We start from the raw sequence: 71,171 nt of genomic DNA on the forward strand, positions 1-71,171 counted from the left end.
TTTTATACCAATTTAACTCTTCTCACATTCAAATTATGGTTAAATTTTAAAATAGATATAATATATATAAAAATTAGTCAAAATATTAATAGATGATTATTTTAAAAAAATTGCTTATATCATAATAGTTCGCTTAACATAAAAAGTTATCACATAATAAAAATATAGCTTCAAATACGAATCAACTTTATTATTTTCAAATATTTTTTAGGTCAAAAATTCTTTCCCGTGAAAAAATAAATTAAAATAACAATTTTGAGATAATAAAAAAAAGTCAAAAACTATTTACCAAAATTGAATAATTCTATATTTTTAATAAGCTAGATTAATAATGTTATTTAACTAGAATAAATAAGTTTGATATGTTGTCCACTTTATGCACATTTAGTGTAATTTTTTTAAAAGCTTAGGGTTTATGTTTTAAACCTTACGGTTTAAAATTTAGGATATAGTATTTAATGATTAAGAAGTATATATATATATATATATATATACACTAGGTGTACATCAACATAAGATGAACAACACATCATTCCTCTTAGTTTAAATGTACAAGATACTTAAGGCAAACACATAGTTATCTATAGATTTCAACAAACTCAACTATAACTCTAATAAATCCTATCATCTTATTCAAAACTTAGTCGTTTAAATAAAATGGATAAAGTCTTAATTCAATTTAATCCATAGAATTTATTTTCTAATAGAAAGGGTGCACGTCATAGTTTGAAGGATTTTTTTTTAATGTACTTTAAATGAATTTTTCTCAATCAATATCAATCCAACTTGGATCGAAGTCACCAACTTATTATGAAAATATCAAATACTATTTCATGGTCTTCTACTTAATCCCAAAAAGATTATTTAATTATAAAATTTGGGCAATATCTAAGTTGGCAAGCTCTATCAATGAGATTTGAAACATTCCAAAGTCGTCCTTGCAAATTCAACAACTCCAACTAATGTATTTTGAGGCCATTTGGAATAATTCGTTATTAAAAATATTAATAAAAAATAAAAAAATATATTAAAAAATAGATTTGTTTAATTCGTATCAATTCTATAATGTCATGCATGTTTCTATGAGTTTACATTTTAAAATTATAGTCAAATATTGGAAATCAGCAGATAACGGACGCTATGTCAAAATTCTTTTGTACCGGACGTTTTATTCATTTATCGCGGTGGACGCTACAGTCGAGCCGTATCTCGATATATACCGGGATGAATGCCCTTCACCCATTACCCTTCACGTTTGATTCGTCGTTGCTGTTGGTTGTTTCTCCCTAACCCTTTTGCCGTGGGAGGGGGAGACGAGTGAGCTTCGAGTCGTCTCACGTTGGGGAGGATTCGATTGCCTTGTCGATGGCGGAGGCAGAAACGGCGAGGCTGGAGTGCCATCCGGCCAAGCGAGTGAAGACGGAGGCCAAGCTTCTGCTTGGCCGCTACGAGCTTGGTAAGCTTCTTGGCGCCGGAACCTTCGCGAAGGTGTACGTCGCCCGTAACGTGAAGACGGAAGAGGATGTGGCTATCAAGGTCCTGGACAAGGAGAAGATAGTGAAGTTGGGGCTTGTCGCGCTAATCAAGCGCGAGATCGCCATCCTCCGCCGCGTACGCCACCCTTACATCGTGCAGCTGTTAGAGGTCATGGCCACTAGGTCAAAGATTTATTTTGTGATGGAGTACGTACGCGGCGGCGAGCTCTTCGCCCGCGTCGCCAAGGGACGGCTCAAGGAAGACACCGCCCGCCGCTACTTCCAGCAGCTGATTTCTGCGGTGGCGTTCTGCCACGCCCGCGGCGTTTTCCACCGCGATCTCAAGCCGGAGAACCTGCTCGTGGACGAGAACGGGGACATGAAGGTGTCCGACTTTGGACTCTCGGCCGTGGCCGATCAGAGCCGTGGAGGCGACGGGCTTCTGCACACCCTCTGTGGAACACCAGCGTACGTCGCGCCGGAGGTTCTCTCGAGGAGGGGCTACGACGGTTCCAAGGTCGACATTTGGTCCTGTGGTATCATCCTCTTCGTACTGATGGCCGGCTATCTCCCGTTCCAGGACGCCAATATTGTCGCAATGTATAGAAAGATTTATAAAGGAGATTTCAGATGCCCGCGCTGGTTCTCGCAGGATCTCTACAGGTTTCTACGTCGCCTTCTGGACACTAATGCCCAGACCCGGATCACCATCCCGGAAATCATGGAGGACAAGTGGTTCAAGAAAGGGTTCCGGCCGGTCCTAGACGACTACCAATTACGCTGCCCGGAAGACCCCGATCTACACGATGATAGAGTTCAGGGCGATGTGACTTTAGATTGGGAAACTGAATCTGACTGCTCCGCCGTCTCCTGCCCCGCAACACTAGTGGAGGAGAAGCGGCGGAGGAAGGGGATGCGGAGGCCGGTGAGTCTCAATGCATTTGATGTCATATCCTTCTCTAGGGCATTCGATCTCTCTGGTTTGTTTGGAGAGACAGGGGATGAGACGAGGTTCCTGTCCAAGGAGTCTGTGGCAACGATCATATCGAAATTAGAGGAGATTGCCAAAGTGGTAAGCTTCACTGTGCGGAGAAATGATTCTGGAGCGAGTTTGGAAGGAACCAGGGAAGGGGAGAAGGGACCATTGACGATTGGAGCTGAGATTTTTGAACTCACACCTTCAATCGTTGTGGTTGAGGTGAAGAAGAAAGCTGGGGATAGTGAAGCTTACGAAGAGTTCTGGAGGAAGGAACTGAAGCCTGGATTGCAGCACCTTGTGTACGAGGCTGCTCACTCAGGGAAGAAAGCTTCATGATGAAGTCCTAAGAAAGAGGTATAACTTTATCCATCTTTATATTAATATTTATTTGTCATTGCTCAAAATTTGTTAGGATAAACGACAAAATTCTTTGGTTCCTTTAAGATTGTAAATGAATGAGTTTACTTTTCTTTTGTTGATACTTTTAAAATTCATTTTTCATGATCAGAGCCAGGTGATTTCTAGATTTACAGATTTATGTTTACAATTTACTTGGACATCTTCTTAGAGTTGCAAAGTAAGTTTCAGTTGACTTGAAATCTGTTATTATTTAAATAACAACATTCTTGTTATTCCGTGAGGATGCTCAAACCAGTTTCTCCATTACGAAATGATAATAAAGATTCTACCTTGCTCAATATCGACCATTAGCTGGCTTAATGAATTCATGAAGGCTGTCTTCGACCTAGTTTATACAAGGTCGTCAACCTTGAACTCATACATGCTCTAGCTTGCTCATAATTTTGCTGAACATGTTCATAGAGAGCTCAAACAAACAGGTTTATGTTTATCATCTATGCACTATGAACTCTTTCAAGAGTTCATTAAAGAGGGGAGGGGGGAACCTCAAAAGGACAATATTTTTACTTGTGTGCCATGGATAATAGTATCATTTTAATGTGCAATAGCCAATAAGTTAAACTCAGCATATATCATATTTGAACTTGGATTCATTATAAATCTTCTTATCACATATACATCTGATAGAATTGAGAATTTAACATTTGGTACATGCACCTTATGCTTTATGTAGAACTTTATTTGGTTTTCAATTTGAAATTTCCTTCCAAATCTTTTTTCCTATTTGTTTCTATCATGTCCAGGGATATTCATTGAAGACATTCCATCTTGAAGCTCATCAAGTAAGAACTGAGGCGATATTTTTTCAGCGTATCACCAATTAATACTCCAATTAACTTGGTACAAGCTTTACTAAGTGTATCTACCTTCACTACCTTATTATCTAGCTAATTATTGAGTGTGATGAATGATCAAGCTTCTGGAAAGTATAGTTGTGGTCCTCTATGTGTCCATATCTGTGCTTGTGCTCGTCTGTAGATTGCCCAATTTCTTCCTTGTTTGCTAATTTTTACCCTTGTACAAACTATTTTTCTTGTGTATTTTTGTATGTAGGTAAAAGAGTTGATTATGTAAATAATACTCAATGAAATGTGAAGAGTTAATGGTAATCTTACAGGCCTTGTGTCAGTTGATGAAAACTCTCAAATACCTGCATAAGAGCACTGCTCTATTGACACTAAAATTAAACAAACGAGGAACACAGAAACATAATATGTGAACCTTTACCTATTTTAAACATGGAATTTATTTCTGATGAACGAGCTTTTAAATACAGAAACATAACATTTGATTGACAGAGAAGGCTTCCAATGGACTTGTGATGACGATTGGTGAATGAGATTATAGTTTTTGCTCCTTGTCCCATACAATTCAGCATGTTGATCGGGCAACGGAACAATATATTTAAACCTTGCGGATTGTCATGTAACAATAGTTTGAAGTATGCTTTTAAAGTAATATAATAAATTGGATATTACCAACATCATATGCCGTTTGGTAAGAACTGATGACTAGAACTCATGAATGTCCATCCTAAGCAGACCCTTGGCATAAAAAATGCTGATATAAGATTGGAAAATAACAATATTTGCACTTTATTTGGCAATTTCTGCATAATTAAGCTAATGCCAACCAACCTCTTTAGTTAAACATGTGTAGAAAGATTTCAAATTTCTTATTAAGGTTAGATTCTCACCTCTATAAATATCCCTTTTGTATGGAATGCAATCAATATTTGTCTTGGACAAACTCTCTCTTTCCCTGTGATTTTGAGGGGTTAAAGATGGAGTGTTACTTTGTTGGGCATATGCATGATGCCTCTCTTTCAAATATCCTCATGCTCTGCCTTTCTAACTTGCTTGCCGACCAAGCCATCTCAATTCAATGTCTTTGAAGGTCTGAATCAGAAGACTCACAACCCAACCCTGGTGGCAAAAGGCGAATAATGACTAGCACAGACTCACAACCCAACCCTGCTCCATCAAATAATGGACAAAAATAAACAAATTTTACCAAAATCTCTTTTGTATGATCTCCTAGACTTGGCAATAGTAAATCATATTGCAGTGCCAAAGTGGTAATATGTAGAGGATAAGAGAGCATTACAACTTTATCACTTTTGTATGTATGGAGATTTATACATGTTTGGCACATGCTTATGTTGTATGTCGCTTATCTTTTATGAGCCCAGATCCTCTAATCCGTAATCTCTGGTCCTTTTACGTTGGATCGTGGATGGAATCTGGTTAAATTAATTGTGATCTCCCCTAGTTTCATCTTTCCACCTAGGTTATAGTATTGGGTCAAGTCAGGCGGTCGGAGGCTGCTGACGATGGGTAGACTGTATGGTGCCGAGAAGGGGGCGGCCTGTCCACCACTAGCGGCCTTCGGCCGCCTGGCTCTACCAAAAGTTATAATCTAGGTGGGAAGGTGGATCCAGGAGATATCACAATCAATTTTGGCCGGATTTTGACCACGATCCAATGTGTAAATTGTGGAAGGGACCAGAAAATGATCAGGGATTACGGACCAGAGGATCTGAACTGATCTTTTATACCCAACTAAGTTTGAAAACCTGATTAGTTGTTCTTGACTTAGTGTTGCATTTCTCTCTTCTCTCGTTAAGACTTTGAATTATGCAGTCATAAGCTTTCAGTAATTTCAAGAATTCAATCTCAGTAACGAGAGACAGTAGGCACGAGCTAAAATGGGGAACTTTGTAAACAATTTTAGATTTCTGTGGGAACTTTTAATTGGCATATGTTTGTTCTCCAAAATTGGTTATTATTTTGATAGTTAGGACGTAGAGTAACAGTTATTGGTTTACTCTGCGTCTTCCTTTCTATCCATGATTGATCTTTCACAGAGCAGCATATCAAAGGAGCTGCATATCATTTAGATATATCAGTAACTTACTCAAAGGAGCTGCATTTCATTTAGATATATCACAATCTTAGTTGAGCATGCGTTGATCTGTATTCTGTGTTTTATTATGATGCTGTCTGTTGTTTGATGATGAAATTTCAATGGGGGAACACACCTCATATAATTGCTGAAAGATATCTTTTTCTTTTCTTAAATCCACATATTTTCTTTTATACTAACAATTTGGTTACTGATAAGAGATGCTACTAAAGAGATCAGATTGGGATTTGTCTCTGTTTTTTTTGTTTGTTTGTTTTTTTTTTTCCTTTCAGGTTGCAGTTGAACTTATAGTTTCTGTGACTTCAGCATCATATTCGACGGCATTAGTTCAGGAGTGCACCAATATCGAATACCTGAATTAGAACATGGCAATCAATTGCAGTCATGGATACATTCATTACCAGAGGAACAATCCAAATGGGTTGAGCAGATTCAAGTGTGCCAGTTGGGTAGTCACTGTTCTAAGGTTTTCTGAGATTCCACCTCTTATTTTCATCCAAATCTTCTTATTACTTAGATTTCAGCTATCAGTGATACTGAATTTGCTGATGATTCCTATGCCTCAAGTCCAAACTGATTCGGTCCTAACCTCTGAGTTTTATTTGACATCATAAATCGTTGTTCTCTTGCACTGATAAACTGAAGTTTATTCATTGTGCAAGATCTGAAGACCTGTTTTTTCAGCTAATATCCTGTAAAATATGATCACGCTTCTGCAAATCTATTTCTTGTAATTGTGTTCCACTGCTGTTCTTTTTTCTGTAGCTTCAGTTTTCCTTAGATTTCTTACTAGTACACAATATTCTCAGTTGCATCTTAAAAAATAAAATTGCAATCTTGCTCATTTTGAAACAATTGTACAGAGATCTATCGCATACATTCAGAAGATGTTCTAAATAAGACTGACAACACACACATAATTTATTGTGGTAATTGGATTGATGGCAGTTGTAGAAGGGCTCCAAACTCCGCTGGATGTTTGGTGACGTGCAGTACAAGGGAAGAGGGGCACATGGGAATTGAAGGGAGGTGGGGTCATTCGTGCGTTCGTTGCATCCGTCGGCGACTGCAGCTACGGCGCCGGAAGAGCTGGCAGCGGTGGCTACTGCTCCCCCAGCTGCCACTTCCACACGATGTCTTTGAGCGACGGCTTCATCCCCTGGTTGTAGAACCTCTGGTACTCCAGCGTGTCACCGGCCGATTTCTTGAGCTCTACCACGTACAGCGCCGGCGTAAGCTCGAAGATCTCGGCCTCCACCGCGAGCTGCCCCTTCCGCCCCTCCCGGCTGCCTTCCAGCTTCACCACTCCCTCCTTCTCCTTCCGCACCCGGAAACGCTCCGTCCGTGCGATCTCCTCCAGCTTTGACACGATCGCCTCCGTCGTCTTCTGCGTCGTGAAACGCGCCTCCGAGGCCCGTGGACCATGATTCGAGTCCTCCTCGAACAGCCCTGACAGGTCGAACGACGGCGACCGTGCGATCAGGTCGAACGCGTTCAGCCGCTCCGGCCTCACCGGCGACGTCGTCCTCGATGGCTCCCCCGAAAAAGACTGCCTTTTGCTATCGTCCTCCGATTCCTGCCCTTCCTCGTCGGCAAACGCCCGGCGGACGTCGCCCAGGCTCTCGTCCCGCTTCATCTGTGCCTGGTGCTGGTTGATCGCCTTGTAATATCCCTTCCTGAACCAGGGGTTCTCAATGAGCTTGGCGACGGTGATCCGAACGGCGGGATTTGGCTCCAGAAGGCGGAGCAGTAGCTTCTTCACGTCGGAAGGGAACCAATAGGGACACCGGAAGTCGCCGCGGCTGATCTTTCGATACATCTCCATCAGATTCGAATCGTGGAAGGGGAGGTACCCTGCAAGAAGCACGAAGAGGATGACACCGCAGGACCAAATGTCGGCCTTGGCGCCGTCGTATCCTTTCTTGCTGATGATCTCCGGCGCGACATACGCCGGCGTGCCGCAGGTGGTGTGGAGAAGCCCGTCCCGGCCGCGGGAGGCGCCGAGCGCGCTGAGGCCAAAGTCGGATACTTTAAGGTCGCCCTTCTCGTCCAGCAGCAGGTTCTCCGGCTTGAGGTCCCGGTGGTAGACGCCGCGGCTGTGACAGAAGTCCACGGCGGCGATCAGCTGGTGGAAGTACTTCCGGGCGGCGTCCTCCTTTAGCCGCCCCTTGGCCACCTTACTGAAAAGCTCGCCACCGCGGACGTACTCCATCGCAAAGTAGATCTTGCTGCGCGTCGCCATCACCTCGTAGAGCTCGACGATGTTGGGGTGGTGGACGAGGCGCATCACCGAAATCTCGCGCTTGATCTGGTCGATCATCCCCACCCGGAGCACCTTCTCCTTGTCGATGACCTTGATGGCAACGATGGCGCCGGTGGCAAGGTTCCTCGCCTGGTACACCTTCGCGAACGTGCCTTGCCCCAGCAGCCTCCCCAGCTCGTACCGGTTCATCAGCACGGTCACGGCGCCCTTCTTCTCCATGACCGGCGGTGGTTGTCGATCGAAACTCTACTCAACTGCCATCGCAGGTCACCAAAACAAGGTAACAATATCAATCAATCAATCCTTCCTGTTCCTCGCTGAGCCATTCAAATGCTTTTCGGCTTCGCTGCCTCCATCCAGCTAAGTATAGTTAAGTATAACTTTTTGTGCTATTTCCACCATTAATTATTCTCTCATTAAGTCAATTTTAATTTATAGAATTAGAGTTTGATAGAAATGGACGATGTGGATTGTGGAAGGTTCAAAATTAGAAAGCTATTTTTACCAAGACAAGTGGCTACAACGGGAAGGTTCAATTTAAACCGAAAAAGTACAAAAGTAGCAAATAATATGTTTAAGACGAACTATTTTCATTCCTTCTTTATATTTTTGTTACAGTCGAAAAGGTGCCTCATAAAAATATATTCAAAGGGTGGCTGTTTTATCTTTTATTTTGTAAAATATCTTTGTTGTAGCATTGTTATAATAATTTTAGTTAAAATTATTGGATCTCATGATTATTTTGGCGTGATCAACTACATTAAGTTAGATCATGTTTTGATTTGATCTTTATGTCTAAGTGTGCAGGAATTTAAGAGCATAAGAAATCGAGTGGAAGACGCAGTTAGCGAGAAAGATGACACGGGAAAAGAGCCAACGAGCTCGGTACATTCGAGGAACGAGGTGTTGCGGAATAGTACACTAGTGTACAAGAAGAACGCACGTAACGTTTGAGGGACGATAAGTTAGAGCGGAAGTTTGTTCAAGGAGAAGACCGGAAATTGAGTTCGGGTGAGTCCTATTTCAATTGCCCGCAATCACCCATGCGATCGGAACAGCAGAAGAGCATATGGAGACTATACTTGTTGCTAGAGGCGCCTTTAAAAGACATTGAAGACACCTCTGCAACCTTCAGGTGGAAGTCGCCTTCCATGGACATGGAAGGTGCCCTCCATGAACGGCGCCCTCCATGAGCATGGAAGACGCTTTCAACCAAAAAGTTACCCGTTGACAGTGGATAAATCTTTATCCACTGCGTCTCGCTGAAGGCGTCCTCTAACTCCTCTGGAAGCGTCTTCAAACCATAGATAAAATTTTTCAGGGGCAATAAAAAGTCCTATGGAGCTAAGAAATTAATAACAACTTCTGTAATCACTTTCCTAGTTATTTCTGAGCTTTCAATGTGTGTAAAAAGTTTATCCGTCTTCAGAGAAGGAGATTGCTTTTCAATCGTCTTGGATTAACAATCAACTTTGTAATCAAGTAAATAATGATCTTTTACTTATTTCTTTAAATTGTTAATTCTGTTTTTAATTGTGTTTCTAGTCTAAGTCTAAGTCTAAGGATCGGGAAGAAATTTTATTTTTCTATTTCAGACAATTAATCTCTTCTTACCGGTCCCGCTGCGCCAATAAAAATTATGCTAAGTGGTTTTAATTAAAATTATTTTACTATTAATTTAAATTATTCAAATATAGAACATCTTTTAATTTTTATTGATAAAAACATAATTTAAAAAATTACTTAAAATAGAAATAGCTTAGATATATATATTTTTTGAAATAAAATATAAGATACTTTTATCCACTAGTAAATTTCGTATTTATGTAGCATGACAAAAACAAACCACGTGCATATTATTTATAAGATCTTTGTCGGTTTAAATTGACAGAATTCTTATGTCTTTACTCGTTTTTCTTTTTCATATCAATATTTCTTCTTTTATTTTGTTCGCCTAAATACATAAATGGGCGGAGCCCACGTGCGTCGTGAAAGACAGGCAGCAGGCTCCACACCGATCATGTCCACGCGCTTCGTCTCGTGACTGATCCCCGAACTTCGAATCCGCTCGGAGCCTTTTCTCTCTGCCTTCCAACACAGGCGACACGCTTCAGCACCCACAAAAACTTCGTAACGTGCCCGGCTTTGCCCGGCGCGCCGTGTCGGAGCGACCACAGCGGATTGGCAGATGACGTCTAAGCTGACGCGCGGCTCGGTCAATCGATCGTACGCCGGCGGATGAATCCTGGAATTCCTCGTCCGAAATAGACTCGATACTTTATTTCAACACGCAAGATATTACCGGCCCCGATACTGGACGTAACCGCGGTCTCTCTGGGGCCCACGTCCACCACTGACACGAGGAAATCTGTTGGTAGACGAAAACAGGTATGGTTTACGTCGCGGTGGATATGTCGCACCTGCGATATGTTTCCGCTCGCAAGCCCCACGTTTATTATTCCGCAATTAATATATTTAATATTGAATTGTTTATTTATTTGTGATGCGGATCCATCTGCCCCAAAACGCACCTGGCGAGTACTCGTCGCTCTTCGCACGTCGCTCGTCATTCTCGATCTCCCATCGCCTGCCGAGGATAGCCACGATTGAACCCTAACTGCGAGGTGAGAACCAGGAAGCTCGCATTCTTTTCGTGTTTCTATGTCTATGTTGTTAATTGAGAGTGGTTTCTTTTTTTTTTTTTCTCAGTTTCTTTTCTGAGTGTATCTGGTTTAGGATTGTTTGGACTCTGTTATGGATGTTTTAGATTCGATGAGTTGGGTTTCTGCAACAGCGGGATTCGGTGTTTGTCTATGGTCGGAGTTTATTGTGGAGGTTGCTCGTCTTTCCCCGTTGTTGCTTTTTCTTTGCCGTTATCTTTTGTGCTCTGTTCCACTTTTTTCTTTTTTGGAATGCTGAAAGTGTCGGTCCAGAAACAAGGAGTATTTTCGCTTTGGGTTATCTAGCGTAAAAATGACGATCCACTGAACCACTCGATTCTGTCGATTGCTTTAAAACCATGATTCCTTAGTCCAGTTATCTGCCAAATATCTTCTTTAATTTGAATTCGGTAACTCGTTCAGTTCTTTTCCCCACTTCTGTCGTAAGGTGGAGAAGTTCAATATACGTTTATGGTAAGATTATATTTTTTTTTATCGAATTCGAAAAAGAAAAATAAGGATCATTGCGAAAGTGTTAGATTTCTTTTGTTGTCGTTGAACTTCATAAATAAGGGCATGCTCAAATTGTTGCAGATTTTTTGCTTATAGAAACAAATCAGTACAATTTTTCTTTCTTTCCATTGAAGTGACACTTTGCCACTCATTACCATAGAGCTATGCACTTGGTACCCCCGTGATAAACACTGGTTCACTTGAAGTTCCTGATTGATACACGTTACCAGTTGGAAGCTTTTGGTTGGTTTATCTATAGGCTACTTGGCCCCATCCTGCAGTATGCCTGCAATTAGAAGACTATACGAGGTCTGTAAAGTATCATTCAACGGCAAGGGACCAATATCTGAAGAAGCTCTTGAACATGTACGGTCTTGTTTAGGTGAGAATTGTAGTTTCTTTGCAGTGACACATTCTTTATATTTTTGATTGGTGGTAATGATAGTTGATGTGATTTATCTTCCCCTGAAGTTGATCTACTTTTACTCATTTGGTAAATGATATGAATCTGAAACTTCTTAATAGTAATAATTGCATGGTAAAATATTCAATCTGTATTATAGTTGAGGCCAATATATGACCTCATCTTGGCTATATGAATTAATGGCCCAATATTAATTTCTACTATTAAATGAATTAGACAATTCCACAATAACACGCTGTAGGGTTATGTTCAGTGCCATCCTTTCAATGGTTAGAAACGGTTTAAAGTTTTAGCAATGTGTTTAATTTCTCCTTGTATTGGTCTTTTCTTAGTTGGATTCTTATCCACATATATTCTTCTGAGGATCTCAACTTGTTGTTCCTTGTGTATTTAAAAAATCTGTAAATCACCCACTTTGCCTTGGTGGTTCAAGCAACAGAAGTGTGGGTTAAATGGATTTTACTTGTAGAAGAGCATTGCCAAGTGGCATACAAGTCCATAAAGCTATTTTTTTAATCAATTCCAAGTGCACGTACTTTTTATCCATTATTCATAACACTTTATGATTCATCTGTTATCCTTATTTTTGTTTTGTTTCATGTCTGTTGATTATCCTTGTCTCCTTAGTTCCACCTCATCAAATTAAGGTTGTTTTGGCCCTTTGTGTATGAGATACATCCAATTGTCTATGCATTTTGGAATATGTTGGGCAGTCCTGAGCCATAAACAGTCCTGGATGTGTGGGCCTACATAGTTTGGGTTGAATTGGACTATTCTGAGCCTTAAGCAGTTTCAATATGGTTGGATGGGCTTCCTGGTCATTTATTCATGTTTATTTTGCACTTGACTACATGTTAAAGATTTTGCTTCTAATGGTTATTGAATGATTTGGATATTCAGGGAACCAGTTGTTGAGATGTCTTGCGGCACGTGAAAAGAAAATGATAGAATCATGTTATTATACTCTGATGTGAAACTTTGGGTGTTCATCAAGTGTTGGAGATTTTTGCTCTAGCTACCATACTGGATTGCTTGTCTTGGGCATTTGCTGTAAATTGGATGTGTGTGCTTAGATTCACCGGTTGATGTTGATATTAACATCTTCAAGTTCACATTTTTTCCCCCTTTTTAGATATAGAGAGGTAGTTCTGTGTCCTGGCTACCAAATTGGACCACCTTTCTGCAGTTGGAAAATATTTTAGACCTCCACATCTTGAACACATTTACCTCCTTTTCCATTTGTCATCATTATTGTATTAATTTATATTTATTCATACATCTTTCTTGATTAAATCCACATTAGGAAAACTTGTTCAATCAATAACCTACAAATTATGTTTTATAATTTAACCAATTTGTTTAATTAGTATAAACAATATCTAGTACTTTTTATTTTCGATTTCTCATTTTTATTATTTCAGATGATATCAATCCTTCTGATGTGGGACTTGAAACTGAGGCTCAGATAGCACGTGGGTGGACACTTTCCATGCAAGGTCCAAATGGAAGAAGAGTGCGTAATGGAAGTAACCTGTGTCCACCTCCTATCAAGTATCTGCATGTACACGAGTGTGATGAGTTTTCTGTAAGCATCTGAATCCTTTTCCAGAGTGTCTCATATAAGTTGCACAACTTGCTGCATTTCTCTGGGTTCTTGACTATTGCAGCATATTTCTCTTTACAATGAATTTAAATGATGCTAATGCTATCTTGATTGTTCTCCAACTATGATGCAGATCGGGATCTTCTGCATGCCACCTTTGTCTGTTATTCCGCTTCATAATCATCCAGGGATGACCGTGCTCAGCAAGGTTCTTTATGGGACAATGTTTGTCAAATCATATGACTGGATTGATACTGAAGTACCAATAGATGCTTCCCAAGGTATATGCCATTTTTTCTGTAAACATTATTTTGTTAGCTATGATAATTAAAACCCTCTTGTTTGACAAACGTTTGTTTATTCAGATGTATGCTTATTTTTGTTACTTGTTAGTTCAGATGATTGGAGATGCTTTCAGATCAATGTAATTGCCTTCTCTTGTGAATAAATGGTTGGTTATCTCTTCTAATTGAAGTCGTACTAATAATTTAGTGTAACATTTTAGCATTTATTGTGTTATCATCATCATCAAACTGTATGTTGCAATTATTTGACCAGGCTACAAAGGTATATAATTAGTAATAGTCACAAGATATGGATACCTGGTATATAAAAATAATAATAATAATAATTAGTAATATTCACATCATTTAAATCTCTTTCTATTACATGGGGGAAAAAATTAAAAGAGCATCCTTTATTATTCATTGTCATCAAAAGAGTTTTCTATGTTGAAAAAATATCAAAGCAACGTCTGATGCTAAATTTTCTCTCTAAATTACTCCTTTTATTCAACCAGTTCAATACATTGTAGTAGTTTTGACTAAGTTGGAATAATTTTAATTAAGTTGGATCAATTTTGATCAAGTTGGATCAATTTTGACAGTATTTAGATCAATTTCGATAGCCCTGGATTATTTGACTTTAGAGAAGAAAGTGCTTCATGTTGTAGTAGTTTTAGCCAGAACGATTATAATAGTGTATTTGAGCACTTTTAACCAAATTGGCATTATAATAGTTTTGACCAATGTTGCATTGGTATGACCAATATTGGAGCACTTTTGACCAGCATTTTTAATGTCTAAGTAATTTTGACCAATTAATATTAATAAAAAATAATTAACATATGCCAGGAAAAAGTTATTTTGTTATTGGTGCTTTGATTGCGGTTGATAATTGCATTTAAATCATCTTAGCATTTTTTTTTCAGCTAGACCAACAAAGATTGTCAGAGATGGTCAGATGACTGCGCCTTGTGGAACTACAATTCTCTATCCTACAAGCGGCGGCAACATCCATTCTTTCAAAGCGGTAACTCCTTCTGCTCTTTTCGATGTTTTATCGCCCCCCTATTCATCAAAAGATGGACGAGATTGCACTTACTTCAAGAAGTCAAGAAGAAAATTTTCTGGTATACACTTTACGAATTAATTCTATCATGGTGACTCTGAGGGCTATCAATACATAATTCATTATTCAAATATTTAAAGGTTCTTTGCCTGGTGGAATTGAGGCTTCCGAAATGACTTGGATGGAAGAGTGTCAACCACCAGAAACCTTTATTGTCCGAAGAGGGCCGTACAGGGGCCGGATCGTCAACAATGGATAGCCCAAATTCGCTATCATTTTGCTATCATTTTTCTATCCGATTAGCTCCTTTAACAGGGAGAAAATCTGAGTTTGTAATCTTCCACCTGCAGCAATATGATATATTTTTTTTCTCTCAGAATAACGATTTCAATAGAGAATCTCGTACATTACATAGAGATATATCTGATATAATTTCCCTCATCCTTCTTTAGTTAAAAGAATGGAGTACTTCTGGGAAGGGAGGAGTCAATGATCTTTGTATCAGGTGACTTCTAACTCTCCTTTCGTTGTTTCCTATCACTCTAAGTACATGCTCGACAAGTTACCATGGAAATATGAACTTTAAGATGATATGGTTTTTGACGTAGTTTGATCCCTTCAACTCCTATTGTTTTATCCTGCATTAGTGAATATCCAAATCACATTCACGTGTCTTTATTTTGACCTATTTTTTTTATTTGATTGAAGTTGGGGGTTATTACATCTAATAGTCTGTGTTGCATTAGTGAAAATTAATTTGACCTAATTCTGGTTAGCTCGATTTAACTGGACATTCTAATCTTTCAACAAGACGCTAGCGCCATTTTTTTTTTTTTTTTTGGGAAAAGGAAAAAATGAATAAATATAGAAGAGAATGCATGGCTTGTAAAGGAATCCCAGTGCAATATATAAATAATTTGGCAACTCCACTAGGTATCCCTATCTTTTATCTCTTTCTTTAAAGTCGAAGTAGGCTCCCTTGTCTTGTGGTCTCCCTTTTCAAAAGTCCAAGAGAATCATAATGATTTATTAGTCATATCCCATACAAAAGAATTATGATTGGCATGCTTTTACTTTAGATACATCTCCCCTGAGATGAGGATGATCACTTGCTTGTAAAGTTACGTCTTTTATGCTTGTACTTTTACTGGTTTTGTTACGTGGATTGTGATGCTCTTTTATAACTTTTACTGATCACTTTCTCTGGGAAGAGGGAGATGAAGTATAGCGTTATGTATAGAGACCGAGAGGTGAACAAACTCTCGACCTATTTATCTACCTGAACCTAGCCATCTACGCTTTGTTTCCTCATTTCCCTAACTGAAGAAGAAGAAGACGAGCAACGTGGATACAAAGAGAGGAGGAAAAAAACACTAAGAGCAAGATGAATTTGCAATCTACAATTAAATTGATCTAATATGTAGGTACTGTGGTAAAAAACTATCGACAAATCCTCTCCCCTCTTCCTACCCAATAGGTAAACTTGGCTGGAAATCTTATTGTGTCAAAAATTTTCACTTTGCCATTATATTTCCTCATTTTATAATATTTCACAAAACAGTGTTCAATAAACAAGACAGACAAGTGCTTGATTTTCTAATTAATGGTGAACTAAGAGATAATGAATAGGTTAGCTTTAAATAATTTTCTTGTTATATTAAATTGATGGTGTGGGATGGAGTTGGATGAACCCTAGAAAAGGAAGAGGAGTTTTTTTTTTTTTTTATATATCTAGGTATATGGGCTTTCGGTCTAATTAGACTGGGAATGGATCACTTGGCCCCACATACCGACCACCGGATAAATTCAAGAAGCACAGATGATTCTTGGCAAAGCACTCCGGTAAGAAGATGTGTTTGGAAATGCTCAATGTAAGATTTGAATTTGGTTGCCTGGTACTGAGTCTTGTCTTCTTCCACCATACCATGTTCCGTGGGGCAAAAAGAAGATGTGTTTGTTGTTTCTCAAAGTTTAAAGCAAGGCTAATGATTAAAAAATGAGCCGGCCTCGTAGCCTTTTGCTTTTGTAATTCATAACAATTTTTTTATTTTTGCCTAACTTTTAAGATGTTTCCATTGACAATGAAAAAGCTCATACTTTTCTTTTCCTTGTATTTGAAAAGCTCATACTTTTCAAATACAAGGAAAAGGAGGAAGATGCCTTCTTGAATAGTTTAATCCCATGTGGAAAAGTGAGCATTTGATTACGTCTGGGAAGGCAGTCTTCTTGAAAAGTTTAATCCAATGTGGAGAAGTGAGCATTTGATTACGCCTGCAGTAATCTTTTTTTATTTCCTTGAAAGAATTCTTTGATATGAGAATCTTCTTGTACTTAATAATTCCCATTTTCTTTGACATTGATCTAATGCAAAACGGTGATATGACATCTTTTTAATAATTTTAGAAATTATTTAATGAGAAAATTTCAAACTGATCTTGAAAGCTTGAGTTGTAGATTTTTGCCCTTATGGGATCTCCAATTAGTTAGAGGATGATAAACTTATTACAATGAAATAAAGGAGATGGGCACATATCTTTGTGAAAAAAATTCTTCTCATCTTTTGATCAAGATGCTTGTACCGTGGTATGGTAAAGCATGATGCATTAAACGTATACAGTAGCCGCTCGTAATTTACTTTTTCCGTGTTGGTCCTATGACAAATTGGTGGGAGCATTGGGGATGAACGTGTTTATCTTTTGCCACAATTAATCGTATACAGTAGTAACATAAAATCCCATCCATGCATTAAAGTATTATGTTGGCAAAGAGTTGATTTGGCTCGATATGTAAGTGTTGTAGTGGCTAGAGTTGCATTGGGAATTAGTAAAGATGTTGTATTACGTTGTGTTGTATTATCAAGTTGCATTCAGATCTATGGTAACAATATTTAGTTTGTGTAGGTCTTCACTTAGCTTCATTAGATTTTAAAAAAACTAGTATATATATACATTCTATCTCATTACATTTTACTTGAGATATTATTGGAGCTTTAAACTTAAAACATTTAATAATGGAATCTACATGTGCCTTGGGCTAGCTAGCATTAATATTAGACTTGCTTTTATTGTCTATTTATGATCATGGTGAAAAAATAGATGTGACCTCGACTCCTCGAGATATAGGTAAATTTTAATTATGATTAACTAGCGTAGTATTGATTATGAGAGATTTTTATATTAGAAATGAGATTGTTTTTCTTTTTTATGAAAACCTTTCCCCACTTTTATTAGTTTTTTAGCGAAACTTTTTTTTTTTTTTTAAATTTTTTGGGCTAAACAAACAAATGTCTATGTACTTATATAAAGAATGAAGCGTCTGGTTGCCCCCTTTTTAGTTGTTTTACATTCTAGTTTGTACAATCCATTTCCAAATTCCAACCCGTTGCCTGATCGCCATGGCGGAGGAGATGCCGCCGCCGCAAGCTCAGCCAAGTTTCAAGCTTTTCGGCACAGTGATAGGAAAGAGGGACAGAGAAGTCGACCAGCAGCAACAGGAAGAGGCGGAGGAGGAAGAGGAAGGGGCGCATACGGCGACAGGGACGGCGGCGTTGGTGGCAGCAGTGTCGGCGAGGGAGGAGGCGCTGCCGTGCCCGCGGTGCAAGAGCCGGGAGACCAAGTTCTGCTACTTCAACAACTACAACGTCAACCAGCCGCGGCACTTTTGCAAGGCCTGCCACCGCTACTGGACCGCCGGCGGCGCCCTCCGCAACGTCCCCGTCGGCGCTGGCCGCCGCAGGGGACGTCCCATCCACCGCTCCTCCATGGCCGCCGCATCCGGGTGCGTAGGAGTCGCCGCCGAGAGGTGGATCCTGCGGCAGGACGCGCCGGCCAGGATCGGTCGCGGGATCGACGGCGCCGCTCTCCGTTGACTTGTACTCTTGTTAGATCTGGTCCCTACTCGTGTCTGCGTTCGTGACCCAAATTATATAACTCTCCCCTCCTTTTTTTTTTCATCTCTTTTTTTTTCTGTTTTAATGGGAATTAATAGTAATTAAATTTCTTTAGATTTCTTTTCCATCAAACTAAAACAATAATTACTTAGTTTAGAAACGCCATTAAATAATAATAATAATAATAATAAAGAAAATTTAATCTTATTTGAGATGCAATTTGTGGCGTTTTAAGTTTTAGTTGGGGGATTCCTTTCCATTGCCAACTTCAAAGGATACTTGAAAAGGTGCAGTGAGATTCGAGGATAATAATTATTAGAGTTTATCAAAAGGAAGGCAAAGCAAAGGAAGATAACATGACAATCAATTATTTTTCGTTTTGTTATTTTTTTTAATCAAAATGAATCATAAAGTTTTAAAATATTAATAATAAAAATATTTTTGATGTGATTTTTACTACAGGAAAAAAAAGATATGACGTTTGAAGATTGTAATTTGAAATCAATCCGTCAGTAAATGTAAGTAATGCCAAAGAACCTGCAAGCAATAAGAACTCGACGATGGCCGGAAGGTGACGGTGCAACACATGGCACGGAACAGGAATGAGGCTGTGATCATTTGGCTAATGGTTATTGGTTGCATTCGGCTTGCAATAAGATACAAACAACCACCACAAAAAGAAAATGGACAATGATGAAATACAAAATACAAATTGATTAACATATGGACGGAAGGAGATTTGTACAAAATAAAAAAGGGTATGAAACAATCCGTTTGCTCTTATCTCCCTCTTCACCCTCTATTGGCCAGGGAGACGGCAACTTAAATTTGCAACATAGCTGCAAAGCTTCCAAGTAAGAACACTAAAAAAAAAAAGGGAAAGAAGGCAAAACAGAAAAAGAAAATTGCAAAAATACTATATGAATAAAGTCATCTTCTTCGACATTAGCACTGCTGGATCTCAGGAATAAATTACTGGCTCGCTGCAGATTTGATTCTTTCACTGAGTCAGGGCCTAATGAGGAAGCATAAACATTGGCGGATTTGTGGAATCGAGACCTTAATGGGTTCATCATCGTAACGACGGTGACCTAGACTGCATCCGGCCAGATTAAATGATTGTCCCAATGTTAATCACTGTACTGTGATGAATATGAAGTCGCCCCCTCGTCCCTATTTCCCTCACCATCCTCTCCGTCTTCAGGATTATCTTGCAAATCATCAACATCATCGTCCATGTAAGCATCCAAGTCATGACTTCTGCCATCCAAGTCATCTTCTTCAACATCTTCATCCATCTCCATATCTTCACTATCCTCCTCCGATCCATCTTCAGTTAATCCTATGGAGTTGCCATAGTCATACACTCCGGGAGAGTCAGCTGCCTGATCATAATAATCATCCCCTGAAGCTTGACCATTATCATTGGATTCAGAGCCTCTACTAATGTTGTCATCTTCGACGTATGGTTTTCTAACTTGTGGTATGCCCCACTCTTCTCCACCTGAGCTCTGTGGGGAATCCACAATCAGCTGTTTGGAGCTGCTAGTTGCGGAGATCGAGCTGCCCAAAATTGACCTTTTATCAATTGTGGGTACTCTGCCATCAGATCTTTGCCTAGGGCCGACAGTTCGACATCCACGCGTACGCCCACCGCGCCCACGTGTTCTTCCTCTTCTGGTGAATTTTCTTGTGGCCTTCTTGAAAAGACCATTTTCAGCCATAAAAATGGCTCTGGAAGAGCTTGAACCAACACTTAGCCCTCTCCCTCGGCCACGACTTCCCCGTCCTCCTCGGCCACGACTGCCCTGTCCTCGACCCCTCTGTTGACTTCCTGAATCCAACCACCCAGTGAGGTAATCAACTTGTTCAGGGGTTCCCATAGGATCTACCTCTTGCATGTTAACGACAGCAGAGTGTGATGGAAGCCTCTGAAGAAAAATAGATACATTAGACTGGATTTCAACATATAAATATAGGAACCTAGTTGATAATTTCATTCTGACATCCATACGTAATAGAAGAAATATAAGACTTACAATATGATATCCTTCATTTTCCTTTCGAGACTCTAGCTTCTGGTTCAGCATATAAGAAATTGAAAAATCAAGATCTAACAGCCTTAAAGCCACTGCTGCTGAAGTATTAGGCACCCATGGTAGTACAGGCACAGCTCCTGATTGAACAGAGATGGTTGAGGCAACTCCTTGACTAGAACTCAGAGACGAAAGAAAATGGGGTTTTACTGCATGCTCCAACAATGCCAGAACCTGCAACCGCAACATATATTGATAAGTTGTCTCTCTTCACACAAGTTTTGGTTCAGTTGGTCAATTCACTACACTGTATCCAACAGCTAACGCTTTCTAAGAAGGATTGTATGCTAAAAAAATATGACACCCAGCCCTTATATCAAGCAGAAGGACCAAGTGACATTCCAAGCAACAAATATAATTTTCAATAAAGAAAATGCCCTAGGTGAGCGAGCTCTCATGAAAAGGGGGGAAATGACACGATTTTACAAAATATTTCTATCATTACTATGTTAGTTACAAAAGAATTAAGCTGGAACTGTAGTGATATAGCTGGCAGTTTAGTTAACTACTCCATTCATCACTTGACAAAAGAAAATAAATAAATAATTTGGTACAGGTAATGTACTACTAATCCTTTGTCAAACTAGCACCTCCATGCTAGTAATTATTCCGATAAGAATATACTTGCAAATATACTATAGAAAAAAATGCAAAATATAATATAGGAGGGGAGCTTTGGTACAGTGCAACGGTAAAGTTATTGTTATGTGATCAGTGGTTAAGGGTTTGAATCGCAGAAAGCACCTCTGCAAGGTAAAATTGTGTACAATAGACTCAATGTGATCCGATCCTTCCTTAGAACTCCACATTGCACCAGATTACCCTTTATTCATTATCTCTCAAAAATTAGTGAAAAGGTAACTCGAAACCTAACTCTAAATAAATATAAGAATTGGTAAAAAAGACTTTTACATAAAATAAAATAAAAACAAACGCTATAACCAATTTTAGTTTTAAAATATATTAAAAAATTCAATTATGTGGTGAATGACATTGCACGAGTTAAAACCTGCAACAGCTCCTCAGCAGATGCCGAAGAGTGCAATTTCACAGCCCAAGACTTCCTATAACCGTCCGTCCAAAAAGTTTGAAGTGCTTCAGCTGGAATTGCTGCCTGAAGTTAACAAAATTACATATCAAAATTCAAACTGATAAACAAATAAAATTTTGGAACAGTGAATAGATTTAGGATTCTAAAACATTGCCCACCTCAATCATGGATAGCAGTGCCTTCAGCAATCTGATAGCCATTGGAAGAGTAGAATCAGAGAATTGGAATTTCCAGTCAGTGTCTAACTTTCTTTTCTGTTCACACAGAACCACGTGCTCTGAAAAAAGTGCATCAGAGTTTTGGAAGGTCTTAAATGACTTGTGGCAAGAAGAACAATGCCCTTCTTCAGCTAAGAAAGACTGGTAACAACAACCGCAACTATGAAGCAACTCAGGACATCTCTTCTTCCCATATTTCATAGCACACAATATACGTGAATCATAGCATTCCTTCCACATCCAGTTTAAAAAACCTTGATATCTGACAAGAGCACAATTTTTCTCTAATTGATTACTACCAAGTTCAATTTTGAGAGATGTTGAGTTCTTTGAGTCATCAGGAGTAAGTCTGCAAAGAGTACTACTAGGACTGTCAATTTCCATGCTACAGTCTGAACTTGACATCATCCTGGAGGCCCTTGGTTTAGCATGATCTTCAAATGACTTAGTTGAATTGATAACATTCTTTCTCCTCTTTATTGCCTCTTTGTATATTATCTCTATTCTTTGCAGCATTGAGTGTAAATGTGATTCCCTAATCCCCCGAGTGTCTAGAGCAGCTACAAGTGCATCAAAGGCCTATTGATAGAAAGTAAAATGGAATAAATTCTCAGCAGTTTAATTTCAAACAGGTGCTTTGCAGAATTTGGCTGGTTCTAATCTACATTCTTTTTGTTTTTACAGAGTTCTTCAAACAGGGAGTGATACAAACAGCAAAAGGTTCATTGGATTATGGTGAAAGTTCATTAAGATAAATGAATGCATTGACCAAGAATTCTTATCAGTGCAAGAAAAGGTATATGGAACAAGCTCATCCAAGATTGTCCTATACAGATGCATTACTGAGCTGAAGTGATGATCAAAAGAGAAATAAGTTGATCTTCCAGCAATAAATTTTTCACAGCAACAATAGAGAGATTTTCAGACATTCAAAAAGAGACCATATCACCAAGGCTGGTGACCGAAATCTGTGTATGATGAAGAACATAATGATGTGGTAGAGTAGGCCGGACTAGACAAGATCAGAGGAACAAATCAAAGAAATTAATTTATAAGCAGTCCGGTGCACGAAGCTCCCGCCATGCGAGGTCCCGGGAAAGAATCCATTGTATGCAGTCTTATCCTGCTTTTTGCAAGATGCTATTTTTAGGATTTGAACCCATGACCTTTTGGTCACATAGCAACAACTTTACCGTTGCGCCAAGGCTAATTAATTTATAGCATTTCAAAATTTGTTTTGTTGAAATTCAATAATATATGCGAATTCACTCCACATGTTAGTTTCAACAAAACAAACATCTGTAAATCAATCATTATACCAGAACACGAGACAAAAAACAATGAACCAAATCATAACTTCAAAAGCTATTCATAATAATTGTCTAATTTTTTTCTTATTGCTTCCAGGAAAAGGTAATTAGAATCAGAACAATACATCATTATCAATTGTTATGAAAAAAAAGTAAAGAACAATGAGTTCACAATATTCATTTGGGAAACTAAGTGGTTATCATAAGAATACCTAGCAGATAGTCTCATTATGGTGCACAGATCTGGTTCATTTATATCATTACTGATCAGCTCTCTTTTAAAGATAATTAGACCATTAGGAAAGGGATAAGGCAAACTAATGAAATAGACTCTTTATTGTTTTATTCTCAGGTTAATCTTCAAACACACAATGTGGATGAAAATAAAAGGACCAGACTGATAAGACTATAAAGTTTCATTAAATTTTGGGATAATAAATATAAAAAAATTGGTCTGTGGTTTTGACAGTTCACAAGGAAACTATCTACAATATCAGTCAAGGTAGGAAAATATGAACGTTAGTCAATCTAATGCAATTTTATATAGGTAATTTTGCTAATAGATGAAATGGAAATAAATAACTGTATTACACAAGTCAATCAATTTCAATATATTGTAATTTAAGAGTAGGTTTAACATTTGAAGCTTAAACAAGATGCTGGATATTAAGTACCTCCTCTGAATCGATAAGCCTCCAATGACCATCTTTTGATTCCAAAAAGATTCTTCCAGAACCAGGATCATTTGGTGATGATGACGTTGAAAATAGCCAGTAGCGGTTTCGTCTACGGTCTTGACCTAGGGGTAATGAACGGTATACATAAAGTAGCTCTGCCTTATGACCAATGAATGATTTTAATTGAGAACGAGACTTCTCAGCAGTATATCCACATTGCTGAATAGATAGAGCATCTGTATTAGTAAGCTCTTGTCCCAAAGGCATATAACCCATATTAACCTGATTATGTTCGAGAAACTGTTCATTGTTGATTGCTTCTAAATTGCCATCATTGGCCTTGTCCACATTGCCATGTGGAGTTTGGCTTCCCTCTCCTGCTCCATTCATTTGTGCTATATCAGCCTTGTACTCACCAAAAGTACCTTGTAATCTGTTAGAATATTCTTCTCTAAAACGCCTTTTATCCAGCTGTGCTTCTGCCCACATTTGCTTTTTAAGCGCAGTTGCAGCTTCCAAACGTTCCTGTGAAACCTCAATTCAATTACATCATCACAAAATAGAATTTGAAAATAAAATGGAAAAAAAATATTAATACCTCCAGCACTACTTGTATTGAGTTTCCTTCAATAGCAACGCCTACCAAAGCAACCAGCGCATTTAGGCGTTCTTCAACACTCAACTCAGAATAATCACCTTCTGACAGGCCTTGAACCCATGGTTCACCAAAGTTGCTTTCATCAATCTCTGTCTCCTCCATATTCACATTAACTGCTTCAAGAAACTTTGAATCGGTCTTTGTAGACTCAAAGGCACAAGAACCTACTGTTTTTGCATTTTCTGAAGAGGGAATCAAACAAACATTTTCAACATTTCTAATACTAGTTTGTGGAGTTGCTCCAATTTCTGTAACTCCTTTTAACTTATCTACTGAACTCAATGTCCTAGGATCTTTTGGCTCGCTTCTAAATGGACAATTCTTATCCAAGTTAGGATCAATGCCTGTATCATCTACCTCAGGATCATCACCAGCATCACCTTCTGAATCATCATCTCTTTCTGCGTCATCTACATCTTCTGTATCCTTTTTTGCTTCCTCAGAATCTGAAAGTGCACTTTGAAATATGTGTATCTTTTCCCGAGCAGCAGATAGCAATGCATCTGCCTCAGCAGGATCTTTTCTAAAGGCTGACCGCACACAATATGTTGAAGGAGCAGTTCGCTCAAAAAGTTTTGTGTCACGTGACAAAGCTGCAGCAATTGATGCTTCAGGTGTCTTGCTCGTCGTAAGATCTCTCAATCCGGATCTCTGATAATGAGACAAAACTCACTCAAAAATTCAAGAACACAAAAACAGTCATACTGAAGGTATATACCTGAATCTTGTCAGCAGCTTCAAGTATTGTTAAGCCTCTGCTTCCTTCAAGAGAAAGGATATGAAAAGCAGCAAATTTTACTGTTCCAGGAGTCAGCCGATGTCCAGGTCTTCGCCGATGTGTGTACCCCCTTTCATGCATTAGAGCAACAGCATTTTCAACAGCTGAACCATTCCGCAAAGTAGAAATAACATTCTCACCAATACCCTGAATACAAATTGCTTGAGTTAGTATTAGCTGCATAAAAGAGAAGAAAAAAACAAAGAAAAATAATACTATTTTACTAACAAAAGACCGGCTTGAACATCATATGATGATGGCTAGCAAACATTTATACTAAAATTGTTCCAGACAAAATTAACTAACTTTACAATTTACACATGCTCCTTGACGTTTGAATGTGTCTCACTTGGCCATAACTGTAAGATCATATGCATGTTACTAACAAATTCATAAGTTAAGAGCCATTGTTGGTGCATTCACAGCCAACTGTTATCTTTAAACTAAGAATAACACTGTTATGCCCATTTGTTGTATGGAATACAAAAAGTAAAAATAAAGATGACTTGCAGCCAAAAGATTAACTAGTGACTTGAGGTAGAAATAGCAACAATGATAAAAATTATATTCAATACACTTATGTAGAGAAAAGAATAGAGTTGGGTAGATACAGATTTTTTTAAAAGTTTATGCAGCTGAGATACCTCATTCTCATCCTGGAAATATGCGTGTTCAACATTTTTTTTCTTCAACTGTGCCCCAAATCCAGCTGATAAAGCAAATTGTCGCAGTATCTCAGACCACGTCAAGTAATTTAAGTGGCGCTGCCAACTCCGAATGTTGAAGCCCCATGCATAAGCCTAACAAATGAAAGTAGAAAATTCAAGCTAATCCAAAAAAGATCATAACAACAAAGAAGCATCCCTGGAAGTAGGAACTTAAGCAACTCACCCCCTCAACTATCTGCGGATGACCACCGCCTGGGTTAGCAGAACTACTCTGACTAGCACCGACCGTAATAGCAGGAGGCCTTGCAACATCATCAATGTCCTTGATTATTGATTTAAGAAGGGAAACATGTATTTCTCCCAGAAGTCTTGAATCCTGTAGGGATTTTATATAAGATATTTAACACAGTAGAAGTTGAAGTTGCTTCAAATGATCTTTCATACATTAATTAACATTAGATAAATTTGATGCTGCTTCTAGTGATCTTTAAAGCAATGTAGACACTGAGGTTGTAATATCATACATCCATATTATCCAACAGTCGCACAAGAAAGTTCTTCAATTTCAGTGGCTTCAGTATAATAGATTTCAAGGTGCAGATAGTTGCAAGCTCAAAATAATTTGAGTTCTTAAAGACCATCTTATTTATCATGTAAGGAATGTCCAAGCTTCATATAAGGTAGACAACAGTGAGACCACCTGTGATAGATGATTCATATACATCTACTAAACTAATGGTGATATTTTAAACAAAAAAGTCCACAGCCAAAGATTGATTTTTAAGAAGAAGAAAAAAATGCCTTAGGGTCCATTTACTAGAATGGAAAATATGAAGCAGGAGGGAAAGTAACACAAAAGATGTAGAAAATGATAGAGTTCCATATGTAATTTTGTCATTCTTTCTCTCCCCTTCATGTCTTTCCGCCCAAGTAAATGGACCCTTAAGTATACAAAATTCGCTTGTCAGCAGATGATCTGTAACACAGAAACGAGCAATGATAAATAACACTGATACCTGAACAGGATGATATCATAAATGGCCTTTGAATATTATATCATTGTACCTTTAGAAACAATTTTAAGCATAGATAGTCAGGACATTAGACAAAGTTCATAAGCACTCACATAATCATGAAGAGATTGCACAAACTCATCCAGAGTGAATGGCCAAAGCCCTAATATGTCAGCAAAAGTAATTAAGAACTTCCAAACCTGAAATTCCAACAATGGCAGATATGTCAGTGACACCAAAAATGAAATTGCTCTCCCAATGGGCAAAGGACTAAATGGAAACAACACTAAAACAATAAACATGCACATCAAAGAGAAATTCTAATAAATGGTATAAACAATGCTAAAATAATTAAAATAAAACATGGTAATGTAGTACTAATCAAAAATGAAATTGCTCTCACAATGAGCAAATGACTAAATGGAAACAATGATAGAACAATAAACATGCATATTGAGGTGAAATTCTAATAAATGATATAAACAATGCTAAAACAATTAAAATAAAACATCTACATCAATAAGGCAGCATAACCAAGCATGGTATTGGGGTACTAATCAAAACCTAGTGATAAAAGCAAAAACCCATATCGTGAGATTAGAAAATGCACCATAAGAACGTTTGCTATATTTTCATCAGAATCCACCCAAGGTTGAATGCCAAAAGGTCTTCTCAGTTTTACAGAACTTGGTGGGAATGCCTGCAACATAGCTGTAGCAAAGACTGACAAAGGTTACAAGAGCTCCAAAACCAACTCAGTAGAACCATTCAATTTTAGAAATAAATTGAATAACTTGACAAAAGCATACTTCTGAATGAATCCAATTGTTGCAAAGCATCACTGTCAAGACTACATATTGAGGAAAGTCCCTTGTTCATTGCAGCAATCTCCATTAACTCTAGCTGCTCATCTTCAATAAGCTCCATATATTCCCTCGCAAGTCTGCGGGCAGTAGCCCTTTCTGTAGCAGCTTTTTGTCTTGCTGCTTCCTTCTCATGCCTCAATTCTTCTTTCTGCCTCGATTTCTCAGCCTGAAATTATTCAGAAAGATGTTAGCAAAGTACTAGAGTGATAGGTATCATACAAAATTTATGGAACCTACTCTTTGGGATTCCTTTAGCAAAAATTTCTCCCTGCGTTCATTTTCACGTCTTTGTTCACGTTGAAGCCTCTCTTCCTCTCGCAATTTTTCACGCAACATCCGCTCTTCTTCTTTTCTTCTTTCACGATTATGTCTCTCCATTTCCCTTCGCATTTGCTCCTCTCTCTAAGGAATGATCATTTTTTCTTCAGCGCAAAAGAGCGAAAAAATACTAAATTTTAACAAGGAATATGGACCTTTTTTCTCAAGGTGTCTTGTTTCTCAAGCTCTTTCCTTATCTTTTTCTCATGCGCTTCAACCTCCTTAGTAATCCTTGCTTCATCACTCTACATACATAAAAGTACTGTAGCAGAACTATTGTTTTAAGAAACTGAACATGGATGAAGAGATTGTAGAACCTTGTATTTTCTCTCCAATCTAGAAAAATCATCATCTCGAGCACTCCGGTCAGAGGATACATATTGGTTTTCTTCTCCTGCAATTTGATACATCCCAAATTGACTGTCACTTGCAGGAATAGGAAGCGTGTTACTGTGTGGAAGGTCATCAGAGTCCATTGAAATGGAAGGAAAATTGTGCTGCCTTCCTGACTGAGACAAAAGATGTGCACTGGATATTTGACCTTGAAATGTATAATTTGGTGTCTCTTGTTCATTTCCATGCAATTTTTTTGGTAAAGATGCCACCTTGACATTCGAACCCTCTATTGAGTCATAGTAGTGAGTTTGAGAGACCCTATCATATGTCTCCGATGGGACACTAGGCTGTTCAGGGAGAAATTGATACTCGTGAAGAGCTTTGCGACCCATCTGTGGATGGCCCATAGGAGGAACACTAGCTATTAGTTTTCTCTTTCCACAAGATTTGCTTGCTAACAAATGGTCAGCAGTAGACAAGAAAGCTGTTGCCTGCGAATAGTGACATACACTGCAATTTTAAATCTACAAACAACAAATTAAAATCTTACTGACATAAACTGCATACATTCTACTAAAACTAGTAAGATCATGATAAAGGGCAAAAAAAGTCTTCCACTACTGAACACAACAAACACACACCTTCATTGGCTTGGTATCATATCTTTCAAAAATATTGCTATCATAAGGATGCATAGGCTGCTTCTGTTGCACCGGCATTTCTGCTGAAAGATTTGGATAACAAACAAGAATGGTATCATAACTATGCCCATATAGTATATGCAAGTCAAAACACTATCAAAATTAGCAGAGTTAAGAAGATGAATGTAATGCTGGAATGATAATTCCTAACCATTCTAGTGAGATGTGTTTCAGCCACAAGGTCTTAATTATTTTCCTCATCAAAATGTACACAAAAAAGATCCTAAAAGAAACCAAGAAGTATGTAGATGTAAAAAAAAAAGGGTAATCATTGACTATTCTAAACTGCTAAAGAAAAAGGATAATCGCAATGCAACTGTCTACATTGATAAATACTTACTGAACAACCTTCCATATATTGTGACTGTGTGTAGAACTCAAAGGTAAAAAAAAGATCCATGTAGCCAATAGAGAACAGTTTGGATAAGGCATGTTTTGGCAAGCCACTAACTACTTTTCCAATACTATGTCAAGAGAAATGGCAAATCAACCAACAGATTATTAAAAAAAAACACAGTGGACTAGCAAATGGAAGGTATCAATACTGCCAAAACCACTCCACATATAACAACCTCAAATGCAGACCAGAATTGCAGTAAAAAATGAATGAGGGGCATCAAATATGCAACAACATCAAAACGCACTGCCAGTATTTTAAAGACTGTAGGATGATAAGCCAAAAACACAAACCAAAAAACAGAAACAGTGTGTTCTCAGTGTGAGTGAAGTTGCTACTTAGGGTTGATATACTAGAGTATATAATAGAACTAGACAAAATTTGAAATTAGCATAATCAAGAGATATATGTATGAGAGCAAGCAACAGAAAAAAATAAATGGTGCCAGGAAAATGATCCACCATTATATGATATTTTGTAACGTTCATCTAACTATTCCATACTAAAGGGCAGAATCACCATAAACAAGTCACTTTATCAGCAAGGACTCCTTGAACTCAAATAGATTCATATGCCATTTAAGAACCACCAAAATTTTGACAGCCATAGTTGAAACTCGAAATCATAGTTGTACTAGCACAAAGGCTGTCAAATTCCAGAACTGTTATGTAACCATAGATAAACATAATTCTTCCATTTCTTGTCAACCATGTATCCTTTTATCCCTTTATATCCTTTTATTCCTTTTGTACATTTATATCCACCTTACGTGAAGGCCTGACCCCACGGGTCATCCGAGTTGGTAAGTAGTGGTTCGTTTGCCACTTGAGAACGCGGGGTCGAACCGCGGGGCTGTCGGGGCGTAAATCCCGGAATCTTGTGCACCTCACCCCACCCACTACTTGCTTGCTCGGTTGTCATGATTTGTCTCGCTCGTGATGGCCCGGGGTTGGGTGCGGCGGGGGCGCTAGGGGCGAGCGATTTCGCATTTTGCCACTTGATTAGTATAAAATACTTGGCAGGTGGTGGGGGTGATGGGGCAAGCGAATCGCCTTTTGCAACATTTATTAGTATAAAATTCACCCCAAGTCCGTAGTTGAGTTGGTACACAAGTGGTAGACTTGCATCAATGGGCAAGGGGTTTGAGTCATGGTTGCCGCAAATAACCCTCCGACTTAGGGGGCTGATCTGATTTACCTCCCTTCATCTCACCATGGGGCCGGCGATGAGAGGCACTTGGCATGAGCATTATAACATTTTTGCATCAATTGATTAGTATAAAATACCAACAACACATATGCACAGAATAAATGCATCAATGTGTGAATAATACAGTTTTATATTTTATAGACAGTTACAGTATTAAAAGTAAATAAGATAAAATCCCCTGCTCAAATAAGGAGCACACGTTGCTTGGACATATAACTATCAAGCAACAATAGCCTTAACTATCCAGAATATCATTAGTTCACCAGTCCAGAGGACTGGTCAGTGGCTAGTTCCTACAACAAAGGTTTTCTTTCTTTGAATTGATTGTATTATGCAACACATGTATTCTCCCAACACTGAAGATGCATTAAGCATACTAAGAAAAATAAATAAATATTGACCAAGCCAGATTTTCAACTAAAATAAAATTTCAAACCAAATCAATTTCACCTACAGGGCAATTTTTGGTTGAAAGGTAAGAAAAAGGAAAGCCCTAATCATCAGTAATTTAAATCTGAAGACCAACCAATGCTTAGACTAGCAAGGTAGTTTCAATCGGTAGTTATGGACCATATAAAACTCACTATAAACAATATAAAACTCAACTATCCATTTCAACCATGTAAAAATGAATAAGATTTTTATGTGAACTTTGTTCTATTTACCTATTGGCGCGCCAAAAGCACCAGGTGGCAATGGATCAAACTCTACTCCAAGAACTGGCCCATCCTGTCTCAGTGGTTCCCCTAGCTGGGATTCAACTGATGCAAGTATTCTCATTTCCGCCACGGTTGGCTGCACAGGGGCTGATTGTGGAAACCCCAGATCATAGTAGTGCCTTCCTATAGCTGACATATCCGCCCCAATCCTAGGCACAACTGGAGCTACCCTAGAAACTGGCCTCCTTGAGTCCCCATTGATACCAAGCCCTCCACTGAAGGGGCTGGAACTCAAACCAACACCCCCTGACTTTGAGGACAGCCTATCGTTCTGAGACGGAAACACTGATGGCAGTGGAGTCGATGGCAGCGGCTCCTCCTCCCTCCGTTGCCTCTTCATGGGAGGGAACTTCCGATCCTTGAGCCTACGATGACAGAACCACATCTGCAGCTGCCGATCCGAGAGGCCAGTCTTCCCCGACAGCTCGACCCGCACTGTCTCCGTCGGGTACGTGTCCACTGACAAAAATCCCCCAGGCAAAAAAAAAAAAAAAAACCTTGCAATCAATTTCAAATCCAAAACCCCAAATACAAAGGATCGAAAAATCGACAAACCAGCGTAAGTCTTCTCGAGGATCTCCAATTGGTAAGGCGTCTTCATCTTCCGCTTGGAGGTTTTCTCCCCGCCCTCCGGCGCCGATTTCTTCAACGCCTCCGTCGCCGGCTGCAGTTGCGGCTGCTCCTCTTCCGCTCCCTCCCCCGACTCCATCGCCGGCGGAGCAAGCAAACCCTAACCCAGATCAAACTCAAACAACAGCGCCGATCCGAGGCTCTCCGAGCATCAAAAACTCCCCGCACGGAAAAATCGAAACCGAATCGACGAATCGAAGCGAGATTGGCCGGAGAGGACGACAACAAAAACAGCAAAAAGGATCAAAAAAAGAGGGAGAGGAAGAGGGGAAAGACGAGATGGATGAGAGAAACGAATAAAAACAACAAAGAAGATAAACAATAAAGATAAATAATAATAAGAACGAGAGACAAACAATTGGATTGGGAGAAGGAATAAAAATAAAGTCACGGTTTGATCGGTTGAACGGTTGGGAACAGGAATCGAGATCGAAATCGAGATCGAGATCCATCGCGGCGCTGTGTGATCTTGTTCGCCAACAAAAGCACGTTTCCGTGAAGAGTAATGAATCGCGGTGCAAAAAAATTCTCTTTCCGCTTTTCCCTTTTTCTGTTTTTTTTTTTTTTTTTTTGAATTTATTGCCTTTCCCCTACTTCCTAAGTTGTTCTCCACGTAATTAATTAATTAAACCATCGTTCATTGTTCTTGTGACTTCGTTTTGCTTTTTCCTGGGTTTGGTTTTCGGATCGTCATCGCAGAATTTGGGAGGGAATCGAGGCAGGAAAGTGGGGCCATCCGGGTGCAACTCTGGGTTTTGTGGTTCCGGAAATCCACGTGGAACGTCGCGGACCGTTGCGCGATTAGGATCCGGTTGAGAGACGCGGACTTGCAGATCTGGATTGTTTTTTTTTCTATAAATTTATAAATTTTTAAAGGGTACCCTTCCAATTTAATTTTCGGAATATTTAGAAGGCGTTTGGTACACACGTTTTTCATTTTTATTTTCTTGAAAACGCACGTTTTCTAAAAAATGGTATTTGGTTTGCGTTTTCAGCGCGCATTTTCTAAAAAATTGGCTATCGTTTTCTAGAAAAACAGAGAATGACAAAAAGTCGTTTTCTGTTTTCTAGAAAACGTGCGTTTTTCAGAAAATGAAAATGAAAACGGTGCAAACCAAATGCACCCTTAAGTTTTATTTTTCTCGCACCCTTCATTTCAATTTTACACCTATGATATAGTTACTAATAGGGATGTAATCGAATCAAACCAAACCGAATTCTTGAATATTTAAGTTTGACTCATTTATAATCGAATCGAGCTCGAATTTTATTTAACGAATATATTCATGGTTCATAAATTTTTATCGAACTTAAACAAACTTAATAAAAAATATAAATAAATTTAAGTAGTCATTAAAAATTAAATTATATATTTAGATAAAATTATAATATTCTTATTAAAATTTATAATTTTATTTTAATAAATAAATTTAATATATTTGTCTATATATTTTATAAGTAGGTTTAAAATCTAGAAATTCAATATCAAAATTATTATTTTTTATTTAAAAATTGATTCATAAGCTTAACGAACACATTCACGAGCAAACGAGTCGAATATTGTGAAGCTTAAGCTTGGTTTATTTATCTTAATGAGTCTCATTAAATGAGCTCAAACAAACTTTTATCGAATCGAGTTTCGAATAGTTCATCAGCGGCTTAGTTCATTTACACCCCTAGTTATTTATCGTTAATTTTCTATTTCCTCTCTTATTTACGTGTAATATTTAATTTCTTCTCTTTTCTCTCTCCTAATTTTCCTTACTTCTTTTCTCTCTAAAATTAATTTAAGTTCCCCGGCCATGATGTCACGGTAGGACATTCAGGTTGTCACCCAGGCATCCGCGGTTTGAACCTCAGCTACGGTGTATTTACAAGAATTTTTCTTCTAAATGGGGAGCGTAACCAAAGGATGGGAAACTTCCGATTTATCCTGGTGACCGATGAAACTTCCGTGAGACTAACTCGATTACCCCAGAGATAGTCAATGAGGTTAACTAGGATTATCATTTTTTGTCTAAAATTAATTTAAACTTTAATCAACATTCCATATTTTTTAAATTTTTTATTTTAAAACTTTAATAAAAAATAATAAAAACATCACAACTATTTTTTTCTAGTTTTTTAATATCTTCTATAGTTTAATATCTAATTATTAAAAAAATAAAATTAATAAATCTGATTTTATTAATAAAAATAATATATAAAATAAAATAAAAATTACTTTGGTTTTGGTTTTCAAGAATCAACACCGCAGCTTAAATACTATGTTGTTGTGGTGTGGTTTCCGAAGACCAGCACCACCATATCATGAAAATTTTAAATCATTTTAAGCATTACTAGAAGGGTCTTAAAACAGTAAACGAGAACTTATTTGGATTAATGGGTCTTAAAACAGTAAACGAGGACTTATTTCGACTCGGTTCATCTAATAAATACATAGGAGTTAGAATTAGTCTTATTAGAGTCCTCTAAATCCATTAATAAATTTGACTAAAATCCTTTAACATACATAAGTGACTCGGATTTCTGAAAACTTAAAAATAGACGGAAGAGGTGAATATGTAAAAGGGAGATACGGTGAGAAATTATGGGAGATACGATGAGAAATTATGGTCGCTAGCTTTCTACACGAAGTTATAGACCCATGCTAATTGGCACAAGTTTGAAACTTTTTAAACCTTCTGAGCAATACTGAGAATCTTTTATGATGATAATAGAGGGCACCTTTAGACTTTACAATGATAACGGAGGGTACCCTTGGACTTTAAGGCACTGTAGTAACCTACAGGAGTTAGAATGAATTCGGTTAGAGATATCTAGGACCATCAATGAGTTTTAACCAAAACCCATTGATAGACCTAGATGATTTGGATTTCTAAATTTTTATAATGAGATGAAAATATAGAGTGTATACAAGATAGATATGATGAGAAATCTTAATTCTGAGTGTCTTACATGAAGTTATAGGCACGTGTCAATTGACACAAAAGTCTGAAACTTTTTAAATCTTTTGAGCAATGTTGAAAATCTTTTATAATGACAACGGAGGACACCCTTTGACTCAAGGGAACTGTAGAAAATTGCAAAAATTGGAATGAATTCAATCATATCTCTCTAAGTTCATCGATAGTTTTTGACCAAAACTCAAAGATGGACATAGACAACTTTAATTTCTCAAATTTTACAATGAGATGGAAGTATGGAGTGTGTAGAAGATATATATGGTATCTAATCCTGGTCATAATACACGTAGGTAAAATTATGATCATGTGTCAACTAGCACAGAATGTGGTATTGGCTTTTGAAGATCAGCACCATAATGTTGGTTGTGGGTGAAGTATATGAGAAGTGGCAGCCCGCTTGATGGCATTCTAAGCTACGGAGAGGAGCACAATGATGAGCCTCTGTAGCAACTCTCATTGCTACCTCCACTGTCGTCATAGTAGCAAACTGGCGGGAAGAATAAAAGCGCTATCACTGTCATACCGCCCGCCAAATCCAAGAAATGGAAAAGTAAGCGTACCACTCAACAATCCCCTCGCCTCCATGTTTTTCTTCTAGTTGTAAACTTAAAAGAGTTGAACATCATAATTTATTTTAGATAAAAAAATGTGAATAGATATGAATATTTGATACGATTATATCTTAATGAACAAACAAGTTGTTTAAGGAATGTCACATGTTTTTCACATGTAGAAGCTCGTCGTCGTGCTCCTCTGCGCAACTGAGAATGTCATCGAGTGGCCCACCACTTCTCACATGCTTCACCCACATCAAACATCACAATAATGGTTTATGAAGACTAACACCAGTATGGTATTGGTCTTTGAAAACCAACACCACAGTTTATGCTAGTTGGTATGCAATCATAACTTTGTCTACATGTATTAGGACTAGGACTGGACTGATTCCAGCTCCTGTAAGTTTCTATAGTTCCCTAGAGTCCAAGAATGTCCTCCGTTATCATCGTAAAAGATTATCTAGCTATGTTGATGGGTTTAGAGGACTGAAACACCAGGCTGAAGTCCAACTATGTTGATAGTTGGTAGGAAGTCTAGATTAGTTGAGATTTGACAGAAGGAAGTCCAGTTGAGTTGGAAACTATTTGAAGTCTAGATTGGTTGAGATCTGGCAAAAGGAAGTCCAGTTGGGTTGACAACTAGCTGAAGTTTAGATTAGTTGAGATCTGGCAGGAAGTCCTGGTGGGTCAAGGGACCTGACATCAAGGAAGTCTACGATTAGTAAGTAAGATAAACATTGGAGGAAAGTGATCCAATGAGAACGAGTTCCATTTGAGGACTTTAGGCACAAGTCCAATTTAGGTCTATTTTAGAAACCTAAATTGAGAGCTTGACTAAATCCTAGTCTCGGAGAGACATAATCTAATTAATACTGCTATCTTAATGTATTAACTTTATTTTGCAGGATAAACATATTATGGTTGCCTAAACTAACTATTTTTTGTAGGAAAGAGACATGCGAGAAAGAGTGCTCCAGGCATTCAGAGTTGATCCGAGTGTCGGGCGCCCGGACTAGCTTTGATGAGGCCGGGGTGGGTGCCTGGCCAAACACCGGGTGGTCCAGGAACCCGAAGTTGCTCCAAGCTCTCGGACCAGCAAAGTTCATTCAAAAGCTGAGTTGAAGTGCGACGACTGGCCGACCCACGTTAATGGTCTAGGAGTCTGGAGGGGGGGGGGGGGGGGGTTCGGGCGCCTGAGATGGATAAACTTTAAGGATAAAGTTTTGACAAGAGCTCGCCATGTCAATACAATTCAGACGCCCGAAAGGAGCTCCAGGCGCTCGAACGGGGCTATAAAAGGAGGCTTCGACCAACAGCTTTAACACATTAATCTCTACAACTTTTGTACTCGCGCGTTGCTCCTAAAAGATATCTGAGATACCTAAAAGCTGCACCAACAACCTGTGCTCAAGTTTTTAAAGTTGTATTGGTGATATAATTTAATGACTGTAAATATACTTAAGTTCTGTAATTGCTTCGTGATTATAGTGATTGTCCAACGAAAGCACTCAGCAAATGCATGCCTTGGAGTAGGAGTCGTCAAAGGCTTCGAATCAAGTAAAATCACCTGTGTAGCGTTCACTTTTCTTCTCTGTTCTTTTCCACTACATTTATCTTAACTCATGATTTTTTAAAAAAATGACAAATGATATTCACTCCCCCTCTAGCGTCTTAACTATCCAACATATTCTCCAGGGTAATCACTTTCTTAGATGTTATAATGATGCTACAATAATAGTATTGCTACAATGTTTGGGAACCATTCTAATTTCCCAAGTAATCTAAGTGCTCATAATGATACAGTACAACACTGCTATAGCAGTGCTACAGTATTTCTGAAACCAAATGTTTACTGTTATAGTTTCTACAACAGTGCTACGATAGTGCTATGGTGTTTCTGGAACGAAATGCTCACTGTTACAGTAGCTATAGTAATGCTACATCATGATACAGTGTTTTTGGAAACCATTTTTCCTAATCAATCATCCAAATGCTCACTGCTATGGTATGCTACATTGTTTTTGGAAACTATTCTTTCCTTGAGCAATTGTCCAAATACTCACTGATAGCTACCATAATGCTATAGTAGTGCTACAGTATTTTTTGAAACCCTTTTTCTCTGAGCAATCCAAGTGTCCAAATGCTACAGTATAACACACCTACAATAGCTATAGTGTACTACAGTGTTTCTGGATATCATTCTTTCTCTGAACAATCCAAGTGCCCAAGTGTTATGTACAACACTACTATAATAGTTACAATGATGCTATAGTATTTTTAGAAATCATATTAGTTTTCCAAACACTCGAATTCCCGTATGCCATAGTATCATAATGTTATAGTAAGCTACAATAAAACAAAGTTGTGATGCTATGGAAATCAATCCATTCTGCCTAGTAATATTATTAAATTCTGACGAGCAATATTATTAAGTTCTAATGAGTATCAGAGGTTCCGATGTTTCTAGTTAACAATATGTGGCGATTGATGAATGGAGAAGCGGGTGATGATTGTCGAATCTAGTCCCCTAATAACTCTTGAAGCGGATAGCTGCTAGGTTACATGAAGATTCCCTTCTAGAAGGGTATACAAGGAGTGGAAAGAGGTAAGTTAGATGTACATTGATCTTCTTATTCTTGCTAGTGGAGGCGACTATTCTCCACCCAACTCTCCTTCTTCTTCATTCTTCTTCAATCTTTTTTTTTCTTCTTGATAATTGACTTAAGCATCGAAGGGGTCGTGCCGACAAGCTAGCCCAAGCTCTAATCAATGTTACATCTCAAGGTATTAGATCTTACAAGTGGGAGAGGATGATCTAAACTTTCTAGAAAAGAGTCCGAGCTAGCGAAAAATGAGACCATCAAATTGACATCTTCTATGGAAAAATCTTGCAAAAAGTTACAATGAACTTCTGTAACTGTCTCCTACGAAACGCAGTCAAGAAGTTGAGAAGCGGCGAAACCTAAAGATGGACCTAGGCGACTTTAATTTCTCAAATTTTACAATGAGATGGAAGTATGGAGTGTGTAGAAGATATATATGGCATATAATCCTTGTCATAATACATGTAGGTGAAATTATGATCATGTGTCAGCTAGCACAGAATGTAGTATTGGTTTTTGAAGATCAGCACCATAATGTTGGTTGTGGGTGAAGTATATGAGAAGCGGCAACCCGCTTGATGGTATTCTAAGCTACATAGAGGAGCACAATGATCAACCTCTGTAGTAGCTCTCGCTGCTGCCTTCACTGTCGTCATAGTAGCAAATCGACAGGATAAATAAAAGCCCTATCACTGTCATACCGCTCTCCAAATCCAAGAAATGGAAAAGTAAGCGTACCACTCAACAATCCCCTCACCTCTATTTTTTTCTTCTAGCTATAAACTTGAAAGAGATGAACGTCATAATTTATTTTAGATAAAAAAATGTGAATAGATATGAATATTTGATACAATTCGATCTTAATGAGCGAACAGGTTGTTTAAAGAATGTCACATGTTTTTCACATGTAGAAGCTCGTCATCGTGCTCCTCTCCACAACTGAGAATGCCATCGAGTGGGCCACTACTTCTCACATGCTTCACCCCACATCAAACATTGCAGTAATAGTTTCTGAAGACTAACACCACTATGGTATTGGTCTTTGAAAACTAACATCATAGTTTGTGCTAGTTGGTATGCAATCATAACTTTGTCTACATGTATTAGGAGTAGGACTGGACTTATTCCAACTCCTGTAAGTCTCTATAGTTTCCTAGAGACCAAGGATGTTCTCTGTTATCATCGTAAAAGATTGTCCGCATTGCTGAAGATTTAGAAAGTTTCATACTATATGTCAATTGATACGAACCTATAACTTTATATAGGAGACTCCAAACCAAGATTTCTCACCATATCTACTGATGATATCTGAATTTATTCCCGATCATCTCGAGTTGCTAGAATATTCTGTTGGTGCAGATTGCACTAATAATTAAGTTTTAATGTATGACAAATAGGTTACAGTTAGATGTGTTGTTTGTCTAACATTTTACTAAGTATGCAAAACTTAATGGGTTTAGAGGACCAAAACACCAGGCTGAAGTCCAGCTAGGTTGATAATTAACAAGAAGTCTAGATTAGTTGAGATCTGGCAGAAGGAAGTCCAATTGAGTTGACAACTGATTAAAGTCTAGATTGATTGAGATCTGGCAGAAGGAAGTCCAGTTGGATTGACAGCTAGCTGAAGTCCAGATTAGTTGAGATCTGGCAGTAAGTCCTGGTGGGTCAAGAGACCTGATATTAAGGAAGTCTGCGATTGATAAGTAAGATAAGTATTGGAGGAAAGTGATCTAGTGAGAGCGAGTTCCATTTGAGGACTTTAGGCGCAAGTACAATTTAGGTTGATTTCAAAAATCTAAATTGAGATCTTGACTAAATTCTGGTTTTGAGGAGACAGAATATAATTAACACTGCTATCTTAATGTACAAACTTTATTTTGCAAGATAAACATGTTATGGTTGTCTAGACTAACTCTTTTTTGCAGGAAAGAGACAGGCGAGAAAGAATGCTTCGAGCGTTCGGAGTTGATCTGGGTGTCGGGTGCTCGGACTAGCTTTGATGAGGCTCGGACAGGTGCCTGGCTAGACACTGGGTGGTCCAAGCACCTGAAGTTGCTCCAAGCCCCCGGACCAACAAAGTTCATTTAGAAGCTGAGTTGAAGTGTGACGACTGACCGACCTACGTCAACGGTCTAGGCGCCTGGAGGTGGGGTCCGGGCGCCCGAGATGGATAAACTTCGAGGATGAAGTTTTGACGAAAGCTCGCCATGTCAACACAATTCAGGTGCCCGGGAGGGGCTCCAGGTGCCCGAATGGGACTATAAAAGGAGGATTCGACCAACGACTTTAACACATTAATCTCTACAACTTTTGTACTCGCGCGTTGCTTCGAAAAGATCTCCGGGATACCTAAAACCTACACCAACAACCTGTGCTCAAGTTTTTAAAGTTGCATTGTCGATGTAATTTAATGTCTGTAATTATACTTAAGTTCTGTAATTGCTTCGTGATTATAGTGATTGCCCAACAAAAGTACTCAACGAGTACGGGCTTTGAAGTAAAAGTCATCAAAGGCTCCGAACTAAATAAAATCACCTGTGTTAACGTTCATTTTTCTTCTCTATTATTTTCCACTACATTTATCTTAACTCATGATTTTTAAAAAAAATAAAAAAATACTATTCACTTCCCCTCTAGCGTCTTAACTATCCAAGATATTCTCCCGAGCAATCACTTTCTTAGATGTTATAGTGATGCTACAGTAATATTATTACTACAATATTTGGGAAACCATTCTAATTTCCCAAGTAATCTAAGGGAGTGCTTGGTTGAATGGAATGAAAGTGAGTAATGAGAATGAGATTGAAAGTTAGTGTTTGGTTTGGGGTATTGATGGTGGATCCCACGAATTCAAACCCCCAAATATGGGATTTGACCATTACCAAGTAAAATGAGGGGAATGAGAATTGGATTGAAACCCCTCATTCTATTCTTTACTTCAATGAATCTCATTCCTATTCTCATTCCCTTCTATAAACCAAGCGCCCCCTAAATGCTCACAATGCTACAGTACAACACTGCTATAGTAGTGCTACAGTATTCCTGAAACCAAATGCTCACTATTATAGTAGCTACAACACTGCTAAGATAGTGCTACGGTGTTTCTGGAATGAAATGCTCACTGTTACAAAAATTATAATAATGCTACATCATACTACAGTATTTCTGGAAACCATTCTTCCTAAGCAATCATCCAAATGCTCACTGCTATGGTATGCTCCATTGTTTTTGGAAACCATTCTTTCCTTGAGCAATTGTCCAAATGCTCACTGCTAGCTGCCATGATGACACAGTACTGCTATAGTGTTTTTGAAAACCCTTTTTCTCCTAGCAATCCAAGTGTCCAAATGCTACAGCACAGCACGACTATAATAGCTATAGTGTGCTACAGTGTTTCTGGATATCATTCTTTCTCTGAGTAATCCAAGTGCCCAAGTGTTATGTACAACACTATAATAGTTATAGTGATGTTATAGTATTTTTAGAAATCATATTAGTATCTCAAACACTCAAGTTTCTGTATGCTATAGTATCACACTGTTATAGCGAGCTACAATAAAACAAAGTTGTGATGCTATGGAAATCAATCCATTCTGCCTAGTGATATTATTAAATTCTGACGAGCAATATTATCAAGTTCCAACGAGTATTAGAGGTTCCGATGTTTCTAGTTAACAATGTGTGGCAATTGATGAATGGAGAAGTAGATGATGATTGTCGAATATAATCCCCTAATCACTCTTAAAGTGGATAGCTACTGGGCTATATGAAGATTTCCTTCCAGAAGGATATACAAGGAGTAGAAAGAGATAAATCAGATGTACATTGGTCTTCTTATTCTTACTAGCGGAGGCGACTATTCTCCAACCAACTCTCCTTCTTCTTCAGTCTTTTTTTTTTTTTTTTTGCTCTCGCTGATGATTGACTTGAGCATCGGAGGGGTCATGTTGACAAGCCAGCCCAAGCTCTAATCAATGTTATATCTTAGGACATCAGATCTTACAAATGGGAGAGGATGATCTAAACTTTCTAGAAAAGAGTCTGAGCTAGCAAAAAATGAGACCATCAAATTGACATCGTCTTTGGAAAAATCTTACAAAAAGTCATAATGAACTTCTGTAACTGTTTCGTACGAAACACATTCAAGAAGTTGAGGTTGAAGTAAAGAACAACGATGACTACTGCGATGGTCTTCCTAAATCGTTTAATCGAAAGTATTTTCTATGGTGGTCAGCGATAATAAAGCTCCCTCCCTATTGAACGGCGGTGCGGCGACATCTTCCAAGGTATGCAACCCACGATTAGATAGTTGTAGATCATCCTCACTGCATCCGCCACAACCCATAATGTCAAAGCTTGATCTGGTTGGTTTTTGAAGGGGCTTGAGCCTTTCATTTCCAGTTCCTTATTCGCTCCTCCGCTAAGAGAAGACTCTCCAAGTCCGTCACATCCCTAAGGCAGAGTCCTCATTACAAGGCATCATCGCCCTTGCCAACTATCCCGACACCTACTTCTCCCTCTTCTCAAAGTGGCGGTCCCTCATTCTCTTTATCTTCGACATCGAATGATTTGTTCACTGGTACTATCTTTGCTGCTTCCTCTACTTCAATCTCTTCCACAAGAACACCCTCACCCATATGCTATTCAAACTCGGCAACCCCATTAGTGTATTCTACCTATTTGATCAATTGCTTTACCCGAACGAAATGTTCCTTCTTGGAATGCTGCAATCTCAGGATGTGCCCTTGACTACTAAGGTTTTATTAATGAAGAGGGAAAATTACTTAAATTCTATGTGCTCATGCATTTTCATGCAGTGCCCGTTCGACAATATGCCTTAACAATCTATGCTTTGAGGAATTCCACCATGAATGGTTACACCCAACATGAACAATATGATAAGGTGCTGAAGATCTACTCATGCATTGATACCAGAGCCGACTTTAGGGAAGGTAGCCTAGGCAGTGCCCAGGGCCTCTCCATTTAAGAGGCCTCCATTACTCATATGTAATATTTTTATATTTAATAAAAAAAATATTATATAGGGCTTTCATCTAAAAATTAGTCCAGGGCTTCTAATTTTTTAGAGATGACCCTAATTGATACATGGAATTTCGACGAAAACATGTTCTTCTTGTGCTAATGTCTGAGCTTTTGATTATAATGTACTCCAAATGTGGCTTTATTCCAAACCTTTTGGTTAATTATGCACATCAGATATTTGATAAAATGCTTATCATAATATTATTTACTGAACATCAATTATTCATGCTCTATTGTATTTATACTTATATCTGAAGCTTCAGACTCTTCTGATGGTAGCATCCACATGTTGAGGTCATGGGATGTTGTGTGCTCTAGTGTATATGGTAATTGAATGCATGAAAGAACCACCGATGATGATCTATTATATTTATACTTATATCTGAAGCTTCAGACTCTTCTGATGGTAGCATCCACATGTTGAGGTCATGGGATATTGTGTGCTCTATTGTATATGGTAATTGAATGCATGAAAGAACCATCGATGATGTAGTTGTCATTGAGAATTTAGAATTGGCCTCTATTGCAATGGAAGCTCTTGGTCATATTGGTCTCAGAGGTATACTACCTTCATAAATGGAAAATCGGAATTCTTTCTATAAGCTAAATAAATTAATTTTTAGAGATAATATTAGGTCCCTTCAAAGGATTTTGGTTTCCTTGGGTATTCAGTAAAGGAAACCTTTTAATACAATAAGCATTGGGTCTTCCTTATAATATATTTCTCGTGGTTATTTAGTTTTTTGCCTTCTATTAACTTAATGGGAGATTGCTTCCGATTATTTCTTTCTCTCTACAAATGATGAGTAGATATTCAACAATTTGTCAACTCACTGTTAGGTGAAAATGACATTTAAGATGATGATCTCTACATCAAGTTCGCTACCTCTTTATTATTACCGGGTAAACGTAAAATGTTCCTTATGTCATATTTACTGGAAGCCATAACTTGTGTAATAAAGGTAATATGATCGAATCCTCTAACCCCAAGTCGGTCGTTTGACCACTGTGGTTGGTCGTTCGACCATTGGTCATAATTTAGGAAAACAGAGTGAACGCCCAAAGAGGAGGCATACTTAACCTTCAAGCCATATTCTCTCTCTCTCTCTCTCTCTCTCTCCAAATGTTGCTGAACACTTTATTCGTTTGAGCACCACCTTGAAGTATACGTCGAAATGGCGGACTCGACCATCGTGAGAAAGTAAGGCAACGATAAAAAATGAGCAGAACACAGTACCTACAGGATGTTGATTTTCTAAATACATCGACTCTTATAATTTTCTGGCTCCTCATAGTATTGGGTGGAGAGTCTGACCATGTGTTAAAGGCAAACATATAGAAATTAAATATAATTTTGTGAGGGATATTGTGGCTAAAAGAAATGTAATTCTTAAGTAAGTCCCTATACGTGCTATGCTTGCAGATCCTTTTACTAAGTCAATGACTAAAGAGTCATTTAAAGAATATATAAAGCCTTTGGGACCTCGTAGAATGTAATAATATTGAAATAACAATCAAACTTTTGTGATTTGATTGTGTCATTTGTCATAATTTATTCAGTGTATATGTTGTATTTGTTACATTCATATAAGATCTCGCTGAGTATGTTGGCAGATTAAGATTGATCCACTCATATGGACAATCATCTCTGTTTATTAAGTACAAACAGAGGTAAGACCGTTACTTATGGAATAACTTATGTAGTTGATATTAGAGACAAATCCATAAGTTAAGGTTGCCTTAATAATTGTGTCAAGATGAGATCATTTATGTGTTAATAATGATCGAAATAAATGAACCCACCATTTACTAAGCCTGTTGAAGGTCAGATTAGAATTCATATGTTGAATTCAGGATTAGACATTAGGTATGTCTAGATCAAAATATGTACGATGTTAAATTTGAGAAAAACATGTGCTCTTTTTAGTAAAGAGAATAACATCGTAACATGTGATTCATACCACATGCTATTACGACAATAAAGGTAGTAGGAGAATGAATCCTTATTTTTCTACTATGTGAGACCTCTGAGATTATAAGTTAATCTTAGTTTTTTACCTTAGTGACTATTTAGCTGTTTACTTGAAGTTCTAATCAATGTCTGCTAATTTAGCATGTATTCTATGATTATGTATAATTCGGTCTATGGAGTATAATTAAGAATATACAAAAACTTATCCTATTGGACATCTGGGTATGGTTGTCCGCGAGCGCCCCCAGAGGCATGACCGCTGCATGGGCTCGGCCGTCAGCACATATTTGTGCAAGCAGCCCCTGAAGATTATCTAGTGCTCAAGGGCTCGGGAGTCAGCGCCGTCCGACTCACGCCACTCTTCAGTCGGAATATAGATAACCATCGTTATGTGGCGCTTGTCGCTCCGAGTTGATTGGGCCAAGGTCGCTCTGCTGGACGACCGAGACGTTGATGCCGGCCGGATGCCAGACTTTTGAATCTTCGGTGGCGGCGGAATGAAAGCAATTGGCGGCATGCAAATAATTCCCTGTGGCAGACCGGATAGGGATGGTGTCCGATCAGATGATGTTGGGGGATGGTCGTTGTGGCGGGAGCTGCATCGAGGTTTCAACCTACTCGGCAGAAGGAAGGCGCGGGCTAGTTCTGGTGGGGGTCCGCACCATGGAGGAAGCGGATTGCGATATAGTCTCCGCCCCGCACCTCTTGCCACTTATCAGTGGCTCCCCAGAAGAGGTCGAGTCCAACGCCCCTTCAATCGGAATCACCAGCACCGTGTGGAGGGAGAATTCGATGCACCAACCGCTCCACTGCTGGGCGTCCGGTTGGCTATCCCTTCACTCACTAGGGTTGGTGCTCCCTAGCTCTCGCTAAGCGAGTCTTCTTGTGAGCCGATTGATTGCAAACTGAGCTCTCCAACTCAGCCACGACCACAATATTAATCTCTGCGTCTGCAAGTTTGGCTTTGCCGTCCAGACGTGCCCTTAGCATTATGTGAGCTATAAAAATGGAGAAACAATTAGTTAGATTCAATGAGAAGGATGACAAAGAGCATACCTAAGCTGGTTGGGAGATTCGTGCGGATCGGGCTCAAGCCGAACACGTAGAGGACTCCCTCATGCAGTAATTTGTGAATATGATATTTTTGCCCTACCAATTGTGAAGCTGCGTGGAGGTAGTTTGATCAACTGTTGTATTTCTTGAGTTCTAGAGGGTTCGACGCCTCTAATTACCATATGGTCGGGAAATTCGGCCGCTCGGGAAAGCGAACGAAAAAGTAGTAATCCTTCCAATGCTTGTTGGAGGATGACATATTGTCAAAGAAGGCTAGGCCCACTCAGGCTTGGAAGAGAAAAGTTCCCTACTCGGATAGTTTGGGGTAATAGAAATAGTGAAAGAGAAGAGGAGTGAGGGGAATGCCGTATAGGCGGAACAAAACGACGACCCCGCATAACAGCTGAAAGAAGTTCGACACTAGTTAGTGAAGATAAATATAGAAATATTTACAAATAGCAGAAAAGAAAGGGTGGATTGGAAATCGCAGACCGACGGTAAATTGGTCCCTAAAAAATGTAACGAAATCGGACGGTGGTTCGCTCGGACGGTCAAAGGCAGAGGGAAAACCAATTTGATAGTTAGGCCGAATTTCATATGCAACCCTCAAACTCTCTGCATCGCTTGCGTCGAACCTAGACTCAATGGAGGTGTACCAGAGTCCAGGGACAACGGTGGGAGGTTGAGATGAGCTTGCCATTGAGAGAAAGAAAGAACAAGATCTAAGATGAACGATAAATGAACACTAAACCGAATCGATCGAAGAACCTTACAATGAAGATCACATAGAATCGATCAAAGAAGCTTACAGGGAGACCTCCGGAGTACAGGGAGACCACCGACGAAGAAGCGGAATGCTACAGCGGCGAATCTCGAAGACACGAAGTGGAGAAGAAGACGGCACACACGAGGCTTGTAAACCTCATGACCGGTCGCTCTCAACTGTCCGATCCAAGGTTTCGAAAACCTAGAAGAAGATCTGATCGTGGAATTTGAAAAGACACTAGTCACGTCAGCAGAGGATATCTGCCTGTCTTGTCAGGTGTGCGGCGACAGAAAGAGGGACACGTGGCATGCTATTACCGGACAACATTTAATGAACTTAATTAAAAGGGATGACCACGTGCTCGACCATAATTGCCAAGGATTTGCATGGGCTTCGAGAAATATGGATGACGTCGGCAACGACCGCGCTTGCTTGAAGAAGCGCATTTGGAGAATTCTCAAAGTATTGTCGCTCATCGTCCCGCTCTACATAGAGAACGAGTTACCAGACCGATCGTCCATTTGCCATGGTTAGACAATGACCGACTGACGTTAGTTGATGCGCCAATAAGATATTAGGGACCGAACACTCAGATCAGACGTAGAAATCGTTAACGAAACCAGTTGTTCAGTCAGTCGGACCTGTACCCTCCTTCGACTAGACTTGAGGGGAAGACTTGTGATGCGGCGATAAAGGGGAGCCCACCTGTCACAGGTCAATTGACACTGTGTCGATCAAAGTCAAGGCGGTCAACGCCGAGGCTTACGGAAAGAGCCTCGGCCAAAGGTGGCTATCTAGTTATCCCGGTCAGCAAATGAATGGCTGAGCGGATCACCCGGCCGATCAGACGAATGAACATCATGGGTGGATCGGACGAATGGATGAACATGTAGTCGATTGTTTCGGTCGGCAGGAAAATAAGCCGTTTGGACCGTCCGTCCGACGCAAGGAATGACATTACGTAGGAGGGGATGAGAAAACAAAAGAGAATACTCCGTCCGTCATTAAATATGAAGAAGCCAAGACAAAGAAGAATACTCCATTTATCATTAATGCACAGAAATCAAGACAAAGAAGTCTTCCTCTGGCAATTAATATTATTAAATAAGGACAGATGAACGATCACAAAGGGTATAAAAGGGTACGTTAGGTATGAGGAAAGACAAGATTTATCTATTTCTTGATTACTCATTCTTTCTTCCTAATTTTAACTTAAGCGTCGGAGGGTCAACGCCAGGGACTCCTTCCCTAGTTTGATTTTGTTTTGCAGGATTGAGGTCTTCCTCCAGTCAGTAGTCACCCCATCCCCCACTCTCCAACTTGGCAGCTTCCCTCATTCGGACAGAATAAGATATCTTTGCCAAGTTTTCTATTTGATTGGTGTTTTTCGTGTATCCTCTTGGATAAGTGCTGACGCTGCCAGTTCTTTCTGTGATTAACAATGGAGGATCATTTACCACTATATTAGCTTTGAAAGAAAGTGATTTCTCAACTATGGTTTCACAAGTATTTGTTGTGTCAAGATTCCTTCTCTGTCTTTGAGTTCAAAATTGCATTTGGGTGCCAAAACTCTGTTAGTATGCTTAATGTGAGCATGCAAATGGCTGCTAATTAGCATCCACTTCCTCATCGATTACCTTGGATACACTAGTATCTTGCCAAAAAAGAACTTTCATAATCATCTCTAATCCTACCTGTGTCATGGATTCAGTAAACATTAAGGGGCATTTTCTATTTATTATCCCTTTCTTAGTCAATTCGGAGATAGTCGGTTTCTTATTTATTAACATATTTTGCGCTGCCAATCTTTCTTTTGTGCGTTTCATGCTATAAGCATCATCATTGTAGGGTTTAGCTGGCTTTGTCAATGATCGAACCTATGTTAAACCTTATCAATTCATGTGTATCTGTTCTCTCCTAAATCACTGCAATTCATTATTCATTCAACTATCATCCCTTTGTCAACTGTTGTTTCTCGCCTTGTAAAGAGTCATTTGTCGAACATCTGCTCCGTTGCTCGCTTTGTTTGTTGATGGTTGAATTTGATAAATGCCTTTGCATTTGGGCTTATGTTATGGTCATACTTGCAGGCATTGAAACAAAATGAGGAGGTTTTGACTAGAAGATTGGAAGAGCTAAAGGTAAAAAAACTCAAAAGAGTTGTGATGGCCATGAAACTCAAAGCTCTAAGCCAATTTCAACTGCATGAGGATTTGAATGGTCTCTCTGAAAAAACAAAACACCTTAGTTATTCTTATAATCTTAGTTATCCATTCAAAATTATCAATAAAAATCCTATTTAATTTAAGTAATTGATAATTCTTAAGTAATGTTCTATACCTGACACATCAGCAAAAGGAGCATGCAACCAGGAATTGGAAAACCTATGAAAACTAAGGTTTTTCTTGATTCTGGAGTTAACAAATTTTTTTTTACCCAAAATATCCTCGGATAAGAAAAAAATGTGAAAAAAAAGAAAAACGTAAAGAAAAAAATGGAAAATATAAAAATTTAAATAATCATAAAAAATAATAAAAAATAAAAAAATTTAAAAAAACCATAAAAAAAATGTAAAAAAAAACATAAAAAAATAGAAAAAAAACATAAAAAAAAAAGAAGAAAAAACGTATTTTTTTTTAAAAAAGTAAAAAATACTAGAAAATGTTAAAAAAACATTAAAAAAATAGAAAAAATGTAAAAAACATAAAAAATTAAAATAACAAAAAAACCTAAAAAATAAAAAAAATAAAAAAATAAAAATAAAAAAACTTTAAAAAATAAAAAAATGGAAAAAAAAGAAAAAACATAAAAACAAACAAAATTTAAAAAAAATTAAAAATTAAAAATTAAAAAAATATATATAAAAATAAAGAAAAACGTGAAAATATAATAAAATTTAATAGAGTTTAAATAATAAAAATAATATTATGTATAGTTGATTTTGTAACTAAGGGTAATATAGTAAAATATTAAACTAAGTTATTCATTAAAACCTTCAAACAAATAAATTTTTGTTGCATTACCTAGATTGAACCAAACAACATTTAGTTATGTTTTATTCCCCATAATCTTAATTATGCGATTACCTGATAATCACATAACTAAAATTATACATGATAACTTGAACCAAACGTACCCTTATTGTTATAAGATTTAATTTTCTTGTATTCAAAGGTGATCCACTTGTTGGTGGTTAACTTTGTCACAAATTCAAAATAACTGCAAATAACAACTCATTGATATCTACACTAGTTTTTTGTATTAGTCTTACTAGTGTTATACAAACTGAACTTCCAAACTTAGATCAATGTTTTAGGTGTGCCTTGCTTCTTTCAAACCTCTATTTATTCTAGTTGCATTGCAGAAGTATAGCAAATATCATTCTAAAATATATAAATAATATTTTGGAATTTATTACTTGACAAACTTTTGAAAATCTTTATCAAACGAGCTAGTTGACATCTTTTACATTTGCTCACCGTCAATTGTACTTTAGAAAAACTCATTGCTTAAATACCTAGAAATTTAAAGAAGTATTTTGATGAGAAATATTTAATGTACCAAACTTGTCAAATGCAAGGGAAGACCATTAATGGAATATGGAAATGTTCAAGGAATGTCTTCCCTAACAATTCCCTTGTAAGCTAAGGATTGGAAAGATACATGGAACTATGTTTTTTTTTTATGAGAAATTAATTTAGCCACAGTGGATTGAGGTTAATTGAAGAAATCAATTCATTTTCTTTTCTTCAGCTTCAACTTCAGTTTCTCAAACTGATGCCTTAATTAAGGGATCGAAACAAGTCAACACTTTTATAATTAATCAGCATAATTAAATATTTAAAATTTGAACTGAGCCAGAATTATGCATAGACTCTCCTAAACCCAGAGCTCATTAGATGTTGACTTTTGTACAAAGCAACACTAGATTACCTTTTTCCATAAATAAAATTAAAAAGTCAACCATGTCGCTTCTTAATTTGTACGCAAAAACAAAGGACTTTACTGTGGGCCGCTCCTGGAGAAAAGTTCAGTGAAAATGTCTCCTTTTTTTTTTTTTCAAATTTTTTAGCAAAATAAAATGAATCCATGGAAATTAAGAATAAATAAATAAATATTTATAACATTAATCAATTTTGATAAATCTAAAAGTGTAAAAAACAGTAGTAAATATTTGTTTTATTAAAACTTTTCAAGTCACATGTTCTAAAAATAATAATAAAACGTATAGAAATTTCAAAATCAAAGAAGAAGATAAATAAGCAAGTAGATAAACAAAAATGAGGATGCGAATGAAATTAAATCCTAAATATTCACCTTACGAATATTTCTTTTAAAAAAAAAACAAAAGAAGAAGAAGTTCCCTTTAAATGACCTCTCTCAATTTGTGGATTCTTGGACTCAAACTCAAGTTACTTAAAAGAATTTGCTCAATGATTGTAAATGAATCCTTGAGCTGTTTATTTGCTGTCATTTTCCATTCTATAAATATTCTCCTGTTCTCATCCAACTACACAAATTCTCTTTTACGATAGTTGTTTTCATCCTCGAAACATCTTCTATACCCCAACCTCTACTCCCTTCCGATATAGAGGCATTAACTCTCATTAATTCGCACAAGTTCTTCTACATCCTAAAACCACATTTGTTACTCTATTAACACCCAATCTTGATTGATGCATCAATTCATAGCTTGTTGCAAGTTCTATAGCCGATTGACATATACCTCGTGAGCTTCTTCAATTCTTTGGACTCATTTCCAACTCTTCTATATTGTTTTTTCTGCCCATATGGACGACAAATCGAAGCACAACCAAATGATTCTGGAGGATGTGTGGGCTAGTTTCACTAGTGGCACTAGCACTGATAGATCCATGCAACATAAGCCATGCCAAACGCAAGAAGATGAGGAAGATGGCCTCCAAACAACCAACGACAACCTTCAACTCTTGCAAAGGCTTCCAAGCCTTGGTAGGTGGATCTCCATGGGAGCTGAGGTATGGGAGGAATTGCTCAATGATGCCTCCATTCTCGCCTCACCTAGTTCTAATAAGCTTAACACAGACTCTAATTCTACCCCTAACGATAATATCAACACTACATCAAAAAAAGATGATATGAGGCATTACAGAGGGGTGAGGAGGAGACCTTGGGGCAAATTTGCAGCGGAGATAAGAGATGCTACGAGAAAGGGTGCTAGAGTTTGGCTTGGAACATTCAACACTGCTGAAGAAGCTGCCGTTGCCTATGACAGAGCTGCCTTGAGGATCAAAGGACCGAGAGCTCATCTCAATTTCCCTTTGGAGAATGTCATTAATACCTAAGAAGAAGGTGTCAACTTCAGTCATGACAAAGATTATGATAGCGAGCAAGTGAGATGAAGATGGTGGAGTTGCATGATCTTGGCATTGATTAGTTGAATTGTTGATTAAGATTCAAATTGTGTAAATTTATATTATTTTTGTGCATCATCCCACTCCTAAGGTGGCGATAAGGATTAAAAAAATATATAATCTTAAGTCCATCAATTTGTTTCGTCAAACTTCTTGAGCCAAACAAATATTTTGATATAACAGGCTAAGAGGAGCCTTGATTTAACCATTTCCAAACAAGAGGCCTAAACTCAGAAATATTTATTGACAGAGTGGTCGATTTGGGTATTTGCTCTAAAAAGAACCCTACCAGAAGAGAAATGATAAGTCTTCTTTCTAAGAAACAATGATTATTAGTTGGAAAAGGAAGAATGCATGCATGTGGGTTGTCGACTTTATCACTGGGAGAAAAAAATGTCACACAGTGGAGGGTTCATTCTTATAAGGTTGACGCTGTGAGAAGGAACAAATGAAACAAGTTGGTGGATTTAGACTCACCTACTCGACATCATTATGTTAGCAGACCAGAAAGTGCTGCTCCAAAGCCAAATCGGCATAACAGCAAAGAAAGGTGGACGAATCCTGCATGGAAGATGTAAACTTGTGTCAACCATTAAGCTTTTGTCACATCAGTGTTTGAGTGGAAGAATCACATAATTATTCTTCTTTCATAAGCAATACTTTACCTCCGACCCTCGTAGCTTGACGGCTTTTCCATGCATCATTGCTCAATCTTTATTGAAGGAACCGATAAAATCAATACGTCAGGAGACTCCAGTGATCATTAGGATAAAGTTAAGACATTAAAGCTAACGTAGTTTATGAAATTGAAAAAAAATTGGCAGTAATTTAAGGTCCCTAGATTTCCCGACATACTTGAATTCTCGTAGATATCCATATCAACTTTAATGATGATCTATGTACAAGAACACATCTTCAAACACAACCCATTTACACACCAGTTTAATGTCAGCAATTCATTTCAGAAATACAAGAGGGACTGACAGAGTCACCAAGGGGTGCCCTGAGCACTTTTACATCAAGAGTTCTTGTGGCACATTTCTCTTTTCCTGCTCATGGACCATACACCTCACATTGACATCACCAGAATGTAAGATTCTTATATTGGAACCACTTAAATAAAGTGTTCATAATGAGCTTGAACATTGAAGACCTCAAGATGTTATATTACAACTAAACTCCATTTCACTTTCGGCTACTATGATTGATCCGTTGAAACAATGATAGACATGTATTTTAATTATTTAATAAACTAATAGAGCTAGGCCAAAGCTTCTTATTCCAGTCCTCGCCTAGGGCTCTATAGAGATTTCCAATAGTTTCATCACTTTTGAGATTCCTGTAGTCATCTTCAAGCTATATAAAATGCAAATGCATATTATGAAGAACTAGTGAAAGTTTCAGCTTTGTTTCCTCTTAAATTATCTCCACTGGTTATCTATTTTTTTGAGCGTTGTGCATCTGAAGAGAGGGTTTTCTTAGTTTAAAGACCTTCGCTCCACTTCTTACAAGGTATGGCATCTTGTTTGCATTTTGCCAATAAAGGATTCCTTATAGACAAATTTGTAAGCTCTAGCCATTACTCTTATTCTATTTGCAGACTCATTGAAAAACATTTCTAAATTAGCTCAAGAAAATATATATGATAAATCAATCTAATCCTCTAAAGGTATGAAACAGTTGTTCTCTTGCTCTTTTTTTTGTTCATGGTGCTGAAAAATGTCTTTTGATGAACTTATAAGCAATTACTCTGCAGCTGACACCAGAGTTATCAATCCATATCAAAATTCATGGATTCTTGCTGTGGGCTTCACTTGGTTTCTTAATGCCACTAGGGGTGGTCATTATCAGAATGTCGGAGAGTGCTAAATCAATTAAAATGGTCAAGGTTTTGTTCTACACTCATGTAACTGTTCAGGTCAGCAAACTCCAGTTCGTTCTTGCTACAAACTGTGACTATTCAGGATTCCAAGTCTTCAATACAAAGTATTCTAACAGAAACTGAAAATTGTCAATATTGTATTAAACATTAAGATTCAATGGTTATAATAAATTTACTGCTCATTTCAGTTTTCCAATTAAGTAGAAATTACTGAATTTTACTTGATGCTAAAGCTATTCTCAATGCATCATTCTACAGATTCTGGCAATCCTACTTGCTACTGTTGCAGCTGTTCTTTCACTAATCAACTTTGAGAACTCCTTCAACAACACTCACCACTCACCAGAAAATTGGGTTGGTTCTATATGGACTCATTTGGATTCAACCTCTAATCGCCTTTGTGAGGCCTAGAAGGTATTTTTGAACCATTCACTTAATAATAAATAATAAAAATCATCCACTCTAATCTTTAATCAACTCTTAGCACATGCTTGTTTTCTAACTTAAAAAAGTAACGAATTCCTATCAGGGGGATGAAAACCAGGAGCTTGTGGTACCTGGTGCATTGGCTGCTTGGAACTGGAGTCTGTGTGTTGGGCATAGCAAACATCTTCATTGGCCTGCACACCTTCCATGAGAAGACCTCATCAATTGTAAGCTTGTGGGCTGTCCTTTTCACTGCAGAAGTCTCATTCATGGCCTTTCTCTACCTCCTGCAATCCAGATGGGAGTATGTGATGAAGCAGGGAGTTACTCAAGATGAGCAAATCAGACCCGCCGACCATGCTTCTCCAACTAGAAACCAGAAAGAGATGGTAGTGCTGCCCTAGATACCAATGAATTGGTCACTCATTAATTTCCATGTAATTTAAAATGTTCTCTTGTGGCTATAATATGACTCTGTGGTTCAGTAGTTTCTTCAGGAGACTGTTTGGAGATGTCTTAGGAGCCTAAAAATGTAGTGTATAATTTTAAGATAACATATGTCATATCACTTGAAATCAAATACTTCTAATTTTACCTTAAGGGGCACCCTGTTCACAATATGCACATTTAAGTTGATTCCAACAGCCACTTGGCTAGGCACAGCCATTTCAAAAGTCCTGCAGATTAAACCACACACTATTGGAGTGATGGTATATTGATATGGTCATGAAAGTCGTTGTTAAAAAATGAAGCAAGCATCATAACAGAAGGCAAGGGACAAAATCTTAACAAGTCAATGACCCAGCAACATGCAACTTGTGAGAGAATCTTGCATAATTGCTTACCAGCATTGTCACTGCAATGTTGTCTCCAAATATCACAATCAAATACCTTAAGACTTTAAAGTGCATTCACTTATTTCCACATAATACATAGTACAGATCTGTTTACATTCACTGTTCTAGCACTGACTGAGGACAGAACCACAGACACAACAAGTTGCAGCATTGCATTCTATTGCGGCCATCAAAAACACAAAACAGTAAGAAGTCACAGTTCTCTCCTTGTACTTTAAGAACCAAAAGTTCCAATGTTACTTTGCTTTGGAAGATGTATCAGATCACTGCAACTGCTATCTACTTTGACGAAATGCAACTTCTTGAGATGTCTCAAATATGTATTGTATCCATAGGAGTTGTTGATGGGCACGTGCAGGACAGCGATGAAGATTATGGAAGGGAATCGGGACCAACTTGAAGCCAATGGCTTCTGTTTTGAGGTAGGAATGCTGGATGGAAGTGGCAAGGGAGATGAGCATTGTTATGCAGAGGGGTTTCAGCTGCAGGGACTGCATTGCTGATACAAAATCATCTTCGTGGATCATAACTGCTTGAGACCCATCATTATTATTTGAGCGATTGTTGTCACAGAAAAAGTAATATTCATCTTTCCATGTGTCTCCCTAAGATAAGATGAACAAGGAGGAATAAGATATAGAATATGAAATCCTTTGCAAGCAAAAAAAAGATAAAATCGTCACCTCGATGGCCCCACTGTCTAGAAGGGAGGTAAATTACGGGAGACTTTGCCCGACAACAACAGCTCATGCAAGGAGGGGTTGAGGCAAGCGGGGCATTCCGCACTCGCTGAAAATCGACCCTAGACCTATTGGCAACAACACCCTTGCATGAACCAACTGCACCAGCCTAAAATCCTTGAATTGGCTGGCAATGGTTAATTAAAAAGAATAAGTGCACATGCAGCTCACAACAAAGAGATTACAGCTGGTCAACTAGAATAAAGATGGTAATGACGATAGATGGAACTGAGAAAGATCCTTCTACTATTCACTCAAAAAAGATCCATCGTCCTTGACTAGACTGTAAAGCTAATATAGATCAACATGGAAAGAACAATACAATCATTCAGATGGTGCTATGATAAGATATAATTCACACAAGAGAGCCAAATCAAAAGCTGAATCATAAACATAAAAAAGGAATACAAAATGTGTGTCAAGGCTCCCCTAACCAACAATTAGCATCCAAAAATATACCACCAAATAGAATTTAATGCACAATGTATAACTCCAAGCACATTTCTCAACTAACATTAGAAAATGAATCTTTTAGCAAGAAATATGGTGGATTGATCATAATGAATTTCTGTGTTCATAACATTACCTCATGTGATAACCTTGGGATACCAGCCATCAGCTGTGATACAACAATAGAAGCACCTTTCCCTTTCATGCTCAGAACTTGTTATATTGATTGGAATGAGCAATTATGAGCAGCTAAACTAGTTCAAAAAAATCATTTCCCTATGATTGGTATTGTCAGTGATGCTAGGACGACTTTTGTGGCGCTAAAGACATAACTTGAAGAGAAGGCCTTTACAAAATTACAGGGTAAAAAGCATCATTGAAATTTCAAAATCACCTCTTGAAGATTGACTCTCAGAAAATACATCCACAGATAACTTGGAGATCTAGAAAGATGATGTTTCATCTCATGATTGCTCCACAAGCTCCAAGAAGTAGATATAGCCAAAACAGGTATTTTAAAAGAAGTTGGGCATCTGCATTCATCTTGGCTGCAGACAGTACTCAAGTACTTGTGCTTATGAAATCAAACTCATTTGAGCAACTACAAGAAGTACATAGTGCTAGAAATTGGCAGAGTTAGTAAAGGTACACATCAGCTAGATCTAGTTTAACATGTGTATGAGACAGCAGAATGAGAACACAGGAGTTGGTGATAAAGCAGGTAAAGGTTGTTGAGATGTTCTAGGCTTGACATTAATATTTGGTACATCTGTTAATTAAGGGTGCCAAATCTTGCAGATTCTTTTAAGACCTTCAAGAACTTTTCAAATCCAATGATGACAACGGAAAAGTTAGGAAATGTCAACAACATTATCACAGGACTTTGATGATTGTTCCAAAAAACACATAAAGTAGATATTTTCCAATGAAGTAGGAATATCTATTTTGTAACTTGCAAGTTCTGTTAATGTTATTTTCTACTCGTGCATCATGTCCACCTTACTATTCGGGAAAAGAAAGAGAGGATGTTCTGGTTGCATCATGTAACAGCTACATCACAAAATTGTGGTTGCATGACAGCTAGATTGGGTAAGCAAGCTCCTTTACATCAAGTTTTGGTTTGAGTAGTTGTGAGATCCAGAAAGGTAATCACCGATGAACCTTCGCATTCGTCTCCTACTCCGGCCTCGGAATCCTCGCAGATGACGGTGCCGTAATGAGAGTACCCAAAGGAAAAATTGAAGGATCATGCACCAACTACCTCATACGCAGGAAATCGTGGGGAAGACCAGATGGCCACTTCCAGCGGAGGAGCCATGGCGGCTCTCCGGCGATGGATGATGGCGAATCGACGATTCGAACGAAATCGTTAGTGTCTTGCAGTGGGCCTTGTCGAGCTGTCGTCTTTTATGAGATGATGGGCTTCAAAGGCCCAAATCGTCTTTCGCAACTTGACGTGTCGGAGCCCGAGATAAGTTTGCGACATTTCTCTTTATCCTTTCCGCAGGTAAATGCGTTGCGGTGATTCGCTGGACGAGGGTTCGAGCCCAAGGGTTTTGTAGATTCCGACGAAAGGAAACCGGTGAGTTTGCTTCTGCCGACGGATTTGCCTCCAGAAATTTCGTCCTTTTCTTAAGGAACATGAAACCGATTCTTTAGCTCAAATTTGTATATATAATCTTCCTATTTTCCTCCGATTTGCTTAGCGTTTTCGTTGAAACTGGAATTCTGATCTAAGCATATACTCTGTTACTGCTATTTCTGGAATGCCGGGCGCATTTGGTTGCTTGCCGAGCCAGATTCCATCGACTGCCAACGTGTATGATGGCACACCTGCGAAAATTCATGTTTTGCTGGTTTGTTTAGGTCGTTAGAAGGACCAAAATCGATTTTCTTTAGTAAGATTTCGTCTTCCACCAGCAAGGTAGCTTAGGTCTTATGCAAAACTGAAGTTTGAGGTTCAAACTGTGCCGGTCAAATCGGAAGCGAAGAAATCATCAAAGTCGGTTTCATATGGAGGCTGCATCCCACCGATGTTGCTAGCACTGGAAACTTGTGAAGATCTGGATGAGGCTTTGAAGCCATGGGAAGAGAATCTTAACAGCAAGGAGAGGACCATCATCCTAAAAGAGCAAACAGATTGGAAGAGGGCTATAGAAATCTTTAACTGGTTCAAGAGAAAGGGCTGTTATGAACTGAATGTGATTCACTACAATGTTATGCTAAGGATCCTTGGGCAAACACAAAACTGGGATCTCATTGGGTCATTATGGAGGGAGATGCAGACAAATAGAATAACTCCCACAAATTCAACGTACGGTACATTAATCAACGCTTACTGCAACGGTAGCTTGAGCAAGGAGCGCTTGTTTGGTCTCCTAGTCTCGGCAGAATTCCGACAACACTTCCGTTGTGCTTCAATCTCCTCTACGTACTCAACATAGCAACCTTTTTCTGATGCTTGCACTCCTCTCTATCCACCAATTGCCTTGGACGCTCTTTTTATAGAGGAAGATGGCTCTTCCTCTACCTCCATTAATGGAGGAAGGCGGAAGGGTTGGAAGATGATAGGGAAGAGGTGCCCTTTCACCTTCTTAACACCAATATCTCTCACCTGTTCAAGTCAATCTATAAAGATCATTTAGTCATAAAGATTTAATTCATACTTCAGGAAAAATAGTTCGTGCGATAGCAAACATTTTGAGTAATTATTGCTAAGTAAGTCGTTCCACTTAACTTAGCTATTCTATAGAACGAATCTTAGACATTAAAATCTTGCCTTTACCCCATATCAATTATTTATATCATTATGAACATCACTAATCCCTCGTAATGACTATTATGTCAAGAGTATGTTCAACATCTCTAATCAATACAATTATTCACAATCACATTTTAAATACTCAACACAAAAAAATATAATTGATTGACCAGTGAATAAATATCAAAGATGTAAATCAAGATTAATCTTTTTTTAGTTAGAATCTATTCATTTTAATCAGTCTCTTTTCTAGTTATGCTCCATAAATCGAATCATTCATAGCCAATATGATACATACTAAAGTAGCAGACACTGATTAGAACTTCAAGTAAACAGTTAAATAGTCACTTAGGGTAAAATTGAGATTAATTTATAATCTCAAGGGTTTCACATAATAGAGAAGCAGGATCATTCTCCTACTACCCTTATTGTCGTCAAATCACATGTGGTATGAATCACATGCTATTTTTATTCTCTTTACTAAAAAGAGCGCATGCCTTTATTAAAATTTGATATTGTACAGATTTCGATCTAGACATACATAAATTCAACATATGAATTCCAATATGACCTTAGGCAGATTCACTAAATGGTGGGTTTATTTACTCCGATCATTACATAAATGATCTTATCTTGACACAATTATCAATGTGACTTTAATTTATGAGTATGCCTGTATTCACAGCTACATAAGTTGTCCCTTAAGTAACAGTCTTAACTCTATCTATACTTAACAAATATAGATGATTGTCCATGTGAGTGGATCAATCTTAGCCTGCGAACTCGCTCATCGAGACATTAATCCAAAATGTAACAACATATACACTGAATAGATCATGACATTTTACAACGTGTTACATTTTACGAAGTCGCAAAGACTTCCCATATCCTTGAAATGACTATTTAGTCAATGACTTAGTAAAAAAATCTGCAAACATATTACGTCTAGGGAAATGACTATTTATTCCACGATTTAGTAAAAGAATCTACAAACATATTACGTCTAGGGATATACTCAAGAATTATTTATTTCTTGTCAACAATATCCCTTATAAAATTATATTTAATCTCTATATGTTTGCCTTTGCTGTGATATTTGGGATTCTTAGAAAAAGCTATAGTAGTTTGATTGTCACAATACACTGTAACAAGACTCCCATAGTCCTCAACAATTTTTAGATTCTTTAGGAACTTTCTCAACTAGACAATTTCTTACACATTATTTGCATAAGTCACACAACTTCCATTGTCAACAAGGCTACATAGGCCAAACAACATAACTTCCATTGTCGACAAGGCTACACAAGCCAAGCTACACAACTATATAAGCCTGCTTCTTGCTATTCTATGAGATTGTGCCACTATTTAGCAAGAAGGTATAGTTAGATGTTGATTTTCTGTCATTAAGTTGTCCAATCTGCATTTATATAGCCCTTCAGGCTCATCTTAGATCCTCGAAAACAGATACAATAATAGGTTGTCCCTTTAAGATATATGAATATTCTTTTCACCGTTTTCCAGTATCTCGATCCTGGATTTGACTGGAAACGACTAACTAAGCTAACAACATAACTTATATTAGGACGAGTACATAATATAGTGTACATCAAACTACCAATAAGATTGACATATGATGTTTCCTTCATTTCAACATTTCTTCAGGAGTCTTGGAATACATACTTTTGCTCAAAACAGTACCTTGTATTGTAGGTGTTTGTTCAATGTTGCAATCTGACATATTGAAGTGTTGTAGTATGTTAGCGATATAAGTCTCTTGAGACAAATCCGAAAGCCTTTTTGATCGATTTTTAATGATTTTTACTCTTAAAATGTACTCAGCTTCTCCCTTATCTATTATATCAAATTGTAATAAAAGTCACGATTTGACTTCTATTACTTATTCCCAATAGTCCTTCGGTTCGGATGAAGATTAACTAAATCCTAAACTTAATTCTTTCTACTCTATTTCCTCATCCATTGTAACTTTCCATTTTTCCTCTAACTGAGCATCTCAATGCTTCCTCAACCAAGGTTCATCGCCGTCAACTGGGAGTGTCATTAGTGCTTCATTCTCAATATCAAACCATTTCTGAGGTTTAATCTTACGAACACTTCTTCGTAAGTTGGGTTGTTGAGAAGTAAACTTATGACTTGGCAAATTACTCCCACTAGATTGACTAGATTCAGGCATCTCTTGTGATTCATAATTTGTTGATAAATGAGCATTATCTTCTTCCTCTATTGTAAATAAAGGAATTGTCTTATCAAATTCACCTCCTGTTGGGAATTCAGTTTAAAAAAAATAGAATCTCTCGACTCTATTTCAAAGATGGTTCCATTTTGTTTCTCATCAATGAAAACACAACCCTTAAAAATAATAGAATACCTTACAAAAATGCATTTCTTACCTCTGGGTCATAATTTCCATATTTGTGAGTCTTATTATGAACATAAGCAGTTGACTCCTAAAGTCTCAGATTACTTAAATATGATTTTCTGCTTGTCCAACGTTCATATGGAGTAGATGAAACAGATTTAGAAGACATTCAGTTAAGTATATAGGTTGCAGTTAATAACCCATATCGCTAATAGGAAATTGACAAATTAGCTTGAGCTATTATAAACCTAACCATATCTAGAAAAGTTCGATTTCTTTTTTCAGCAACCCCATTTTGCTGTGGAGTTACAGGGATAGTGAGCTGTCTAATAATTCCTTTATCATTACATATTGTTTTGAACTGATAAACAAATATTCACCTCCATGGTAGAATTCCAACACCACTTCCGTTGTGCTTCGATCTCCTCTACGTACACAATGCAGCAACCTTTTCCCGATGCTTGCACTCCTCTCTATCCACTAATTGCCTTAGACGCTCTTTTTATAGAGGAAGATGGCTCTTCCTCTGCCTCCATTAATGGAGGAAGGTGAAAGAGTTGGAAGATGAAGGGAAAGAGATGCCCTTTCACCTTCTTAACACTAACACCATCAACCCGAAGAAGAAGAAGGACCAATGAGCTGACAAGATTCTTGCCTTCCCGGTTAAAGTCCCCAAAGTGGACACTATTCATTAGATTATTAATTAATTAATTAATTAGTATCTAAATAAGCAATTTAGTGTTTGTTCCCCTGAGGAAATTATCATTAGTAGCTAAATATCTTGTATTTCTCCAAATGTATCATAAGTTGATTTCAAATGTATTATAAGTTGATTTGCTATATAATGATATGAGTTTAATTTTTTTATATAAAAAAAAGCACTACACTGCTTGCTTTTACACAATTGAAGAGGATGTTTGTTCTTCAATTAATATTAATATATAATAGTTAAGTGAGGAGGTTTGTATAGTTAGGTGTAAAAATTTTTATAATTATTTTTAAATTGTAGATTGTGTTTTGAAAAAGAAGAAAAAAAAGAAAAACGTTAATAAATGAAAATTGATGGAGGAGAAAATAAGAAAATTTATTATTCACATTTCAATCAATTTGGAGAAACTTGTAATTACGTGTCGAATCAACATAATATTTATAAAGAATAATTAATTAGGGACATTTATCACTATCAAAGAATATTTTTTATGTATACAAATCGAGTATTCTACGGGGAGGAAAAGGAAGTGTACCTTCTCATTTGTTTGATGTTGTCTTGCTTTCTTTATTTTGAGAGTGAGTACGATCTACGAAATGGGATAAAGAAATAACGTAGAGGGTAAAAACAATAATAGGCCTATATATATATTATTATCTTTACCCTTTGTGTTATTTCTTTATCCCATTTTGTAGAATCGTGCTCGAAGAAGGTACACTTCCTTTTCCTCCCTGTAGAATCCTCGATTTGCTCTGGATCTTATTGCCTTCGCTCGAATTGACTTTGGGCTATTGCCCTTTGTGTCCTGATCTCGTCTGACATCGCTTTCCCTTTGTATTCGCTGCTTTATTTGGGGGTTTTCATTGGATTTTTGTCTGCCTTTGTTTTCGAGCTACTTCTTCCATCTGATTCTCGTTGGGAAGTTTGTCCGCGCTTGATTTGCTGTCTTGATTGTCGAATTTTTTTAATGGGCTTGTACTATTCTGATTTGGGTTGTAGGGAGTTCTTTCCGCTCCTGCTCCACCTGGCCTCCGTGCTTGCGCCACCTCTACTGCTTTTCTGCTCCTCCTGCACTGGTCGACTCCGATGCCTCTCATTTCTTTTCCCGCGCTCACGTGTCCGCCATGGAAATCTAATTCTATTAAATTTTTCTCGGTCCGCGCCTCATCTCCAGGTTATCCCCCCCTCATTTGACTTTTTTTTTTTATGTTCATGAATGTTTGTCTTGATTCGGTATATTGTTGTAGATGTTACATTGTTAGATTATGGTGCTGGAAACGTTCGAAGTGTGCGCAACGCCATTCGCCATCTAGGATTTAGTGTTAAAGATGTAAGTTCTATTTATACACCTCCATTCTTCACTAATTTATATGATGATTCTATGGAGATTTTATTTATTTATTTTTCTATCTGGTGGAAGACGTAGTTATTAGTTATGAAAAGAAACAGACAGATGTACCAAAATGATACCTTTTATGATGATTTTATTGGGAATTTTCTATTCTATCAGGGATGTTATTAGGTGGAAGGGGTAGTTATAAGTCATGGAAAAAAAACTACTGGCCAATTGCTAATTAAAAATGTTAATGTTGTATGTTCTATTCCTAGTTGGCTATTAGCAACTTGTTCATTTAAACTTATTTTGCATTACCAAATGATTTGACGAGTCAAGGAAATAGTATGCTTCGAGAAATTATTAAAATTTTATCTTAAATCAAAATAGTACTTATTAGATTGTCAATAGAAGGGTTTAAAGTTGATTTTTATAACAAATTGCTCGAATAGAGATATGGATAAAAAATTTCACAAATAGATGGCGGTAAATAGTTTGATTTGATTTGATCTGATTGGATTAGGCCATTAACTCGTATAAGATTATGGTCCATGGACGTGGACGCAAGAATACTAACTCGAGTATTTGCAAATCTTAGTTCATGTGAGACTAAAATCAAGGAATTTCTAAAAATGAAAGAATGATAGTGTTGATTAGCATTTTTAGAAGTAGTGTTGATCAACACTTGTTTGCACGGTGTTAAGTGGGCATTGTGGGAAAAATATTGTCTATTTGTATCCCTTGGTTGTGAAGAGAGAAGAAAAAGGATTTGCCCTTTCCTATTAGTATAAATTTTCCATTTATACTACTCGTTTATAAATGTTCACATCACCTCTCCATTATTTTACGAAGGACCCAAGATCCTTCTCTCAAATCACAATTACTTAGGTTGTATTTCCTCTTGAACTCTTTCTTCTCCCCTTTAAAGAGTTCTAAGGCTTCAAAAGTTCGTCAATAATGAGATTTGGAATGCCTTAGTTGAAGATTGTTGTTTCCCGGGCAACAATTGTCAATAAATAGTGTTGTAAATGGTGGTAGATGGTGGCGGGGCGGTGACCGCCTCGACCATTTAGGCACTTGAATTTTTTTTACTATTTTTTATACATAACGTTATAAATAATCATTATTTTTTATAATATTTACTTTTAATAATATATAAAACAAAAACCAAGCCTTATTTGATTAGGTGGGGTCGGCTTACTTTTAATAAAATATATTAATTAAAAATTTAAAATTTAATCTAAATATTTTATAATGGTTTAAATATATAAATATTAAATTAATAGATAATTTTATTAGACTTTAATTAAGTCTATTTAAATTATTCCAATCATAGCTAGAAGTTGATTAAAATTGTTAACTTAAAATTATTTAATTAAACGCTAACTTACAACTTACCCGCGTATCTTGTTTCGGCAGGGCGATAAGTTCGGAGGCAAAGGAGGTGAGTTATCGCCTAAAGCATCGTCTCAGGCAAAGACGATGAGGTTGATATCCGTCTCCTGCCTAGGTGGCCTCCTCGACTACTATTTAGAACACTGTTAATAAACTTGCACCCTGATGCCAATCTCCCAGCCTGCCCAAACACAACTCAAACGAGGTCAGGCTTGTGCTGAGCGATCGTCTTGAAGTTACAAGTCATGCCTTGCACAACCCATGATTATCAAGCTCGATGGGCTTGACACATCAAAAGAATGGGGTGATTGGTTAAGGTTATGCTCAGGTTATGCTTGACCTTGTTAACTCATTTAACATCTCTAACACTTTGGCGAGACAAGATCGTGTTAAAGTGAGAGCTTCTAACTTTTGCTTCAACTTTAAATCTCTTATATAAAGGAATAAGCTTACATAAAAAGGTGTGTGTTAACATCCTAAGTGATGATTCGACAATGTTGAGTCAATGTCAATGATACTAAAAGTGATATGTCTAAGGTATTTTAAAGATTGACGGAGAGAGTGGGGGATGACCATTCTGAAAGCATGAGTCAATCCTCCAAAAGGGGTTTCTTAACAATCGGAATGTCGAGAATTTAAAACGACACGGTTCATGTCGCCATATTGATGCCCCACCTATTCAAGTTGTCGACTTACCTACAGGAGACTGACTATACCCGAGCTAGGTGGATCGAATTGAGAGATCTCATTGAACAAAAAGACTATATGCTCTTTCATCTAAAATTCTAGCATTTACCTTTTGCTTTTGATAATCTTCTATAGGATCAATTTAGCTATATATTACTTTTGTTGAAGTTCTTCCATGAAGATAAGGACAAACTTAACAAGGACGTTTTTTTTTTCCTTCACTTGGATTAAATATCAAAATGCCATCTCATTTTTACCATTAAATTTGTTACAAAATTGAACACCGGAACTAATTTGTAGAATTCAAATCTCTAAAACTTGGATAAGATTTTGTATGTAAATTGTGGGATCTTGTGAGACGTCTAAAATGACATTTGATTCATTTTGAAGTGTTGACGTAAGACCTAAATTGTTTGTAGGTTCAAGTCAACTTCCAATTATACAAAATTATATATGAAAGACTTTGGGCTTTCTAAAATTTGATTCATTCTAACTTGATGACATAAGACCTACATAGTTGTAATTGGAAGTCAACTTCCAATTGTACAAAATTATATATAAAAGACTTTTGCTTTCTAATAATCAACACAAAATTTTTGTTTCGTTTGAAATTTATTTGGACCTTCCAAGCAGTTTCTGAACAACCTCTTTCTTTTTAAAATAAGGAAAACAATATTAAAGGGACCTGCTTTTTTGATATTTAACCAAAGAGTGCACTCCCTTTATAATTTGGAAATGAGCACCCCATTGTTTTTTGCCCAAAGAAATATTCTTAAAAAAGCTAACTATCAATTTAATAGTTTTCTTCTATTTTCATAATAAAATTAACTAAATTATCAATGAAATGGGCTTTGTTTGGTTTTCTAAGACATGATTTCATTGGGAATTTTCGATTCTATTAGGGCTGTTATGAGGTGGAAGGGATAGTTATAACGCATGGAAAAAAACTACTGCAGATGCCAAAATGAGTTTGACCATATCTTGTTCAAAGATTCTGAATACCAATTGCTAAATAAAAATGTTTTTTGATATTTAACCAAAGAGTGCACTCCCTTTATAATTTGGAAATGAGCACCCCATTGTTTTTTCCCAAAGAAATATTCTTAAAAAAGCTAACTATCAATTTAATAGTTTTCTTCTATTTTTCATAATAAAATTAACTAAATTATCAATGAAATGGGCTTTGTTTGGTTTTCTAAGACATGATTTCATTGGGAATTTTCGATTCTATTAGGGCTGTTATGAGGTGGAAGGGATAGTTATAACGCATGGAAAAAACACTACTGCAGATGCCAAAATGAGTTTGACCATATCTTGTTCAAATATTCTGAATACCAATTGCTAGATAAAAATGCTAATGTAGTATTTTCTATTCCTAGTTTGCTATTAGCAACTTTCTCAGCTAAACTTATTTTGCGTTACCAAATGATTTGACGAGTCAAGGAAGTAATTTTATCTTAAATCAAAATATTGCTTAATAGATTGTCACTAGAAAGGTTTGAAAATTGATTTTTATAACTAATTGGTTGAATAGAGATATAGATAAGCAATTTCACAAGTAGACTGTTATAAATAGTTTGATTTGATTGATTGGACTAGGCCATTAGCTCGTATAGGAGCATGGTTCCTGGGTGTGGATGCAAGAATCCTAACTTGAGATTTCGCAAATCTTAGTTCATGTGTGACGAATTAAGGAATTTCTATAAATGGAAGAATGACAGTGTTGATTAGCATTACTAGAAGCAATGTCAATCAAGACTTGTTTGCAAGGTGTTAAATGGGCATTGTGGGAAAAATGCTGTCTATTAGTTTCCCTTAGTTGTGAAGGGAGAAGAAAAAAGAATTTGCTCTCTCTCATTAATTTCTCATTCACCCTTAATCGGTTTTGAGCAAATTAATAGTCTAAATCTATCTACGCGAAACGTAGATTTCATCTCTCCATTATTATACTTGTTCAAATCATCTCTCCATTATTATATAAAGGACCCAAGACCCTTCTATCAAATCACAATTACTTAGGTTGTGATATTTCATCTTGAGCTCTTTCGCCTCCTCTTTAAAGAGTTTTAAGGCTTTGAAAGTTAGTCAATACTGAAAATTAGAATTCTTCTATTGAGTTGAAGATTGTTGTATCCTGCGCAACAATTGTTAATAAACCTGCACACCACATCTGATAGAGGTGCCAATCACCCAGCCTACTCGAGCATGACTCAATCAAGGTCGGGCTTGTGCTGATTGGTCGTCTTGAAGTTACAAGTCATGCCTTGCAGGCTTGCACAATCCATAATGATCGGGCTCTGTTGGGTTGACACATCAAAAGAACGAGGTGACTGGTTAAGGCTATGCCTGACCTTGTTGGCCCATATGACATCTCTAACACTCGGGCAAGGCAATATCATCTTACAGTGAGATTGCCTAACTTATACCTCAATCTTAAATCTCTTATCCAAAGGAATAAACTTACATAAAAAGGTGTATGTCAACATCCTAATTGATGATTGGACGACTGACAATGTTAAGTCAATGTCAATGATATTGAAAGAGGTATGTCTAAGGTATTTTAAATATTGATGAGAGAGTCGTGGATGACCATGTTAAAGGTGTGAGTCAATCCTTCAAAAGGGGTTTCTTGACAATCGGAAAGATGCGTCAAAAATTTAAAATGACACAATTCATGTCACCATACTGATGCCCCACCTATTTGAGTCGTCGACTTACCTAGAAGAGACTGACGGTACTCGAACTAGGTGGATCGAATTTGAGAGATCTCATCAAACAAAAAGACCATATGCTCTTTCATCTAAAATTCTAGCATTATACCTTTTGCTTTTGAAAATCTACTTGTAAGGATCAATTTAGCTAGATATTGCTTTTGTTGAAGTTCTTCCATGAAGATAAGGACAAACTTCACAATGAAATCCTTCTTTTTTTGAATCATTAAGGAATTTTTCACTTGGATTAAATATCAAAAGACCATCCCATTTTTTTTTTTTTAAATTTGTTACAAAATGGAACACCGGAACTAATTTGTAGAATACAAATTCCTAAAATTTGGATAAGATTTTGTATGTAAACCGTGGGATCTTGTGAGGTCAAAAATGACATGTGATTCATCGTGAAGTGATGACATAAGACCTACATTGTTTGTATGTTCAAGTCAACTTCCAATTATACAAATTATATATGAAAGGCTTTGGGCTTTCTGAATTTGATTCATTCTAACGTGATGACATAAGACCTACATAGTTGTAATTTGAAGTCAACTTCCAATTGTACAAAATTATATAAAAGACTTCTGGCTTTCTAATAATCAACACAAAAAATTTGTTTCGTTTGAAATTTATTTGGACCTTGCAAGCAATTTTAGAACAACCTCCTTTTTAAAATAAGGGAATCAATATTAAAGGGACCTGTCTTTTTTGATATTTAACCAAAGAGTGTAACTCCCTTTATAATTTGGAAATGAGCACCCCTTTGTTTTTTCCCATAGAAATATTCTAAATTAACTAAACAACTACCATTTTAGTGGGTTTCTTCTACATGCATATTTTGTCATAAGAAAATTAACTAAATTATTAGTGAAATGACCTTTGTTTGGTTTATTAAGACATGATTTTATTGGGAATTTTTCTTTTCTATCAAGGCTGTTATAAGGTGGAAGGGTAGTTATTAGGCATGGAAATATCAAAATGAGTTAGATCATATCAAATTTAAAGATACTGAGCACCAAGTGCTAAATAAAAATGTTAATGTAGTATTTCCTATTTCTAGTAGGTTATTACTTGTTCCAATTATACCTATATTGCATTTACCAAATGATTTGATGAGTCAAGAAATTAGTCTTATGATGCTTCTTTGTAGCTATAGGAATTACAAGGCAAGACATTACTAAAATTTTATCTTAATTCAAAATAACACTTATTAGATTGTCAATTAAAAGTGTTAGAAATTAATTTTTTAATCAATTGGACGAAAAGAGACATGGCGGAAATTGTGATATTCATCGGTTTTGCCTAAACTAATCAGACTAGGACATTATCTCGCACAGGAGCATTGTCCATGAACATGGGCGCGGGAACACTAACTCAAGTATGCACAAATGTTAGTTCATATGTGATTAAAATCAAGGAATTTCTAAAATACATGAAAATTGTGAAAATAGAAGAATGACAGTATCATTTAGCACTACTAGAAGCAGTGCCATTCGACACTTGCACGCTGCCGGCATTGTGAGAACAATGTCTTCCAACATTATCCTGGTTAGTTTCCCTTGGTTGTGAAGAGAGCGAAAAAATATTTGTACTGCTTCTCCCATTAATATAAATATTCTATTTACACACACACTCTATATTCATACTTGTTCACATTTCTTTTACTTTGTTAATATAAAAAAGGCTTTGAACTTTTTGAAATTTGATTTATTTTGATGTGATGATTTAAGACAATGTTTGTAGGTTCAAGTCAACTTCTAATTATAAAAATTTATATATAAAAGGCTTTGGGCTTTTTGAAATTTGTTTCATTTTGAAGGAATGACATCTGACCTACAATGTTTGTAGGATCAAGTCAACTTCTAATTGTACAAAATTATTAGTAAAAAGGCTTTAGGTTTTCTTAATTTTGATTACGTAAGACATACATTGTTTGTAAGTTCTAGTCAACTTTAATTACGTATAAAAGGTTTTAGGATTTTTGAAATTTGACTTATTTTGAAATGATGACATAAGATTTACATTGTTTGTAGGTTCAAGTTAACTTCCAATTATACAAAATTATATATAAAAGGCTTTGGATCTTTGAAATTTGATTTATTATGAAGTGATGAGGTAAGACCTTTACTGTTTATAATAGGTTAAAGTCAACTTCCAATTATACAAAATTATATATAGAAGGCTTTGGGTTTTCAGAGAGTCAACACAATTTTTGTTTTATTTGAATTTATTTTGACCTTGCAAGCAATTTTTGAACAACTCATTCTTTTTAAAATAAGGAACAATATTAAAGGGACCTTGTCCTTTTTGATATTTAACCATAGAGTGACACCCCTTCATAATT

At 37.4% G+C, this 71,171-nt stretch overlaps 6 protein-coding genes, 1 long non-coding RNA gene and 1 pseudogene across 14 annotated transcripts in view; 5 read left to right on the plus strand and 3 right to left on the minus strand.

Annotated features, from left to right (window-relative positions):
• Positions 1-1,250: 1,250 nt before the first annotated feature.
• On the plus strand, positions 1,251-3,988 carry LOC121998777 (CBL-interacting protein kinase 19-like). The gene is made up of 2 exons (XM_042553828.1): positions 1,251-2,808; positions 3,618-3,988. The coding sequence occupies exon 1, from the start codon at positions 1,366-1,368 to the stop codon at positions 2,788-2,790; it is 1,425 nt and encodes a 474-aa protein (XP_042409762.1). The 5' UTR covers positions 1,251-1,365; the 3' UTR covers positions 2,791-2,808; positions 3,618-3,988.
• Positions 3,989-6,271: 2,283 nt separating this feature from the next.
• LOC121998778 (CBL-interacting protein kinase 5-like) lies at positions 6,272-8,416 on the minus strand. The gene has a single exon (XM_042553829.1). The coding sequence runs from the start codon at positions 8,279-8,281 to the stop codon at positions 6,902-6,904; it is 1,380 nt and encodes a 459-aa protein (XP_042409763.1). The 5' UTR covers positions 8,282-8,416; the 3' UTR covers positions 6,272-6,901.
• Positions 8,417-10,551: 2,135 nt separating this feature from the next.
• On the plus strand, positions 10,552-17,888 carry LOC121998782 (plant cysteine oxidase 4-like). Of its 3 annotated transcripts, none has more exons than XM_042553832.1 (6): positions 10,552-10,686; positions 11,396-11,617; positions 13,081-13,244; positions 13,396-13,543; positions 14,473-14,673; positions 14,753-17,888. In XM_042553832.1, the coding sequence occupies exons 2-6, from the start codon at positions 11,518-11,520 to the stop codon at positions 14,869-14,871; spliced, it is 732 nt and encodes a 243-aa protein (XP_042409766.1). In that variant the 5' UTR covers positions 10,552-10,686; positions 11,396-11,517; the 3' UTR covers positions 14,872-17,888. The 3 variants fall into 3 exon arrangements, with proteins under 3 accessions (XP_042409766.1, XP_042409767.1, XP_042409768.1); XM_042553833.1 differs by having other exon boundaries at positions 10,566-10,686; positions 11,370-11,617; XM_042553834.1 differs by having other exon boundaries at positions 10,567-10,686; positions 11,495-11,617.
• A 118-nt stretch (positions 17,889-18,006) lies between these two features.
• LOC121995509 (cyclic dof factor 4-like) lies at positions 18,007-18,480 on the plus strand. The gene has a single exon (XM_042549235.1). The coding sequence runs from the start codon at positions 18,007-18,009 to the stop codon at positions 18,478-18,480; it is 474 nt and encodes a 157-aa protein (XP_042405169.1).
• Positions 18,481-19,195: 715 nt separating this feature from the next.
• Positions 19,196-32,709, minus strand: LOC121998783 (homeobox-DDT domain protein RLT2-like). Of its 2 annotated transcripts, none has more exons than XM_042553837.1 (18): positions 32,072-32,709; positions 31,463-31,975; positions 29,132-29,211; positions 28,472-28,981; positions 28,310-28,399; positions 28,074-28,238; positions 27,780-28,002; positions 27,581-27,681; positions 27,084-27,170; positions 26,181-26,333; positions 25,934-26,089; positions 25,230-25,436; positions 24,452-25,162; positions 23,851-24,378; positions 21,807-22,445; positions 21,607-21,711; positions 20,541-20,771; positions 19,196-20,432 (listed from the first exon to the last, which is right to left on the minus strand). In XM_042553837.1, the coding sequence occupies exons 1-18, from the start codon at positions 32,223-32,225 to the stop codon at positions 19,632-19,634; spliced, it is 5,454 nt and encodes a 1,817-aa protein (XP_042409771.1). In that variant the 5' UTR covers positions 32,226-32,709; the 3' UTR covers positions 19,196-19,631. The 2 variants fall into 2 exon arrangements, with proteins under 2 accessions (XP_042409771.1, XP_042409770.1); XM_042553836.1 differs by having other exon boundaries at positions 29,132-29,214.
• An 18,703-nt stretch (positions 32,710-51,412) lies between these two features.
• LOC121998786 lies at positions 51,413-58,239 on the minus strand. Of its 4 annotated transcripts, none has more exons than XR_006116598.1 (8): positions 57,853-58,238; positions 56,348-56,531; positions 55,653-56,269; positions 55,403-55,484; positions 54,939-55,094; positions 53,165-53,211; positions 52,977-53,060; positions 51,418-52,426 (listed from the first exon to the last, which is right to left on the minus strand). It is a non-coding gene; the product is annotated as an uncharacterized LOC121998786 (long non-coding RNA). The 4 variants fall into 4 exon arrangements; XR_006116597.1 differs by having other exon boundaries at positions 57,249-58,238; XR_006116595.1 differs by having other exon boundaries at positions 51,413-52,426; positions 56,348-58,239.
• LOC121998785 lies at positions 53,808-55,387 on the plus strand (annotated as a pseudogene).
• Positions 58,240-58,294: 55 nt separating the features above from the next.
• The window catches only part of LOC121998784 (imidazole glycerol phosphate synthase hisHF, chloroplastic-like), a 19,904-nt gene continuing 7,027 nt past the window's right edge, over positions 58,295-71,171 (plus strand). Inside the window, exons 1-3 of one of the 2 annotated variants that reach the window (XM_042553838.1) lie at positions 58,295-58,436; positions 63,701-63,875; positions 63,949-64,031. In XM_042553838.1, the coding sequence (XP_042409772.1) occupies positions 63,788-63,875; positions 63,949-64,031 (171 nt within the window). In that variant the 5' untranslated portion in view covers positions 58,295-58,436; positions 63,701-63,787. The remainder of the gene's footprint in view (positions 58,437-63,700; positions 63,876-63,948; positions 64,032-71,171) is intronic. The other variant, XM_042553839.1, reaches the window with a different exon arrangement.

Source organism: Zingiber officinale, chromosome 6A, assembly GCF_018446385.1.
Source record: "Zingiber officinale cultivar Zhangliang chromosome 6A, Zo_v1.1, whole genome shotgun sequence".
Lineage (NCBI taxonomy): Eukaryota > Viridiplantae > Streptophyta > Magnoliopsida > Zingiberales > Zingiberaceae > Zingiber > Zingiber officinale.

What these genes read in the sequence shown, in the direction of transcription:
- LOC121998777 (XM_042553828.1), top strand. Translation starts at nt 1,366, where the DNA reads ATGGCGGAGGCAGAAACGGCGAGGCTGGAGTGCCATCCGGCCAAGCGA.
- LOC121998778 (XM_042553829.1), bottom strand. Translation starts at nt 8,281, where the DNA reads ATGGAGAAGAAGGGCGCCGTGACCGTGCTGATGAACCGGTACGAGCTG.
- LOC121998782 (XM_042553832.1), top strand. Translation starts at nt 11,518, where the DNA reads ATGCCTGCAATTAGAAGACTATACGAGGTCTGTAAAGTATCATTCAAC. An exon ending in ACATGTACGGTCTTGTTTAG is followed by an intron (nt 11,618 to 13,080) that starts GTGAGAATTGTA and finishes TTATTATTTCAG; the next exon opens with ATGATATCAATCCTTCTGAT. An exon ending in ACGAGTGTGATGAGTTTTCT is followed by an intron (nt 13,245 to 13,395) that starts GTAAGCATCTGA and finishes ACTATGATGCAG; the next exon opens with ATCGGGATCTTCTGCATGCC.
- LOC121995509 (XM_042549235.1), top strand. Translation starts at nt 18,007, where the DNA reads ATGGCGGAGGAGATGCCGCCGCCGCAAGCTCAGCCAAGTTTCAAGCTT.
- LOC121998783 (XM_042553836.1), bottom strand. Translation starts at nt 32,225, where the DNA reads ATGGAGTCGGGGGAGGGAGCGGAAGAGGAGCAGCCGCAACTGCAGCCG. An exon ending in TGCTAAAGGAATCCCAAAGA is followed by an intron (nt 28,003 to 28,073) that starts GTAGGTTCCATA and finishes GAATAATTTCAG; the next exon opens with GCTGAGAAATCGAGGCAGAA. An exon ending in TGCAATCTCTTCATGATTAT is followed by an intron (nt 26,334 to 27,083) that starts GTGAGTGCTTAT and finishes AAATCCCTACAG; the next exon opens with GATTCAAGACTTCTGGGAGA.